The sequence below is a fragment of the Arachis hypogaea genome, chromosome 2, assembly GCF_003086295.3.
Source record: "Arachis hypogaea cultivar Tifrunner chromosome 2, arahy.Tifrunner.gnm2.J5K5, whole genome shotgun sequence".
NCBI classification, from domain to species: domain Eukaryota; kingdom Viridiplantae; phylum Streptophyta; class Magnoliopsida; order Fabales; family Fabaceae; genus Arachis; species Arachis hypogaea.
In genome coordinates, this window is record NC_092037.1 from 6,261,394 (window position 1) to 6,333,482 (window position 72,089).

General features: G+C 31.3%; 4 protein-coding genes and 4 long non-coding RNA genes across 10 annotated transcripts in view; 2 read left to right on the forward strand and 6 right to left on the reverse strand.

The window, feature by feature from the left end:
* Positions 1-755: 755 nt before the first annotated feature.
* LOC112734878 (uncharacterized) lies at positions 756-2,205 on the reverse strand. The gene is made up of 3 exons (XR_011870568.1): positions 1,918-2,205; positions 1,717-1,835; positions 756-1,043 (listed from the first exon to the last, which is right to left on the reverse strand). It is a non-coding gene; the product is annotated as an uncharacterized lncRNA (long non-coding RNA).
* A 1,127-nt stretch (positions 2,206-3,332) lies between these two features.
* LOC112734884 (26S proteasome regulatory subunit 7) lies at positions 3,333-7,269 on the reverse strand. Its single transcript, XM_025784409.3, has 10 exons — positions 6,968-7,269; positions 5,978-6,059; positions 5,549-5,640; positions 5,372-5,449; positions 5,124-5,185; positions 4,877-5,021; positions 4,569-4,787; positions 4,304-4,485; positions 3,978-4,153; positions 3,333-3,682 (listed from the first exon to the last, which is right to left on the reverse strand). The coding sequence occupies exons 1-10, from the start codon at positions 7,052-7,054 to the stop codon at positions 3,525-3,527; spliced, it is 1,281 nt and encodes a 426-aa protein (XP_025640194.1). The 5' UTR covers positions 7,055-7,269; the 3' UTR covers positions 3,333-3,524.
* A 1,695-nt stretch (positions 7,270-8,964) lies between these two features.
* On the reverse strand, positions 8,965-11,771 carry LOC112734894 (uncharacterized). 3 transcript variants are annotated; one of them, XM_025784436.3, is made up of 8 exons: positions 11,526-11,771; positions 11,101-11,326; positions 10,904-10,968; positions 10,709-10,807; positions 10,259-10,328; positions 10,101-10,172; positions 9,630-9,758; positions 8,965-9,312 (listed from the first exon to the last, which is right to left on the reverse strand). In XM_025784436.3, the coding sequence occupies exons 2-8, from the start codon at positions 11,299-11,301 to the stop codon at positions 9,166-9,168; spliced, it is 783 nt and encodes a 260-aa protein (XP_025640221.1). In that variant the 5' UTR covers positions 11,302-11,326; positions 11,526-11,771; the 3' UTR covers positions 8,965-9,165. The 3 variants fall into 3 exon arrangements, with proteins under 3 accessions (XP_025640221.1, XP_025640209.1, XP_072069792.1); XM_025784424.3 differs by having other exon boundaries at positions 11,101-11,408; positions 11,526-11,706; XM_072213691.1 differs by lacking the exon at positions 11,526-11,771 and having other exon boundaries at positions 11,101-11,502.
* A 1,590-nt stretch (positions 11,772-13,361) lies between these two features.
* Positions 13,362-14,684, reverse strand: LOC112734919 (uncharacterized). Its single transcript, XR_003168465.3, has 2 exons — positions 14,296-14,684; positions 13,362-13,703 (listed from the first exon to the last, which is right to left on the reverse strand). It is a non-coding gene; the product is annotated as an uncharacterized lncRNA (long non-coding RNA).
* A 31,006-nt stretch (positions 14,685-45,690) lies between these two features.
* On the forward strand, positions 45,691-48,156 carry LOC140178250 (uncharacterized). Its single transcript, XR_011870572.1, has 3 exons — positions 45,691-46,048; positions 47,404-47,472; positions 48,001-48,156. It is a non-coding gene; the product is annotated as an uncharacterized lncRNA (long non-coding RNA).
* A 1,089-nt stretch (positions 48,157-49,245) lies between these two features.
* Positions 49,246-51,371, forward strand: LOC112734926 (uncharacterized). The gene is made up of 2 exons (XR_003168469.3): positions 49,246-50,246; positions 51,068-51,371. It is a non-coding gene; the product is annotated as an uncharacterized lncRNA (long non-coding RNA).
* A 16,389-nt stretch (positions 51,372-67,760) lies between these two features.
* LOC114924943 (uncharacterized) lies at positions 67,761-70,679 on the reverse strand. The gene is made up of 7 exons (XM_072213711.1): positions 70,543-70,679; positions 70,288-70,393; positions 70,069-70,114; positions 69,847-69,990; positions 69,294-69,399; positions 69,075-69,120; positions 67,761-68,996 (listed from the first exon to the last, which is right to left on the reverse strand). Exons 1-7 carry the CDS (start codon positions 70,595-70,597, stop codon positions 68,849-68,851), a joined length of 651 nt encoding a protein of 216 aa, XP_072069812.1. The 5' UTR covers positions 70,598-70,679; the 3' UTR covers positions 67,761-68,848.
* Positions 70,680-70,819: 140 nt separating this feature from the next.
* Positions 70,820-72,089, reverse strand: part of LOC112734940 (uncharacterized) — a 2,448-nt gene continuing 1,178 nt past the window's right edge. The window contains exons 4-8 of the mRNA XM_025784480.3: positions 72,057-72,089; positions 71,858-71,978; positions 71,282-71,387; positions 71,063-71,108; positions 70,820-70,984 (exon numbers count right to left, since the gene is read on the reverse strand). The exon at positions 72,057-72,089 is cut by the window's right edge and continues 13 nt beyond it. Coding sequence (XP_025640265.2) covers positions 70,820-70,984; positions 71,063-71,108; positions 71,282-71,387; positions 71,858-71,978; positions 72,057-72,089 — 471 coding nt within the window. The remainder of the gene's footprint in view (positions 70,985-71,062; positions 71,109-71,281; positions 71,388-71,857; positions 71,979-72,056) is intronic.

Consider the following 72,089-nt stretch of genomic DNA (forward strand, 5'->3'; position numbering starts at 1 on the left):
AAGATGCGGGGTAACCATCTCCTAATTACGGAGGAGATTTATACTAACAAATCAGTAACACAAGAAAGATGTGGGGTAACCATCTCGTAGCATGGTTATTTTATTAATTTGAAGAATTACATATATGTTATTTGTTAAGGTTAAGGAGCAGTGGAAGTATGGTAATAAATTGACCTCACAATGAAAATTTTGGAATCTAATTGTATCCACCACACCAGAATCATCATACTAATTAATGGATGGAAAAACCATTGCGACTAATCCAACGGAACATCAAACCAAAATACAACAACTACCACAATTACTAAGTCTTGACCCAATTGGTGAGATTGGCAACAAACAATGATTAGATGACGCATGAAATCCTGTTCATATTTAGATTACCAAGTTCTAAATTGTTTTAATAGTTTCTTCCATGATTTCCAAGTCTCCCTCCACCTCCTCCATTAGACTAACATTCATCTTATCCACTCTCCTTCCTCCTTACAAGGACTTCTATAGGCCTCCTTAACACATCAAACTGAAATAGATTGCCAAAAATGCCCCCATCTAATGTTTTAATTGTTCATCACATTTGCTACATTTAAGCACATGAAAAATAGCAAAGAACTAGTCATTTGGGGTTTTCTAAAGGAAATCACCAGACCTCTTTCAAAGAGCAATTGATTACAAGTGCAAGATACTCAACCTCAAAGCCTTAGCAAGAAAACATTGAGCGAAGAAAAAGGAATGAATGTTGTCAATTATTCTAGAAATGATGCTAAACTCGACTTCACAATTTTCATTCGTCAAAAATCTGAATTCCACTTTTCAATTCCAAAACAAAAGAAAAGAGGAGGGCATTACTGCACATGAAATCCATTCTTATCCTAACGTACATTGGTGAAAAATCAGAACATTTTTATGAAACAGATACGGCTGCATTATAAGATTGCTAAGAGATTATTATTAGATGTTAAAAGAACACTTAATCTTTTCATACTTGGTAATGAGGCAGTAGGTCAAAAGTGACTGGTCCCGCAAGCTCCCAATTAACTATGTGCCTGCAGGAACCAAATTTTAAAGTTAGTTGATAACATCACATTCACTTTGTACTTTTTGGCCTTCAAACTGTTTTATACACAAAACCAACCTACCCAGCTAACAATGCCCCCACTATAAATTAGAGTCAAAATAGACCATGCGCGAGGCTGTTCCACCTTCCAAAACATTTAAATGTTCTAGATAGTATTGAGCAGAGACACACTACATGCCAAGATTGTGTTACAAACCAATAAGAGGATCCAGTGGTTCAACAAAGTCCAAAAACCCAATGCAACTTTCTATCAACTCAGAGTACAAAATCTCAATTTCATCCGAACAATCTATCTAACCCTTTCGATGTAACTACTGTTGGTTCATCCATATCGTAGTACTTCGATTCACCCTTAAATAATAAACACACATTCCTTTAGTCCATATATAACAATGTCTTTTCCACTTCAAGAGCTTAGTGTGTTTTCAGATTTCCTCCTTCTATGTTTAGAGCAGCATATATTAGGAATGAAAAAAATGCATCTTCCATCAAAGCTAATCCAATATCTAAACATGTTACTCAGTACAATTCACAGAGAAACTTCAATCTATGAAGCAAGGAAACTAGCAACTCACAGTTGAAGAATTTTTATGGAGGAAAAAGTAAGTATTAGAGGCCGGGAGAGGTGCAGCAGAGAGTACCCTGTGATAGCGCTCGGCAGCTCCGAGATGTTGTTCTCAGGCATGACGCCATCCTCGCCGTCGCAACCGCACTATGCAGTGGCAGCATCGACTGCGCGCATCTCAGTTCCGGAGCAACCCTACAACAACAATCACAACACTTGAGGAATAAAAATTTCGAGCTTGGGAACTTGGAAATAACGTCACAGTGGAAAAAAAAACCTGGTTAAAATGGATCGGCGAAGAGGAGAAGTAGTGGTGTCGGTGTTGGAGAAGGATGAAGAGCGAAGAGTGGATTTGATGGTTGATTTTATGGAAGAAAATGAAGAAGCTCTTTGCGCGATTCTGCTGCACGCTGAAGCCATTTATGAAGAGGATCGTGAGAACGGTAACAGCGCGATGCAAAGGGTTTATGGTTTTGACTTTAGACTTCTGCGTGTTGCACCAGAACGTTTATGCTCATTTTTTTATTCCTTATTATACAAATATTTAAAAGGATTAATTTTAGGTGAGAACTCAGGTTTCATGTCCAGTCAACTTCATATGAAATTGATATTTAAGAATTATTAAATAATTTGATTGATTTGACTAAATTTTTATCTAATAATTTTCAATTATTAATTTTAAGTGAAGTGAAATTGACTGTACTTGAGTATCCACCTTAATATTAATCCACATCTTATATTTACATTTATTTTTGCATAACATTCACGTAGTCAATATTTTTGTTGATCCGATGATATATAATTAGAGGGTGAAAACTCAGATGTAATCAACTTTACCTAAAGTTGATAATTGAAAATTATTAAATAAAAATTTAATCAAATTATTCAAGTTTAAATACGAATTTTCACCTAATTAAATACACGTATAAAATTATTTTACATTAATAATATATCAAAATTAAGTTTATTTTAAAATACAAAAATTTAAAAAAATGTCAAGTTTTAATAAATATTATCAATTGACCAAAATAATTTGAAGGGGATAATTTAAATATATAAAGTCTAACTTAATATATGATACATTAAAATAAAAAATTTAATTTTAATACATTGATATGTAAAATGTTTTATACAGTAATATAATCATAATTATTCTCTTAGATGATCATTTAGATGCACGTATAAAATAATTTTATACTAAAATACATCAAAATTAAATTCTAAAATAAATTAGTTATTAAAATCTGATGAAAAATATTAATGTGATATTGCCGGAATGAATGATGCATTAAAATTAATCAGTCATAACTTTATAATTTGAACAGAAATTATTCAATTACTCCTTTGATACCTCTGTTGTTCCAATTTTCCAATAATAATAAAAGGAAAAGTCTAAGGACTAACAAGCAGCAACTTTTATATTTTGTGGCCAACACTTAACCATCAAAAGAAAAGTGAGTGATATCTCACCATTAGATGTAATCTCATACCATTAAAAGCAATATTGATAACCAATTGATGGTTACAAAACACAAAAATTACTGGCCCCTAGCATTCCTCATAATAATAATAATAATAATAATAATAATAATAATAATAAACATCGCAAACTAGTTTCCATCACATGCATACTTTAGAGTGTGTTGTTATTGTGCACAAATACAACAAAGGAAGAACAAGCAACAACACTCAGAAAAACAATTTGAACGTTTTATAACAAGGGAAAAAAGTTTGGTACATGGATTTAAGAGAGTAAACCTTAAAAGTATGCATTCCAACATGCAAGTTTCACAAACTACTAATGAAAATAATAAGCATATGCCCCTTGGAACATTTTTGTGCTAAAATGGTCTCTCCTAGGAAATAGGCAACAAAAGAAAAAACTCAGTTGTAGACCATATACTTTGGGGTTGCACTGAACTTCTGGTACCCCTTGATCACTTTGTTTACTGCATCAAGGAAGTCCTTCTCTGTTACAGTCTTCCTTCTGGCCCGGATTGCGTACATACCGGCTTCGGTGCACACACTCCTTATATCAGCTCCTGGAGATAAACAAGAAAATCAATGTCTACAAGCAACCAAGAATGGAGCACAATGGAACCACACATCTATCAAATTCGCTCGAGAGACATGCAAGTATTTCTCAGTGTGGCTGGAGGGCTTGAAAAAGAACAGAAACCGGAACATGAAATATAGGTAATGCCGAAATAGAATGCATTAACAGTATGGACCAAAGTTAAGAATACCATCCACAATGCTGAGATACTTAACAGTGTTAGTGTGGTTAAAAAGTATGGGCCTAAATTAAGAATTGCCAAGTCTTAGAGGAATTCTCACCAGTGGAATTCGGGCAAAGCCGAGCTAGAAGTTCAAAACGGATGTCCCTTTCGCAGTTCATGGTTCTTGTGTGAATCTTGAATATCTGCGTCCTACTCTCTAAATCAGGAAGACCGAATTCCACTTTACGATCCAATCGTCCAGGCCGTAGTAGTGCCGGATCTAGTGTGTCAGGTCTAACAAAAAAGCCATAAATGATCAGACATCTAGCACCTTAAAGGGTTTGAAAATAACAAATTTAAGTGCATACTTGATCATTCTCATCAAAAAATCTATATTAACATTGAAATAAAGGGGGAAATAATTTGATGGGCAAATCAACCAACCTGTTTGTTGCCATGAGAACTTTGATGTTTCCACGAGCATCAAACCCATCGAGCTGATTCACAATTTCAAGCATTGTGCGCTGAACCTCATTGTCACCACCAACACCATCATCAAACCTTGCACCACCAATTGCATCAACTTCATCAAAAAAGACAATGCAAGCCTTCTTTGAACGAGCCATCTGTGCAGGAGATAACAATTTTAGTTGAATGATATATCAAACAATGATCAAAAGCTAAACACAGGTCCTAGGTAAATATTTACCTGAAATAGTTCCCGAACCATCCGAGCTCCCTCACCAACATACTTCTGAACCAGTTCACTTCCAATGACTCTTATAAAACAAGCATCAGTCCTATTAGCCACAGCCCTTGCTAGAAGTGTTTTGCCAGTTCCCGGGGGACCATAACAAAGAACTCCCTTTGGAGGGTCAATTCCAAGCTTGACAAATTTCTCCGGATGAAGCATAGGAAGTTCAACTACCTAAAAGGGAAATTAATAATTTAGTGCCACGTAATATAATTTATTTCCTTTATTGTAATTTAGAAAATGGAGAATTTTGTAGTATTTACTTCTCGCATCTTTTCAATCTGCTCTTTACAACCACCAACATCATTATATGTCACATCAGGCTTCTCTTCAACCGTCATCATGGTAACACTTGGATCAATCTTTGGTGGCAAAGGAATTTGAATCTGATATTTGTTTCTATCAACCCTGCAATTATAATATGAAGGTCAAACAAAAAGCACACATGACAATAAAGTTCCTCTTTTTTACATGGTTATATTTTATTAAATTTACTGATAAAAAACATACCCAACACGCATCCCTTCCTCTATGTCAGTGGGGGAAACTTTGTCACCAAGGCCAACAACAAACTGTCATCAATAAAGCAAAAGGAATATTAGACCCAATTCCAAGAAATGAACAAAATGAAGAACTTTGGCATCGCATTTGGATTTCATAATGCTTGCAAATAATTGAGATGCAAGTTATGTTCATCAAGTGAAGCTGAACATCTTGAAAAAAATTAATTATCTGAAGATAGGTAACAGTATAGCCACCTTAGCAATCTGTTTCACATTGATAACATATTTAGCATCTTCGGAGTTTGGATTTATAATCTTTGTGCACCTTGCCACCTGTTAAACAAATAGCAATAGTTAAAAATTGTATGAAATTTAAAATATACGAAGAAAATCAACCCCACCCGCCCCCCAACTGCCAAAATGAAAAAGGACCTGAAGAGGCTGCTCCTCCTGCATCATCTGCTTATCAGACACAAGATCCCACTGGCTTGGTGCGGCTAAACCAGTATCAGATTCCTTGATACCTATTACCACAAGAGGAAGCTAACATCTAAGACACTGTGAAAATGTAAACAGTATTAAGGCAATGAAAATAGCATATGTTCATTTCTTGAGACCAGTTTACTTTGATGAATGGCCACAGACTAATGACACCACCTATGTGGAAGACGTGATAAATTTCGGGATAGGAGAAGGATACTAAATTAACAACCATTTATAGTCATCAAAACGGGAAACAAAGGTAATCAGCAACAGCTACATTTTGATACCAGACAAAATGCAACTTACTTTAATTTAACAACAGAAAGATCTGCCAGGAAACTAAGATGTGCAGTAACAAGCTAAATATTTTGCACATACCACATAGGTCATTCACTTTCTTTGCCATATCTTTGATTTCCTTCTCAACTTTTTTGATACTTGTGGAGTATGGTCCCAAACCCTGCATACATAAATATATTGTGAAAGTCTGTTTGAAACACACCAAGGATGAGAAAACCAATGACCAAGGGAAAGCATTTTTGGTGAACAACAATATAGAGAAGCCAAGAGAAAGTGAAGATTCAACAAATGAGGAAACCATCTATGTATCTAAGTATTACTTATTTTCCTTTAAACTATGGAAGAAAGACATTCAACAACCTACACATAAATTGACAAATCAGAAAATGCTTTTTTTAAACAATAGCATTCAAGCTTTTCTCAATAGGAAGATTCAGCTGCATGAATCAGAAAATGCTCTAGTACCCTATTGTAAACCATATATATAGTTAAACCATAAAAATCAAGACCTTTTTCTTAAAAAACAATTTTGATATAAATTATCATGGGTCCTTAAGCCATTAAGCTACCATATACCTTAATTGATAACTATATTCTCTGATTGAGCACCCTCAATATCTTCTCAAGCTAGATACAACTAAAATCTCAAATTTACATAACCATTCCTAAAAAACAACAATCACACAAATCCCAATCAGCAACCTAAAAACCCTTGGCATCCAAAAAGTTCATAATCAGAAATAGAGACAGTAATAGGAAGCCTTCAACTTTATACAGTTCAAAACTAAATACACTGAGTTCAAAGTTACAGACTTTAACTAACCACCACCATCGAAAATCATAATCAATTGAAATCAGATAAACATATTCATTTTTTCCCCACAACCACTAATAGTTTAAATACGAGTAGCAGCTGAGATGAAAACAAGTAAGACCTCGATTCAATTGGGATTAATATAGTACGTCAAACACAACTTATGTAGATGTTAAGATCTGCTATAGAAAAGGGGCATAATTGGGAATTAGGGTTTTGGAGAGAGGAAGAAAAAGGAAAAGGAGGTTACATACATAGGTTTTGAGGAGGGCGATGTCATCTTCGTCAAGAGGTCTAGGGTTCTTCTCGTCCTTGAGTTCGTCTTCGTGTTCAATTGCCATTTCGATTGGACGCTGTGTGAAGAAGCTCCTCTTCTTCTTCTTCTTCTTCTTCTTCTTCGGACTGTGATGAAGAGGGTAAAGTTGGGAACTTGCTTGAGAGAGAAGCGAAACCCAACAAGGGATTTAGAATTGAAGTTGTGCACTGAATCAGCTGGGCTTTTTATTTATGCCTTATAAACAAACTGCTTCTACATACTACTTCTGCGTGCAATTCTATATAAAAGGGTTGTTTGGGTGAACTTAAAAAAGAAAAAAAATTTGAGTTATTTTTTATTAAAAAATATTATAAACAAAAATAAAAATAATTTTATATTTAAATACTTATAAAAAAAATTTATTTATTAATTATATTTAAGTATAATAATATAAAAATATTTTTTATTTATTTATTATATAAAAAATATCTTAAAAAAATATAAATTACAATTTTTTAAAAAAGATATTTTTTATTTTTCTAGTATTTTTACTTTTATTACTAAAAATTTGTCAAACACACTAAAAAATAAAAAAACATCTTTTTTCATTGAAAAAATATATTTTTTTTATAAAAATAATGACACTTAAAACCCTAAACAAGCACAAAAAAATGCTATTGATGAAAAAATTTATTATTATATATTTGTGTTTTTATAAATAAAACATTATATATTTTTAATTAAATAATTAATTATTAAAGTCATTAAATTTGTCTTAATAAAATAGTTAAATATATGATAAATAATTAATTCTAATATAATAAAATATTTTAATATTGCATTAAATTTGTGCATTTAAATAATGTTTTAATCAATAAATTTAAAATAAAATGCAAAGGTGTTGTATGATTAGTCGATCTCCCTAAGTTTTTGTTGTTGTTATTGTTGTTAAATTTATATAAAATAAATAATAAATTATTACTTACTCCAAAAACTATATTATTGTACAAAGGAATTTTGGGGTTGGGTGGTTTTGGCCATGCTTTAATTGTATAGAATTAAAGATAAATAAAAAAAAATGAGTAAAAAAAACTCAGAGCTAAATAAATAGTTCATATTCAAATACTAAATTCAATATATAAATAAAAATGGCACTAAGGAAATTATTAAATTCTAAAACGTTGATTTGGGTCTGAATATGAGATTCAGATTTCTTGGTATGAGATGCTTAAGTTAGATTTTATTCAGGTTTTTAGTAAATTAGAACGCAAATACACCTAAAGGGAGTCAATGTATTTATAGTAGAATAAATAACCACCTTATGGAATAGTTTCACTTTTATTGGTAGATAATCGTTTTCTTTATTTTAGGAAGTTATTGAGATCTTATCTTCTAAATGAGATAAAAATAGTATGAAAAATTTGGAGTGACAGTTACTTATTTAGATAAGTACAAGCTAGTTCCTTTCGTTGTGTCCGACTTCTCAAAAAGATCGGATATCCAATAAAAGTCATCTTTAGGACGGACCTTTTATCTTTATTGGGTCTGACTTTATAATTTGGATCAGATATGAACAAAAATATTTTTTGTTATCTTTAGACAAATAAAAAAACTTATAGCTTTCCAAAAAATAAGCATTTTTTTGTTATCTTAAATTTGACAAATATAATAAAAATAAAAATTACTCCTAAAAAACATTTAAAGAGAAATATTTTTTATAATTTTTTGAAATATATATATATATATATATATATATATATATATATATATATATATTTGTCTGTATTTAAACCAACTCTAACTAATTTCTTACAAAAAAAATTTCCACAAGAATTTACAGTCAATTCAAGTTTAACCACCGTTGATTATAGAAGTTAGTGAATAACAAGGTATACGAAACAATGACACTATTTAGAACTCCCTCATTTGTTATTATATGTTATTTTATTTACCAAAGATAGTAAGGGGAGAAATTGGAACTAGAACACACGACCAAAACTCAAAGTCTCATTCATACAATTGAAATTACACAACCGAAGACGAAGTTATTCACGAGTAATATGTACTCAAAACTCTGAACCAGTTAGTATCTCTGTAAAATCCTACTTACAAAAAATTCATGTAATTACACCTAAAAATGTGAATGAATTAATTGGTGAAAAAAAAAAAGCATGTTGCATTACAAAATTGTGATGATCAAAAGGTAGACTTCTTGTATTTTAGAACATCTATGGTGTTCAAATCATATATCTTGCAAATTTTTGTGATGGCTTGTTGACTCAGGCCGTCTTTCCCATCTTCAAGTTCAACAAGATCATCAAGTTCTTCCGATGGCAGCAATTTCTAAGTCATATGATTATTAAAAGAAAAAACAGAGTACAAAATGAATGTTAGCACATAAAATAGTATTACACACTTTTTTTGGGGGGATATGATATGATATTAGTTGAGAACTAAAGTATATGATTCATTAAGCAAAACAATAATATGCTTTCACTCTTGCACATCCAATGTACCAAAGGCTTTAAAAAATAGTTCTAGCCTACAAAACTATAAAGCATGCATTCTAAATATAATAACATATTTTGCAAATTGTTAAATCAATTACACTTGACAATGTCTTAATTGATGCTATAGATCAGATTGCATGAGACACTTACCAAGTGTGGTTCATCTGAACTATTATTGGTTTTATTGGTTGAGTCCTTATGCTCAGTTTCCTTCTTATGAGTCGATGTGTTAGACATCTTGCTGCTATCGGAGGCGAGTTGGAATAGCTTCTCACTTCCCTAAGAAGGCAACAAAAAACAAGTCAGAAGCGAAGCTCAAAACATTATACAAAAATACTATCCATTGGCCTAATTGAAAGTGAACATCTATCAAGAACAAAGCAATTTTCAAAGTCCTTCCAAATCAAATGATGCCCCTTCCAAAACATACTAGGCATAAATAAATCCACTGATTGCGCATGCCGCATGACAATAAAACATGGCACTATCATATAAAAGTAGAAAGCCAAGACAAACATGAGCAGTAGAGACATCTCTGATTGTGGCAGCAAAACAGACAGATTACCATAAATTATTATAGAGGGAGAATAAGTGCATTGCAAATCTAATAGTAGTACAAACCTGAAGGGCTCTCCAATGAGAATAAGCCCGAAATGAAACCCAGAAGAATGCGACATTAGGCAAAGGTAAAACCTACAATGTACAATTAAGAATGGCCATCAATTGAACCCAAGATAGATATTAAAGAGCAAACACAAGTCCACCGAGCACATACATACCATCAGTGCAGAGGAAAATGGAATCAATGAAACTGTAGCATACAAGTATTTCCGGTGGATAATTGTTCCCCTGTAAATGAGACAATAGTTCATATAACAATGAAGATTTAAATACAGAATTAAATTGGAAGCTACACTAACAGATTCCAGATTAAATTATTGTTCCAACACCATCAACCTTTTGCTGCTTTTTTTGGAAACAGGTGTTAGAGGGAGAATTACCTCATAGCAATATGTCTTAATCTTCGGCGAACAAGATTGTCATATATCAGGCAAGGTTTCTAAGCACCTCTTAAAAGGCTCATACACAGGAATCAAACTCAACATTGCCATACATATCAACCCCATAATAAACATATATAGAAGGCGAATCTACTATTAAGAGTAGTAAACTACTAAACTATTCCGAAACCAAGCAAGTATGCATCAAAACAAGGCTGCGGCACCAACCTTGAAGGGTAAATGACTTCGACGCTAGTGACTTCATTCGATATAGATTTCAAGAAAATCTCGGAGGGCTTAACCTGTGACAAAAGCCATGACCCCCACCTGCAACAACTCAAATCACATTCGAGCATATTATGCATAGCGTAATCAACACTTTTAAAAGACTATCATTCAAAACCAACAATGTAAAAAACTAACCCATGAATCTTCTTCTTGATAGACCCATCCGGTGCTTTTTCCAAACCAATCCAAGCTTTATTCATCTATTAACCGCAACCACAACCAAATAAAGCAATTGGTTAAGAAAACAGTACACACAAGAATGTGACAACCCAAGAAACAGAAATTGACAAAGAAACAAAGTTAATACAATGATCGAAACAACAAAAAGGCACCTTGTTGCCACAGTAATCAGCAAGAAGCTCAGCTTTGGCATTAAAGGGTTTATCAGCAACATTAACGCCCTTCCACAGTTCTTTGAACGTTGGAGGAGAATGAGAAGAAGAAGTAGCTGAATTCTTAAGAGAATGATCAATGGCTCTGCTGAAGCACCAGTTTCTCCCTCGTATTGGGAACACAACCAATTTGGCTCTCATGTTGACTCTTTTGGCGGCAAGAACCCTAGAAAGTTTCCAACCAGAGAAATGTTCAGTCTTGGCGGTGAAGTTACAATCTTTGATGTGAAATGAAGCAGAATCCGAATCTGCGTAGTTTGAATATTCAGTGTCAAACTCGAAAAAAAAGTAAAAAGAAAAAGAAAAATAGTAGTGTTAAAGAAGAAGAACTGAAAAGGAGTTAAATTTTCTTTTCTTTTCTTTACCCTGAAAAGAAGCAAATTACGAATGAGGCTTGAATGACGAAAGAGATGATGTCAAAACGATGCGTTTTGTGGGGAGAGAGTGAACGAAAAAACTACACATTCACAAACGGACAAGAAGGTAGTTTCGCTGTTTCAGTATTCAGTATGAAGATGATGGCGATGAAATAGGAAACGGGTTAGGAACTTTTGGGGGAGAGAATTTGGATGATTATGGCGGAGTGTGATATTGAGGGGTAAAAGTGTAAAACGGTCGGATATGTAGAGTAGACGGGGTACTAATACACGGATCTTTACTTTTTTTACTTTTTTTTTTTCTTTTCCCATAAATTCGTTTAGCTTAGTCTAGTCTGCTGGCAGAATACAATAATTTTAAATTTATCATCTATGTGTTACAAAATTACTCATTATAGTATTCAAAAAAGATAGTATTTAGTTATTGAATGAAATTAACTATTGCAATTATACCTTTTAAAGTTGTCTAAATTATCATGTATAAATTATTATTAATGTGATCTACTCCTATTTTGATTAAATTGAACGTAATTTAGTTAATTAAACCTCTTGGTTTGCAAATTATAAACAAAAATACATCAATATGTATGTGAATTATTCTTCGGCTATTTATTTTGTTCTGCCTGTCTTAAGTATGCATTTGTAGTGACATGCATATAATGTAGATTTGATTTTCTTGTTATATGCAGCCATTTTCTCTAACTACACTTTTAGATTGGGTATTTTGCTTTGACATTCAAAATTTTGAAATATTATTATGCATTGGAAACAAATTGGACCTCCTTTTAGGTCTTTCAGTTTTGCTATTGATCTTTATTCAGAGCTCCCTGGATATAGAATATCTAAAGGTCCTACTTGGAATTGTGCACCGAGCACAATATTATTTTTCTGTTAGGTGATTAGTTGTTTTTCAAAAGATAAATGAGTTTTTTTACCTCTCTTTATGACTTCCTTTTTTATAACATATGAATGGTGCTGCATGGACTACATAATATTTTTCAAAAGCAATTGTCACATAGGTGCCAGCATATTTTATTGTTCTAGTAATTTATTTCGACAGTAAAATATTTTTCTTATAATAAATAAAGTGTTTGATATAAAACAGAATCTCAGTTAGAGGGTAGAAGTAAAAGAGGAAATTGCTATTGTTTTGTGTGCTTTGTGTGTGGTTTTTAATTTGCTAGCAAAGCCTTACCTGTAAGATAAAACAACAGCTATTATGAATTTAGGTAACAATCAAGTTGGATACTTCTAATGAATGATGACCAAAGCATAAAGTATCTAAAAAATTTGGCGAGTACTTAATTTGAGGAGAAGTCACAAGAGTCGAGGAGAAAAAAGGGAGGTAGTATTCTTAAACTGAATTGAAAATAGCATAGTTTTAAAAATCGAATTGGACCGACCAATTCAATTGGGTTAACTGGAAATTGGTCACCGAAGCAGTTCGGTCGATCTTAAAAATCATTTAACAAAAAATCGGTCAAAAAATCGGTTAACCGGTGAACCGACTTAACCGACCAATTTTTTTAAAGATTTTCAAGGTCCATGTTCAAGTTTACAGACAAAAAAATCATGGAACCTTGGGTACACTCTTTTTGCTCTTTCCTATGTTGTTGTTGTTGTTCTTTTGCCATTTTCCTTCCTCGGTTGAAATATTCAAAAAAGTATAGTTATCAGAATCGAACCGATAATCAACCTGGTCGCACTACTAGGTCATTGGTTCAACCAGTAGATCACTAATTAAACCAGTTAACCCGATCTAATTAAATATAAATATCAAATTATAAAAAAATAAGCTTAAAATTAAAAGTTTAAAAATATGTCTTCACAAACACACTAACAAAAATTAAGTATTAATTCTTAAACATAACTAATATTACAAAAATATATAATAAATTCGTTACTAATACAAAATATTTTCTCAATTTAAATAAAGAGAGAAAAATATAACACAATAAGTAAATTAAAGTTCAATGATGATTTATGACAACAAAAAATTTATCTGCAAAGATGATTTACAACAACAAAATCATATTCTGTAAAATGACTAAAATCCTCTTAACAATGGCAGACTTGAATTAGTTGCATCTGTTGCAAGCTTTGCTGCCACCAGACTTGAGTTGTGTTCTTCCTCATCGAACCATCCTACTTCATTCCTCAATATAGCTACCATAAACAGATCAAACTCACATTAACATTACATGTTTATTTTAACATCAATTAATTAGTATTAGTCACTTAATTAAGTGCCGAAAAGCATTCTTCTAACTCTAGTGGTGAGGTTCTCATCCATACTGAAAAAGTAATGTTGAATTAAATATGCAACAACTGCATAGTGTCCAACTCCAATATATATAAACACATACTCCTTGGTTTTCTTCTCCATGGATGCATAATTTCTATAGTAAAAAACTTCAATCATGTTACTCATCACAATTGTAAATGTTGGACCAATGAATTCGGAGACGACAGAACAAATGAATTCAGCTCATTGATAATATTTAGCAACAAAAAATTTACCTCAAAATATAATTTACAGCAACAAAAAAATTAGCTAATTCATTATTTCAGTAACGCAGCAATAAATTCAACCACCAATGATGATAATCAGCAACAAGTGATGATTTTTAGCCAAAAAAAAATTAGCTTAGTCATATTTTCAACAACAAATTCAACTTTCATTAACAAATTCAAGGCATAATTATGATTTACAACAATGAAATTGAAATAAAAAAGAATATGGCCGAAGGAAGCTCACCTACCCAGGGACCAATTGCCGGTGAAGGAAGCTCACCAACTGACGGCCGAAGATGATAACGACCAAATGCTGGTTCCGTCTGATTCTGCCGCCGACAAAGACGAGCGCAGAGATGGCGACAACTGAGTACGAGATGGTGACGACACAAAACGCGAAGACCTCTCTGAGACAATGAGTGCGAGATTGAGAGAGAAGTGAGAGACTAGAGAAGAGTCACGAGAAAGCTTGAGGGTAACACCGTGAGAGAGCTTGAGCGAAGGTGAGCGGGTTCTTCAGAGTTTAGAGAAGTGAGTGAGAGAGATTGAGAGAGAGAGAGAGAGAGAGAGAGTGAAAGAAGCTACTTCAAAGTTCAGATAAGGGAATTAGGGTTGGGGGGCGAAGGGCGTCCTTTAAGCGACGCCGTTTTCCAATTTTTTTTAAAAAAAATGGAACATGACCCGGTCTAAATTACATGAACCGGCTGGGTCACCGGTTTTTACAAAACCCGTCCGAGTCGAACTGGTTTTCATGGGGTTCAATGCTTAAGCGGTTCAATGAGTGACTTGGTCCGGTCGAACCGGCTAGGTCGAGCCAGATTTGATAACTATGTAGAAAAGGTGTTACTACACTATCGTTGTTAGTTCAAAGCATGTGGTGTGTTTGTGTTAGTGATATTTTTCTACAACATTTTTTCTAAGAGAGGAAAAGAACAAGAACAAAAACTAGAAGGACACAATGATAATGTATCCCTTACTGTGATGGATTTTGCTCGAGGAACCACATATTTCTTAGAGAACTTATGAAATTCTTTCTAGTAAAACATGTGTGAATCTGAGTTGAAATCGGACAGATCCGTGGCCCAGATGAGTACGGTCAAGAAGTGTATTAAGCACTTTACCATAGCATTCAAGATACTAATTCCCAATGAACGGGTATTCTATCAACAAGTCTTTGGCAAATCCTCTTCCATCTCCAAACAATATTTTTATGCAATTTTGCTCGCAAGTCAAGCAAGATTTTATGAGTTCTATCCAAAATGAGATGTTTATACTAATGAATTTGCCTGAGAATTTTCTACTGTTCCAAACAATGCATGACCTAATTGTTATGTCACTATTTCAAGATGATATTAATAATGACTCTATAATCGCCGACATGGTCGAACTCGAATGAAAACTAAGGGAAGTAACTAGGGATTACTATTTCAGGACAACGACTTGCCTCTGAAATTGAAAACTCTTATTTCTATGAGCCTCATCCAATTATCATCCAAGCATTGAATCGTCTCAATACTGATTTTAAGGATAGGGACATGTTGAAACAACTCCTTCAAGCATACCCCATCTTAAAGTTCAAGTTTGGGAGGAAGATTTTTAAGATCAGATTTTTTAAATAGAAGAAATAGAAACAAATGAATGTAGTACTATTGTTAGATTATCAGTATGAACAAGAAAAAATGGAAGAAAAAGAATACAAGCTACCACTAGTAAACTACAAACTATAATAAAACGAGTCATATAAATCAGAAATTCAAAGAACTTAGGAATCATATTCAATTCTAATAGAGACGCTCATATCATTAAATGATTTATTAGATACTATAAAACTGGAAATCTTAAAAACTATTCAAAATTCAGAAGAACTACAAGAAGGAGCAATTGAACATAGAGAAATAATTTATTATAATTTTGACAAATATACGTGAAAACTAAGTTTATTATATTTTCACTATTGGCTACATTCTATAGGGGATACCTCTCACTATAAAATTAAGTTGTTCTTATTTATGCACATACATATTCTACCAAAATTGACTATTTTCATATTCATAGCAAGCATTATTAACACAAAGTAATCTATATTTAAACAATCAAAATAAGTGCGACTCTGAAATGAATAATGACACTAGTAGAAGTTGAAATAGAACATATAAGTAACATTACTAGTTCTTTGGGGCAAAGCTATTGCAATAAGTTTATGTATGCCATAGCAAGAGAATAAGAGTATGCAGAGTAAAGAAATAAGTAATTAAAAATGTATTTCGACAATCTTACCTTTGATTGTCATTCAATAAAACACAGAATTTCTCATGGAACTCTTTACAATTTGGGCTAATGTTCTATTCAAAAATGGTTGTAGATGGTTATCAAGTGCGTTAATATTACAAAGTTACAAAATTTCAATTTGTCTTGGGTGAAGAAAAGGAAGAACTATAAATTTTGGTCAAACTATAGGGTAAAGGTTATTCAATTCAAATATTCTAATTGAAAATGAAGTTACGCCAAATAGAAAAAATTTAACTTGCTAATTGATTCTCAGATAAGCTTATTTTCCAACAACATTACCATAATACATATATACATACATTTAATATGTATGTATTAATTATGTATGTATGTAGTACCTAATTAATACATATATAGTTAATTATGTATAAGCACATTACGTATGTATTATCTATATATGTATTATGCATGTATATATTATCTATATATGTATTAATTATGTACGTATGTATTATTTATGTATGTATTAGTACATAATTAATACATATATAATTAACTTGTGTATTACTATGTATGTATTACCTATGTAGTTAATACATAATTATTGATTAATACCTAATTTTATATTATATATGTATTAATTAATACATATATAGTTAATTATATATTAATATTTAATTATATATTACCTATTTATATATTAATACATAATTATGTATTACTTATTTAATTAATATATATCTATGTATTAATTAATACATATGTAATACATAATTATATATTAATACATACATAGTTAATTATGTAATTGTAAATCGCAATGAAATTTAGACCGAAAGGTAGAAACAACATCAACAACTAAACCAAGAAAAAAATTTAGACAAATTTAACAATTTTTCTATGATAAACTAGTTTTATTTTTTGAATTTGAGATCTATTTGTGATATAAAATGTTATTTTCAACACGTCATAAGATTTAATAGTATTACCTTTGATTTCATCTTTCTGAAGCTAATGGTATATTTAGATGGTGTGTGTCTTGATTGCCATTTAATAAAGTACAAAATTTTTCAAGAAACTTTTTACAATTTGGGACCAACGTTTGCTTCAGAAATTGTGCTCGATGATTATCAAGCGCGTTAAAATTGAGGCAACTTAGTATATTCTACATTGAAGATCCCGTGATCATCACATTATGCTACTTGAAAGGGTTGAATAACTCAGTCCGGTTCTGTCGGTTATATTGTTCAAAGCACCTTTGAAGTATTGATGCAAGTTCTTTAACCCAACCATCTTTCTTAAATAATTCAAATCCGAATTCAGTGGCCTTCTTTAATATGTAGATAACATTGGCCATGATGGAGACTCCTTGTAGCTAAAAAATATAGGTCTTCTTAAAGGTGGATTCCAAAGAGGCTTCAAGATTTTTGACATTCCAAACTATGTAGTGTGAAATCAGAGATTGTTCTTCCCCCAAAGTTGAACTTTAGGATTGGAGTAGGTTTGGAGGAGTGGTTGCAAGATGTCTCTATCCTTAAAAGCAGTATAGAGGCGGTTCAATGCTTGGATGGTAATTGGATGAGGCTCATAGGAATAATAGTTTCCAATTTCGGGAGGCAAGTCATCGTCCCTGAAATAGTAATCCCTAGCTGCTTTCCATAGTTTTGTTTTCAAGTCGACCATATCGGTGATTATGGAGACATTATTAAAATTAGGAAACAATAATCGTAATATAACAATTAGTTCGTGCATTATTCGAAACACAAGGATAATCTCAGGCGAATTTATTAGTGCATGCATCTCATTTTAGATAGAACTCATCAAATCTTACATAACTTGCGACTAAAAGTGCATAAAATACTGCTTGAAGATGAGAGATGATTGGCCAAAGACTTGTTGATAGAATATCCATTCGTTGGGAATTAGTATCATAAATACTATGGTAAAGTGTGTAATACACTTCTTGATCGTACTCATATAAGTTGTTGATCTGTCTAGTTTTTAACTCGAATTCACATAACTTCACTTTTGGCTTATATCATCACCAACCAATTATCCATTTCAAAATGTCCCGTCAATGTCATGCCATCGACTTGTAACTTAAGAAACCCAACTTCTCGCTGAGTCCTATCCATGTTGAAGATTTGGACTTACATCATTCCTTGTGGAATTTGGTCACTTCAATCATTGATGTACGCAACCAAATGACGTCGTAAATGTTGGGCAACTTCCTGTCATTAAAATTTTATAGCGTAGGAGTGAAGCGATCTGGAGTTGTACCTAGGGACAAAGCATGCTCCATTCTAGTATCTAGGAGGTTGCGAGTGGTGTTGTTGTCAATGGATGGCTCTCGACGCGATTCCTCACCACCGCTGACATGTTTTTCTTTACATGAATGGAAATGATTAGGACAACGCTAAAAATTGCTCCCAAGAAATCAAACCACCATTTTATCTTCGTGAGCTCCACTATAAGTTCTACTAGAAATAACCTCATGAGTTCTCCAAAAAATTCGTGGCTTTTCTAGAAAAATAGAACAAAATCCATAACAAAAAATCTAACAAGAGAAACGATATCATTGTGTTTTTCTCTTCTTTTTTTTTTCTTGTTCTTCTCATCTTCTCGAAAAGGTGTAGAAAAAGATCACGAACACAAACACGAATACGCCACATGCTTTGAACTGATGACAATAGTGTAATGCCCTTTGTTGATAAAATTTCAAGAGAAAGGGCAAATGGCAAAACAACAACAGTGACAAACAAAAGAACGTACTCAAAGTTCCATGATTTTTTGTCTCCCAACTTGAGCTTAGACCTTGGATCAAAACATGTTAATCTAACAGTAGCTCCATCAAACAACTGGGTCCTGCAGCACCCAACTTTAAACTGACTTGTTGGGTTTGTTGCAGTCGTTAGGTGTCAGAGCTACATTATCAATTTTCATATTGGAATATTACATTGCTTTGTGTCGGTTGGAGAGTGAAAGAAATGAAGAAGTGAATTTAAAGGATATTCTGATTCAAAAATAAAATTATATCATGCAAAAGATTTAAATACAATTGTCATAATAAAATACATACATAGGTAGCTAGTTTATTAATTTTATTATGAATTTCTAGTCTAAAACATATATATTTGTAGGAAATATAATTCACTTGTTAATATGTTATGTGTGTTGTAATCTCATTTGTAGTCACGATCAAAGTTAATTTCCACATGTAACACAAATTAGGGGTGGGCATGGTTTGGATTTTTATAAATCCAAACTGGATCCACTTCAGAACCAGTTTTATGGTTCATGAGACCAAACCAGAACTGGATTGAAGAGAGAAACTGGTTTTAAACCAGTTTGAAAAAACAAAAATCGATTTTAGAATTTAAATTCCGATTTTTTTTAATCCAAATCTAAAATCCATTTTTTTAATATAAAATCCAATTTTAAAACCAGTTTTTGAAAATCCTGTTTTAAAACTAGTTTTTAAAAATTCAATTTTTAAACCAGATATTTTAACAAAAAATTCACTTTTAAAACCAGTTTTTAGAAATTCAATTTTCAAACCATAATTTTTTTAAAAGTAAAATTAATACTAAAGTAATTTTAAAGTGTATAGGTTCATTACAACAAGAATTTGATTCTTTATAAATCTAATGACAATAGCTAATCTATATAACATTTAATCATTTTCAAAATATCAAAAGAATACCACCAAAAAATCTCTCTAAAACAACAACAACAAAGTATCAAAAGATGCCAAATTGCCAACAAAATCATCAAACAACCACAACCTTTGAAAAAAATATATCTGCAAATAACAAAATATACCTTTGTCATTTTAAAACAAATCTTTGAATGAAAGTATTAAACCAAATGAGAATATTAAGCATACCTTGTCATCATCAAGATTATCAATTGATGCCGCCATAGAACAAGCACCATCATTAGAGGAAACTATATCTGCCAAGGGAATTAAATTAATTATCAAGTCTATATTCAACAACTTTTAATTGGTAACTAATACCTAAATTCTAAAATAGAAAGATGATAAAAACAAAATAAAATAAAATGAGAAGAAATATGAAAAAAATTCTATACCTTGAACAACTTGTTGAAGAACTTCACCATCATCATCTAAAGCAGAGAAAAGATCTTCCTTAAGCCAATCTCCTGTGCATACTAAGGCCTCTACCATTCTAGGTGTTAAGGAATTGCGGTATGGATCGAGAACTTTTCCTCCAGTACTAAATGCAGACTCTAAAGCTAATGTAGAAACAGGTATAACCAATACTTCACGAGCCATATTTCCAAGAATTGGAAATCGGGTTGAGTTGACCTTCCACCAGTTTAGTATATCGAACTTATGGGAGTATGGCTCGCATTCTTCTTGTAAATATCTATCAAGTTCAGATCTTGTATTTGTTCTACGACCAGTTGCTTGTAGAAAAAAGCTCATGCCATGAAGATCGGTACTAATGTTGTTGGCTTGAACATCTTGCGTATCAGCTTCACTTGCTTCCTCAGAACTTTGGTATTGCTGATAAAGTAACTTTATGCACTTGGAGAACTTTGACTTCAATTTGCCTCCTTTTTCTTCTCCAAATAAGTAATCCAAGAAATAATTGACATACTCAATCTTTTGCATTGGATTAAGTACGACAGCAATCAATAACAACATATTCACTGAATTAGGATTGTCCCAATACTTCTCATACTTAACCCTCATCCTTTCTACCATTGACATAGTACTAAAATCAACAGAATTACAAAAATGACGAATAAATCGTTCAATTGCAAATACTTCCTTCATATACATATCACTGGTAACATGTAAGGTACCAGAAACACGTATAGTGGCATCACTGAACACTCACAAAATGGTACAATGGACTCAGCATACTCCTAGTCTGAATCAGAAGGAACACCTCTTCCTTTTCCTCCATTCATCTCTCCTATATAGGTATTATCTTTCAAAGCAAGCAACTCAAATGCTTTGCGATACTTCAAAGCTACCTCTAACATTTGATAGGTAGAGTTCCACCTAGTATCAACATCCATGCAAGGCAAGCCTTTATATTGGATTTTTTCTAGTTCAACACACTTTTGAAACCTACTAGCTCTAGATGGAGAAGATCTAACATATTTTACTACACTGCGAATTCTCAAGATTGATTCATCAATCTTTTTCAACCCTTCTTTTATAATTAAGTTTATAATATCTGCACAACATCTCATATGAATAAATTCACCATTCAAAATAATGCTATTCCAAGAATTCAATCGCTGCTTCAGATATTTAATTGCAACATCATTAGACAAGGTATTATCAACTGTTACACTAAATACCCGATTCAAATTCCACTCATTTAAACAATATTCAATTATTGCTCCTATAACCTCTCCTAAATGACTTGTCACTTGACAAAAATTAAGTATTTTTTATGTAATTTCCAATCCAAATCAACAAAGTGTGCTGTCAAACTCATATAAGTAAAATTTTGAATTGAAGTCCAAGTGTCAGTGGTTAGACATACTCTACCACAATTTGCTGAGAGAAAATCTTGCAACTTTATCTTCTCTTCAGCATAAAGGGCTCCAATGTCACATGCTAATGTAGTCCGTGAAGAAACTTTGAATCTTGCTTGTAGGGCATGCACAAATCTTCAAAATTTTGGGCTTTCAACGAAGCAAAATGGTAGTTCTTCCCCAATAAATATTCCCACAAGTTCCCTTCGAGTCTCCTCTTGGTCAAATTTGGAAGCATTGGATGAATTTAAAACACCACGCTCTTCTATAGTCGGTGTGGTCGTTGTTTTTCTTCTTTTGTTCAAATAAATATTATGATTTTTTTTGCATCTTCTCAAATGACCACCCATTGAGCTGGTTCCATTCCCATATTGTATTAAACTACCACAATAGTTGCATTTAGCCTTCTTCTCGGTAGCATTCTCTACATCAAAATGATTCCAAACAGCTGACCGATTCTTACGAACACCTGACGGTGGAGAAGATGGTTGAGTGCTAGCGGACATCCCTGCTGCTTCAATATTACTGTTTTCAGTCATCTTGCTCTGCATATAAAGAAAGGTGTACATAACTCAAAATTTGGTGCCAAACATGCTAAAATTAACACAAACTAATCCAAAGAAACAGCAGCCAATAAAACTTCAGCATGATTCATAAACTAATCCATGTTCATATATCTCGCAAAAAAAACGCCGCCCAAAGAATATAAAATTAAAACTTCACATTAAGAATGATTTCAGCATGATTCATAAACTATACACAGCCCAAAGAGAGACAAACAACTGATTGTACCAACTTAGTGCCTTGCATTTTATGAAAATAACATGATATTTGGAAAGAGATATATGAACATGGATTATGAGGCTATTTCATATAAACTTAAATAGTGTAAGCAAAAAATACCAAAATATTTTGCACCAGGCACGAGCCAAACAAGTCACAATTAGTTTGGCAACGAAATCATAAGATTGGTGAGGAACAACAGCAACTATACAAAAGAGGATATACGAACTTTCTCTATATGAATCTGCTAAGAACCCAAAACGATATTAAATTTTGCAACAAAATGTCTTGTTACATTATTTAGCAACCTTTCTCTGCTAAAGACTAAAGCCACTCCCTCAAAGTAGAAGCAAAGCTTCGATATAGCTTTTGTTTATTCCCCAGCTATATAAGAATGAAAAAGAATACAAAAAAGGGGACAAAACAAAAATAGGGCGTTGAATGAGAGATACAAATATTCAAACAAGCTCCGAAAAATTCAATAGTCTCGAGTTAGAAAATAAGGGGATGGAAAACAACATGTAATAGGAGCAGCAATCATAATTCCTCTAATCGGATAAGTTGAAACCCTAAATAACATTCTGTCAACATTAACATGCAGCAAAAAAATAGAACCAGAAATAGATGATACAAATTCACGTATGAACAAAAATTTGGTCATATTTCACTTGTACAATAATCATCTATCTATTGAACACCATAATGCACAAAACTCCGGCTGTGCTAGTAACCTTATGCCACCTCGCGAGGAGAGAAAAAGAAAAAATTAAACCTGTGGTCACTTGGTTAGCACCTTATTGCAAAGAAGTATTGTATCTATTATCTATCTATCTTTTGACAAAATATCTAGAATCTTGGAAGTGAAGGGGTTCGTTCCCCCAAGAAACCCAACTAGCTGTCACTTGGTTAGCACCTTATTGCAAAGAAGTATAGTATCCATTATCTATCTATCTTTTGACTAAATATCTAGAATCTTGGAAGTGAAGGGGTTCGTTCCCCCAAGAAACCCAACCAGCTGTCAATTCTCTAGCAAACAGTTCTATGCATCGAGGAGGTCGAAACCCAGGAACATAATCCAATAACAAATTTGTTCATATTATAAAGAAAATGAAAAATGAACTTGCATTCATATCATACAAGGTTCTCAGCACAAATTGGCAACCACATAAAAGTAAAACATCCCAACCCAGTTTCTCATCAAAACAACCCATTTCTAGCAATAATTTCAGCAATTTTAAGTAGTAAATTTTAAACAGAAGACAAGGAAAATCTAATATATCCCTACTTTTAAACAATCTCTATGTACCCCAATATAAAAGATTTACAATTTCCAATAGGTAATCTCAGAATAGGATATAAAAGTTCCAATAACTTTGAGATTAACACAACACTAAAGAAGCCATACAGTAGAACAATAGTGAACCAAATTAGTAGATGGAAAAAAGCCAGTGTTTACAGCAGTAATAAAAGAAAGGCCCACAAGAAGACATAGAAACACAAGGAATACAAGGTCAAAATACTTGATCAACACCAGTGACATATTTAGAGGAGAATAAACAGCGCACAGGAAAGACATCAATAATTCAGAGTTCATGCGTTTCTAGTAAACGAATACTAAAGTCTCGAACCAATGTTTGGGAAATGTATAATATAGAAATTCATCACGACAAAGACAGTAATAAGAGTACAGACTACAACCTAGAAAATTCGGCTGTGCATAGGGACTTAATGAAATTTTAACTACAAAACGTATAGATTTGCAACATCCATAATTCACAAAGCATGACATGAAATTGGACTATCATTAACCTGATTAATAATGACGAAGCAGCAGTTAATCAAGCTTAATTAACCAAAATCAACTAATTAACCAATTAATAGGGGCTATAATCCACTAACAGCAACTAATATAACTAAGCTAATTAACCAAAATCAACAAATTAACCAAAATTAATCAAACTTAATAAAAATAAAAAGAAAAATAGACAAAAAGTTGGAAGTAAAGAACTAGAACAGGGGCTAATGCTTGTTCTGCTTGTGCTGGAATTGCTTTTTCTGATTCAGTTTCATGAACTTGTACTACTGGGTGGAAAAACAAAATCTACGATGCAATCAATTGCAAAATCAAACACGACAACCCGGAATTTCTCTAGAAGAAGAACAAGCAGAGGTAATGGTACTAACGCTGTGACCCAGTGGCAAGAAGCACGAGCAGAGGTGAATGGAAAGCCCACACCTGTTGAAGGAGAAGCGCCCAAGGAGAAGACGCCGCAGTTGAAAGAGAAGCGCGACGCCACAGTTGATTTGTGCGTAGTGTGAACTGTGAACGGGTTCACCGAATTAGGGTTTTTTCAAATTTGGATCTGGATCTGGATTTAAGTTGGTTAAATGGTTTGGATTAAAAAATCAAACCATAAAATTGATGCAATGTGGTTTGGATTTTTTTTAAATAGTTTGGTTGGATTGGTTTACAATCCAAAATTTGGATTTTTTTGCCTAACCCTAACACAAATATTGAATGTATCACCTATATATTAACTATGAATGTATTATATAAGTATGTATTACCTATATAGTTAATATATAATTATAAATTAATTCATATATAATATTACCTCATTTTTTTATTACCTATGTATGTATTAATTATGTATGTGTGTATAACATATGTATGTATGTAATACCTATATAATGAATACATAATTGTTGATTAATACATACATAATATTCCTTCATAATGTATTAATATATAATTATATATTACATATATATTAATTAATACATTTATAGTTAATAGTTAATTATATATTACTTATATATTCATTAGTATTACTCATATTATGTATGTATGTATTAAAACATAGATAATTAACAATACATGTATACATAGTTAATTATGTATTACATATGTATTAATCCATATAAAAAATATAATCATGTATTAATAATATACATTAACTTATTATATATTAATACTTAATTATGTATTAATTTATAAAGACATAGTTAATTATGTATTAATACTTAATTTTGTATTATCTATTTATGCTTTAATACATAATTATATATTTCTTATATATTAATTAGTATTATCTATGATATATTTGTATGTATTAATACATATGTAATACATCATTACTATATATGTAATAATATATAAATACAGACAGAGTTAATTATGTAATATCTATATATTAATTTAGGTTTAATTACTCTATTGATCCCTATAATTTTACAAAATTTTTTATTAGGTCTCTATACTTTTTTTCTTTTTAATTTGGTCTCCGCACCAAATTTTTTTTCCTATAAATAGATGTAATACTAATAATTGTTTAATCCTTCTTTAACTTAAGTATCAATTTTTTTATAATCGTAAGATTGAATACTATTTTACTCTATTTATTAAAGAAACAGCCTAGGAAGAACAAATAGTTCTTCATACTGAAGTTAAAGAATATTTTAATTCAAATATAAAGTTATACAAAACAAAAATTTAGATAAAATTGCTATAATTAATACATACATAGATAAGTATTTTAATTATTTCATTGTAAAATTTTAATCCAAAACATAGATATTTATAAAAATATAATTCATTCTCTCCATAAAATATTTAAAGAATGTGTATTAAAAAAATGTCATTGAATATAATATTACGTTGTTCGCTCATTAATATGTTATGTGTGTTGTAATCTCATTTGTAGTAATGATTAAAATTAATCTGCACAAAAAACATACCAATATTGTATGTACTCCTTATATATTGCTTATGTATGTATAACTTATGTAGTTAATAAATAATTATAGATTAATACAGACATATTATTACCTCATTATGTATTATCTATGTATGAATTATATATATATGTGTGTATTAATACATAATTAATACATATAGTTAATAATATATAAATTTATTATCCTTGTATGTATTATATATGTGTATATGTATTACCTTTGTAATTAATAAATAATTATAGATTAATATATATATATATATATATATATATATATATATATATATATATATATATATATATATTACCTCATTATATATTAATACTTAATTATGTATAACATATGTATTAATTAGTACATTCATAGCTAATTATTTATTTCTTATATATTAATTAGTATTACATATGTTATGTATATATGTATTAATACATATGTAAGACATCATTACTATATATGTAATAAAGTAATTTCTAAAAACAAGGAACTCCAATTTATAAAAGTAAAGTTTAACTTATTTATATTTATATTTTTTAAAATGGCAGTCGTTACAAAATCACCCTGATTCGGACTACCCTTAAACTACATGCATGCATAATTCGAATCGGCCAGATTCGATTAACAAGTATTATTACTAATTTGAATTGGCCTAATTCGAATCAGTGTTGGTTTGTCTAATTTAAATGGGGTTCATTCGAATTACATAAAAATAAAAATGTACTTTTAGGAGATCCAAGTAACATTTTTTATTTTGGTTGATTTGTATAATATTAGCCTTCAGTTAGTTTATATATGTATTTTGTCATTTTGGTTATTGCTTGTTAGAATAAAAAAATTAATTTTATTTCTTTTAAATTGTTTTGGTGTTTGTACATACTATATCAATTGGAATAAACAAAAAGAGTTGATTATAATGTGTCAAAATCGTGTTATATAAGAAAATATTTTTAATCAAAAGTATAACACAGTAAACTTTTTATTGAAAATTTATGTAATTATTCTATTTTATATAGTTAACATAGAGTAATACTTTCCAAACATAGCGTATAAATACAGTATATTTATAAGTACAGTACTATTGGCTTGGTTTTTTTTGTCACAGTACGTATTATTGATTTTATTGAATGAGGAATCTAGGAATAGAAACAATGGAGAACCAAGATGAAATAAAATAAACAAATAAATAATTTTTAATACAAAATTTTTTTTACTATAAAACATTAATATGACCCGTTTTTACATGGCCTATTTATTGTTACTAGTACATGATCAATCAGCTCATGTTGCAACTATAGTTACAAAAAAACAAACAATAGAGTGTCTACTTTTGACCTTTCAAACCCAATAGGACATCCAATTGGATAATTTTATAAAGTGCAAAAAATAAAACAGAACCTACCACTTATTCATAAATTTGAATCTTTTAAAATTTGAATTTTTATTTTAGAGAATAAAATATAATCTTTTACTTTTAAATTTTTTCTCTTAGTTCCACGTATAAAATAAATAATGATACTTTATTCTCTAAAATAAAATTTAAAATTTAAAAAATCTAAATCCCTTATTCATACTTAAAAGATTGAAATTTCATTAAAAGCGTTACAGCAATGACATACCAAAAATTCTTTTGTATATATATCTTTTAATTTAAAAACGTATTTGTACAACATCTTTTTTATTTTATCCAAGTATCATACGTTAGTGGGAAGCACAACAAACTGGATATAATTAAAGAACATGGACAATGACTTGTTCCAGAAAATCAAAAGTGGTCCAGAAAATCAAAGATCCTATTATTTAATTTGTTTTTATTTATTCATTTATCTCATATGGAATTGGAAGAGACTATCATTGAAATGATGGTGACAAAAAAAACTTATTGATCACGCGCCTTAACCTTTTTCATCAATTCATTTCCTGGGTTCAAAATATTTTTTATTTAAACTTTTTCCTTGAAAATATTAATCTTTTGTATACTTTTTTTGTCTTTATTAGCATTATTTTTGAACTATCACATGTATAAGTTCTATGCTATTTTCTATGCACAAATTCAGATGTTACTAATCTCTTCACAAAAAGCATAGTACATTTCATATTTAGAAGATTATTATATTTATTTAAAATAAGATTAAAAATGATCAAATTTATTTTTGAAAGATTATATAATTTTTAAATTAATTTTTAAATTTTTTAATTAAATTTATTTTTTAAAAATCTTAATTTAGTGATTTATTTTTCTGTTAATTTTGTGACTGATGCGTCAAAATTTACTGACGTTTAATGATGTCACACTGACTATAACACATTCGTAAGTCGTAACAGTCAAAATAATCTCAAATTAAAAAAAAACTGAAACATTGTTAATTTGTCAGATTAGATAATCATTTGTCAAAAAATTTCAAATATATATATATATATATATATATATATGATCCTAACAAAGCATAGACATTTAGTTTTATTTCTTAAAAAAATATATACACAAATATGTATCCACTTTAGTTAGTTAGAACCAATGTAAGAATGACGGTATTTTTATGTTAATTAAAAATGTTTCACATGTAAACAATCATTCAATTAATACTGTTATTTTTTTTTTTTGAAAGGTAAAAGTTTCATTGAATGAAACTTAAAAGTTTAGGTTTACAATGGACTTCAAACAAAAATAAAGATGGGATATCTCATAATCTAATATGATATCACTTAAAAAAAAGAAAAAAACTTAAAAAAGTGAAAGAAAATAAACTTAATGAGAGAAGTTGGTGTGGTCTTCAAGGAGTTTCATTTTCATCTTCTTGCTGGTACTTGAAAATCATTTTTCAACTTAATTGCTGCCTCTAAAATCTGCTAATGGCCAATTTTATTTCCAAAAATAAATAAATATATAAAATGTGTACTAATACGAAATGGGAATAAATAATATATTCTCATATATATGGAAATGATAAAGTCTTCCAATTTTATTTGCATGAGCTTACATCCTAAAAAATACTCTCGTTTCGAGGGTTACTTGAAATTGAATCGTGTTTTGGATTGAACGTGATGTCCAAGTTTTCAGTAAGGTGGTTTTCGACTTAATCCTAACAATCAACCGTCGTCCGAGTTATTTGTGAGAATATAGGGGATGGTACTTGTAAAATGAAAAGCACTCCAATACCTAAGTCAGCAAGAGGTTTAGCAGGAGTGTCAATGAATTTTGATGTAATAAAATTTTATAAAATTAGAATAACTTATTTTTTAAGTAACCCATGAAAATTAATATTTAATTTTGCGTATCTATAGCTTTTTTTTACTTCAATAAAAAATATATATTTATTAGATTGTTTAAATTGAAATTTATTATACTATTTTTATAAATTGATATATGTTATTATTTCTCCATAAATCGAATAATTTGTAACCATTTACTAAATAAAATTTGCAAACATGAAAACTAAAGAGAAAATTAAATTAAATTCCGTTAGGCAAATACAACTTCCTTTTGACAAAACTACACAAGGCATTTCATACTTAAAAGACCCGTTCAATATTATTATCTTATTATAAATTATTTATGCATGTATTAATACATAATTAATACACATATAGTTAATAATATATAAACGTATTATCTATGTATATATTATATATGTATTACCTATGTATTTAATACATAATTATGTATCAATATAAATAGTATTATCTCATTATATATTAATACTTAATTATGTATTCTCTATATATTAATTAATACATAAATAGGTAATTAATTAATACATACATAATTAATTATGTATTACTTATTTATGTATTAATATATAATTATGTATTATTTATATAATAATTAGTATTACTTATGTATGTATCTATGCATTAATACATATGTAATACGTAATTGTTATGTATGTACTAATGTTTAAATATATGCATCATTAATTATATATCTCCTATGTATTAATACATATATAATACATAATTATGTATTAATAATACATAGTATTATCTCATTATGTATTAATATTTAATAATGTATTAGATATGCATTAATTCATATATACATAGTTAATTATATGTTAATACTTAATTTTTTATTATCTATTTATGTATTAATAAAAAAATTACTTATATATAATTATTTTTGTATTACCTATTTAATTCTTTTTATTTATATGACAAAAATATCCTTCAATCAAAATTAAAATTAAATCAATCTAAATAAATTTAACAAAACAGAAAAATCAAAATCAAATCAGATTGGGTTTACTTTTTTTCATCAAGTATCAAAATTCGTTGTTCCCCAAAAATGCTAAAGCAAAATCTAACCCAAGCAAAAACTCAAAACTAGTCCACTTTTCTTGTCATTTGTTTCTTTCGACTCGATCTTCCAGTAGTATGTTATTTCCTTAAACTAGTAACCCTATCTCCGCTGTGTGATACACAGTTTCGTGTCTTCATATTGTCATCCATGCATCGTGTTGTCTCACCTTCGCTGTCTTGTCTCTCGCCGTCGTGCTATCGCCGCCTTGCCTCGTCGCATTGTCTAAATTCTTGAGTATAATTCACTGTTCACCTTTGTTTTTCTTTCATTTACATGTGATTTATATTTTTTTGTGGAGATATATTAAATTGTGTGATTTATTACATGTATGACACACTTGTACATAAACCTTTTATAAAAATTGGTTCAAAAAGAAGTATTTAATATGCCTTTTTATAATACATAAAGATTTGGTGAGGCTCATGTTTGGATATTTATAACATGAGTGTAAATTGAAAGGAAGGTTTTCATTGGACAAGAAGCCAAAGTCAAGAAATAGAGAGAGACGAGTGTAACAAATGTTGTATGTACAACTTTAAAAGAATGAAAAGGCAGTTTCATAATTTTTCATTTTATAATATGTCCATAAACATAAATGCTGAAAACTAATCGTTATTGAAATGTAGTAAGCAAATTTCTGCGAAAGTTAGGGATAAATTTTTTTCCGAAATTCTTATTATTGGTGTTGGTAGTGGTGGTGGTGTTCTAAATAAAAATTTATTACATTAATTTTTGAAGTAGTGATCTAGTTCATTATTTTTCTGCAACAAAGAGGTTCGAGTTAGAGAAATTAGCAGCAATTGCATCTCTTACTGGTCTAGAGGAATTCTTTTATGGTATCTAGGTTAATTATATCCTGTAAAACCAATTGATTATCACAATAAGGTAGATCTAGTTTGCATATTCAATGTGATTGTTCGAGATAGTAACTATTTGTTATTGCTTCTTTCTTTAGAAATTTGTATGGATATTTTGTAGAAGTTCTAAAGCAAGACTATTTTTTCACAATCATGAATGTAATGCTACTAATTATTTAATCCTTATATAACTTAAGTATCAATTCTTTTCATAATTGTGGAATTAAGTACTGTTTTACTCTTTTTTTTAAAGAAGCTACTTAAGAAAAACAAGTACTTCTTCGTATTGAAGTTAAAACTATTCTGATTCAAATATAAAGTTATGCAAAACAAAAATTTAGATAAAGTTGTCATAATTTATATATACATAAATAATTAGTTTATTAATTTCATTATGAATTAATACGTTATTGAATATTACATTATTCACTTATTAATATGTTTTGTGTGTTGTAGTCTCATTTGTAGTAATGATAAAAGTTAATCTGCACAAGAAACACACCAATATTAAACATACTCCCGATATATTACTTATGTATGTATTATGTATGTATGTATTACCTATTTAATTAATATATAATTATAGATTAATATATATATATATATATATATATATATATATATATATATATATATTATTACCTCATTATGTATTGTCTATGTTTGAATTACCTATGTATGTATTAATATATAATTAATACATATGTAGTTAAATAATGTATAAACATATTATCCTTGTATGTATTATGTGTGTATATCTAACCTATGTAATTAAAAAATAATTATACATTAATATATTTAGATACTTAATTATGTATTATTTATGTGTTAATTAATACATTCATAGTTAGTTATTTATTACTTATATATTAATTAGTATTACCTATGTTATGTATGTATTAATAAATATGTATATATGAATATATAAATACATATACATAATTTAATTGTATTACCACTCATCATCTAAAAAAATTAAATATGTTATTAAAAATTATGTTAATCATTTGTTAATATGTTTTGTGTTACTTATATAAAAATACACACATAACTAATTATGTATTAATTAATATATACATAGCTAATTATGTATTACTTATTTATGTATTATTACATAATTATGTATTACTTATATATTAATTAATATTATCTATGTTATGTATGCATGTATTAATATATATGTAATACATGATTATTACATATGTATTAATTTATAAATACAGACATAATTAATTATGTATTATTTATATATTAATTATTAATTAATACATAATTAGTGCAACGACTCTTGTGTTGCATAGACATGGCATAAAATAAATGAGAAAAATATTAAATGTATATTAATTAAAATAATAAGGCTTATAATTAATATTCAATTAGATTAAATACACGTAATGTAGGCTTAAGAAAAAAATATTAACCAGTATATATAAATATATACAATATATAATAAATAATTTTTAAAATAAATAAAATATATTTGTATATAAATTTGATTTACATAATTTTACAATGGTAGATAGACTATTAAAAAAATATTAAGGTTATGGTTCTCTTCAAATACAACATATATTGCCTTTAGCTAATTTGTTTTTCTTCAAGCTCCAAGGATTTACTTTTAAAATTTGTATAATTTGAACTCCATTATTAAATACAAAAAGGATAAAATCTATAATGATGTAAACTATCCTTTCATCTCCAAAATTCTTAACAATGGAATGATCATTCTGTGTAACAAAAATATATTAGAATAATAAGTTTCGAACTATTACATAGAATGTAGTATTCAAATCAATTACGAAAAAAATCAATAGCGCCTGCACTCTACTTTCAGAATCGGTTCAGTCCCGTGATAATCTCCTAGGCTGCGTTTGTTTCTAAGATGAAGACAAGACAAGACATTGAGAACAAGACACACAACAAGACAAGACATTGAGAACAAGACACAAAAGACGGAGACACAAAATTTTGTATTCTTGTATTCTGTTTGGTGATAAACTAGAGCAAATTATGAAAATTCAATTTATTCACATTTTTTTATTTAAAAATTTTGAGAAGAAAAATATAATAATAAAAAATATCATTACAAAAAATAACAAGAAAAATGAAATAAAAAATAAGTTGTGTCCCTTATTAGTGTCTCTGTGTCCTTCCTGTCAAGATGGACACAAAATATACTAATTCAATGTCCTTTGACACAATGTCTTTGTTCATGTTTCATCTATCAAACATGATTTTGTATCACTGTGTCTCTGTCTTAGTGTCTTATCCCTGAAAACAAACACAGCCTTAATGTTCATGTCCTTCATATACAACTCACTATTTTGTCTCTAAAATTATTAACATTAAGCACCTCGTTTTAATTGACATTATGTCATTTTTCTTGGTAAATCACGTTCTCATAGCATCCAGCTCGTCCATTTCCCTTTTTCACTAATCGCCCTTTGGTCCCAGTTATTTTTTAATTTGGCTCTGAACTTCCTATCACGTTCGACCACAACGCATATATCAAATATATGCCTGATAGCCCGAGGCTAACTGTTTTGTTTTTCAAGAACTATATCTCCCAATTTACATGTTCCTTCACGTTTATCCATTCAACTATATTCATATTATCTAACACCACCTTCAAATCCTTGTCTTTGGCATCTACTTTTTCTATAAGAAACTGTACAATATTTACCAATCAAATTAGTAGTGTATCACCAATAGATTTTCTTGTACCATTTACCCCATCATGCACACTACTTTATCATCCACTTTAGACTACTTATCTTCATTGACATGATCCTTTTAACATCTAACATCTGATAATGCAGAATATTCATATCAAAACATGGAGCAACATGATGTTTCATTGAAATCCATCTATAGTAATTGTTCCAAGGAGCCAAAAATAAAAAGGTGTAGTAGAAAAAAGCAAAATACTAAATAATGGAAAAGAAAAGAAATCAAATTTGAGTAACAATAGTTAACAATAATGAAGAATTTGAGTTTTTAAGATTATCTCAGTTGTAAAATTTCAATTAGCCTACTAATTTCTGAAACTCTTTTTCATCTATAGGAATCATTGAATACTTTAAATCCACTGGTGGTCCCTTAGTTGAGCAAAGCATAAAACCAATCATTCCACTAACATGAAAAATTAAAATAAAATAAATAATTATTATAAGATAAAGGTACATTACTCGAAATTAATCCTATTTTTCATTTTCTAAGTATAATTCAAGATATACCTAATCCCAAATTATGAAAACTGTACTCAGACTCAGGTACGACTATGATTCAAATCTGTCTGAAAATTCGAGTGCTAAGAAATCTCAAATGTTTTAGCTAACGAATCAAATAATAAGAATAAAATCTGAAAATAGAAGAAAAAAAGAGTGATGGCTCAAAATGTAAGAACCACGACTAATTAACCGCCTAATTAGTTAATTAATATTGTCCAAATTTGGTTCCGAAAATTTAGAATGAGAATTTGAGAATTTTAATATGATTTTTGGACTCAGTGAATTTTTCTGAGTCAGAAAATGTGTTTTCTGCGAAAACCGCAAAAAACTGCGAACTAGCAACTGAACCGGTCGAACCAGTTTGAGTTTGCCCGGTACTGTGCGAAAAAAATTCAAAACAGCCAAAAACTTTAGAAAAATATTAGAAATGAAAAACCAGACGTTAATTTTAAAGGTTTGGCCCAAAGTTGGGCCAACCAGGCTAAAAACACTAATGGGTTAGACCGGGCCCAAGTTGGGCCCAAACCCAACATATAAATAGGTTCATTAATGAACCCATTTTAGCATAACACTCCCACAAACACACACACACCAGCTGAAAGAGAAGAGGAAGAAGAGAGAAGAAAACACTATTTACTTCTTACTTCAATCCGCGATATCTCGAGTTACGGTACTCTAATTCGCGTGCCGTCAGCGACTACGCGAAGCTCTTGCCGAGCCCGTCACATCTATCCAAGCTTTGTGGTAAGCTTTTCGAATTTTCCTGTCCAGTTTTGTGCCCTTATGAAATTCGAATTTTGGGGTTTTGGTTTTGACAGAAATCTTGTGTTTTGGGTGTTTAGGTACACTCTAGCACTTGATTACTAGTGGGCTTTGCTTCCAAAACTGTTGGGTAAGGTGAGTTGTTCTTGAACCCTTGTGAAATTGTAATCATGTTGAGCCCTAAGTTGATTAGTTATGATTTATGTGTATTATAGCTTGAGGTTGTGATTATTGGCAATTATTGGAGCTTGTTGGTGCTTGTTGGAATTATATTGGTGACTTGCTTGTGGTTGGAAGCTTAGCTTGTGCTCAATTTTTGGTTTTTAAAATATTAGGAATCGGTCAAGGTATGGTTTTGGTTTCCTCTATGTAATATATAATATTCATGGACACTTAGGCTAGTGACCCATAGGTAGGGATGGAAACAGGCCAGGCCAGGCCAGACTTTACTCTTAATGGGCCAGGCCTGTAATAGAGTATATTGGCCTTAGCCTGTAGCCTGGTATAGGCTTTTTAATGAGTACTGAGCCTGGCCTGTTGTTAAATCTGGCCTAGCATGAATCTTGTTAATAGGCTTGTTTTTTTTAATAATAATTAAATTTAAGATATAATTTAATTTTTAAAATTATAAAATATAAAATAATAAATTTATGAATAATATTGATACAAAATACACATATATAATTAAAGAGACAAATGGCTGAGTGGATAAAGGTATTATTATAAGATAGAAGACCCAAGTTCAAATCCTTCTAATAGCATTTTTATTAGTATAATAAAACTCTCTATATATATTTGCAGGCTCAGGCCGGCCTGACAGGCCCAACAGGCTATTTCAAAAGCCTAGGCCTGACCTTTTAAAGAATATAGGCTTTTTTAATAGCCTAAGCTTGGACCTATTTCCTATCAGGCCAAGATAGGCCAGGCCAAACACAGGCCAGGTTGCAGGCCCCTGGCAGGCTGTCTGACCTATTTCCACCCCTATCCATAGGATAAGTTTGGATTGATGTGGTTGTTGATGATGGTTGGTTGATGATGTATGATGAATTGATATTGTTAATGTTGATAAATCATGATGTTGAGGTATGATGTTTGATGACTTTGAATGAATGTATATTGTTGATTATTGATATAAAGCATGATTAAGGTTGATGATAAAAATTGATAGCGATAGAATGATGATTTGTGAAAGTGTTGGTGGAGAATTGATTCTAGTGTTATATATTGATATTTGATGGTTGAGAATAGTATAATGTGATGGAAAAATTGGTATGAATGGTGGAACGTGACATAAAGGGTGAGCTATGATGTAAATTGGAGTTTGGAATGGTTTAGTTTGGTTTTGGTTAGTGTGAGATGTGAAATTTGGGAAATTGAGAATTGGTGAACTTTTGGTAAAATAAAAATTTTGGTGAACTTCCATGAATCATATCTTGAGCTACCTTGCTTGAAATTTAATGCTTTTTATACCAAATGAAAGATGATTAAACAAGCTTTAAAATGATTTAATTTTTGTGGAAATCCGATTTTGGTAGAGGAAGATATGATCGTGGAAAGTTTGGTGTAAAAATCTAAAATTCTGCAAAGCTGCAAAATTTTGTGATTTCTAGTATGTGCGCACGCACACCCCTGTGATTTTTCAAACCTGTGCGCACGCACAACCTTGTGCGTACGCACACACAGGGGAAGGCCTTCGGTTGGGAGCGCTAGCACAACCTATGCGTGCACATAACTAATGGAGTTTTTCAACTTGTGTGCATGCACACGTTGGGAAGGGCAGTCTGTTAAGGGCGCTAGCACACCTTGTGCGAGCGAACAGAATTCTGAAATTTAGTACCTGTGGGTACGCACATCTCTATGCGTACGCACACGTTTTAAAATTTTCTCTGGGCGTGCGCACGCACACCCCTATGCGTACGCACATGCCCTGTTTTTCAAACTTAAACTTTGTTTTCAACTAGTTCACCTTCCCAACAAGCTTGTAAGCTTCTGAAACACCATTTTAAGACTCTTGGGCTTATTTTTGGGTATTGAAATATGGGAAAAGTCCTAGGAAATTTGATTTGGTATTATGTTGAAAAGTTAGAGAATGGAGGCTTAAGTTTCTGGTGTACTGAGGATGGGTTTAATGGAGTGTAAAGGGACACTGGTATATGAATTGAGAACTGATGAACTGATAAACTCGGAAATGAAAATGTTGAAATTGACAGTGGTTGAGATGAGTCAAGGACTCGGAATGAGATGATAGATCCATAATACACTGAAAATGTTTTCTGAAAACCTATGATGTATTATTTTATATTAAGATTGATGAGACACTATGCGCCCGGCAGGGATAGTGGTTAATCCTGCCTGTCGAGGTAGTGGCGGTAGCATAAGGACGGTGGTTAATTCCACTTACGTTGAGATGTGAGGTCTGTGGCAAGAGTATCTCGCTCGCATCCCTTCGGATCAATAGAGTGTACAGGCACAAAATCCTGGACGGTGTTCCGAGCACCATATCTCGGGGTTCCCAATGATGATTCCTAAGGGCGACATCTCCATGGAGATGTGTCGGGTTGGCAGTTGAACCGACAATGTGATATCACAGCCAATAGAACAGGCATCCATCATGTGCATCTTCTACCTGTTTGTTTGCTTTGCTGACTTGTAATTGTATGCCTAATTGAATAACATGCCTAATTGCTTACTGGAATTAGTTGCCTTATAGGATTCTACATGTGTTTTACTTGCATTGAAATTAATTATGTTTTCTATTAGGATTGAGGAGGTTCGGAAGGCGGTGGCAATGGGATCGCATGGAGGATAGGTTGGTGAAGGCTGTGAGACAGCAGAGAACTGTTAGACTAGAAAATCCTTTAAGTTAGATTACCCTTTTATTATGTTAAGGTTCTATGTATGATTTGCTGTTTTAGTTATTCCTTAAGATTGAATCTTGTGATGGATATGAAGTCTAGGATTGCCTTTGGCGTCCTGGGGTCTTATATCTTACATCACTGGGCACTGTTACCATACTGAGAATCTCCGATTCTCATACCATATTCTGTTGTTGTTTTCCAGATGTAGGTCGCAACCCACCTTGGTGAGTTCCCTGAATGGTGACAGAAGTGGAGGATCATGATACTTTTGGAGTCTTTTTGATTATTCTGTTTATACATCTCTCACTTTTGTATTTTGCTTTTGCCTAGAGGCTTGTATTGAGAGAAAAAAAATTATATAAGCTGTTTTAAACTGTCTGGTTTCTGTATGGTTTGTATATGGCTAGCCAGCTAAAACTCCGCGAGCCGTGGCTAGATTCTTATGTTATTATACTCCTATCTTTTGTTATATTATATCTATATCTTGTGCTTTAAGTTAGTATCTTCATGGGTACGTTTTGCGCTTTTTTAAATCTTGTTTTTGAGCTATATCCTTCATCGGGCTTCTAGATTATATTAATTCTTCTATATATTATATGTATGAGCTTTAGAACTTTCGTAACCTTTGATTAACCTTTGCTTTACGACGCGAGGTAAAGTTTAGGTTAATGAGGGTGTTACACAAAAGGTTCTATAGTAGCTTCCTAAAAGGAGGAAAAGAAAAAAGTTAGAACCAACAATAATATAAAGTAGTATTCAAATTGCAATAAATAACTCTGAAAATAAATAGATGAATGCATGAATTATATATATTTAGCTAATGTTTATAGCAACCGAAGACATGTAACAAACACATAAGCCGGATTGAGAACAAATTAAAAAAAAGCATATGCTATATTGCAAAGCAGATTCAGAACCAATAAAAAAAGTAACAAAGTAGATTCAAGAGTAACCCAAAAAGTTATACTATTAAAACAAAGAATTAATCTTTTATGGAGGGAAAGATACTTTTATAAAGTAAAATTGTTGGTTGGAATATGAAACTATACGTGTAGCAAGTTTAAGATAAAGACAAACATAAAAAATCTATTGTAGTCATCCATAAAATGAAAAAGTATTAATATATAACAAATGATACCTCATGCAATAGAATTATATAAATCAATAATCAAAATCAAGCAACGATAATTTAAACTTGTGGCAGAATCATCTGCACCTTTCAAAAATTTAGGAAAATTTGAATTAAAAGAAAAAAAAGGCTAAAAGCCTAAGACTAATGTTAAAACTGTATTTAAATGAAACACTTTTAATATTTAAGCTCAACAAAAATGACTAACATACTAAAAAATATGTTTCAATTCCAGCAGCATTTTTAAATTTTTGCTAAAGTTGCATAGAGATCATAACATATACCAATTAATTTACTATATCATATATAGAAAATGTAACCAACCATCGTAACCTTCTAACAAATTTCAATTATTATAATTATATTTTTAAAAAATCTTATGATCCAAAAGATAAAATAACATGTAAACTGACATAATATAATTATAGAATTAACAGTTGATAGCATAAGATTGATCAACCATTTTGAAATGGACAATTGGTTGGTGATGATATACGCCAGAAATTGAAAAGAGTTCTTGAAGACGTGCAAATCCAAGTTAAAGCTAAACAGATCCGCGACCCAGATGAGTACGATCAAGAAGTATATTAAATACTTCACCATAGTATCCAAGATATTAGTTCCCAACGAACATGTATTCTGTCAACAAGTCTTTGGCCAATCTTCTCCCATCTCTAAATAGTCTTTTTATGCAATTTTGCTCGCAAGTCAAGCAAGATTTTATGAGTTCTATCCAAATGAGATGCCTATACTGATGAATTTGCCTGAGATTTTCCTAACACTCTGAACAATGCATGACCTAATTGTTACGTTTTGGTCACTGTTTCCTAATGATGGTAATAATAACCCCATAACTGCTGACATGGTCGACCTCGAAAGAAAACTAGGGATTACAATTTCAAGGACACCGACTTGCCTCATGAAATTGGAAACTCTTATTCCTGTGAGCCTTATCCAATTACCATCCAAGCATTGAACTGCCTCGATACTACTTTCAAAGATAGAGACATGTTGAAACCACTCCTCCAAGCATACCCCAATCCCAAAGTTCAGGTTCGGAAGGATGCCGATCTCTGATTTCACACTACATAGATTGGAATGTAAACCAGCTTGAGGCCTCTTTTGGAATTCACGTTCAAAAAGGCCTACGCCTATCAGTTGCAAGGAGTCTCCATGATGGCCAATGTTATCTACATATTAAAAAAGGCAACAAAATTTGAATTTGAATTATCTGAGGAAGATGGTTGAGTCAAAAAACAAGCATTGATACTTCAAAGGTGCTTTGAACAATATAACCAGCAGATTCATATTAAGTTGCTGAACTTTTTCAAGCAGCATAACATAAAGGCCATGGGATCTTCAATGTGGAACATGCTAAGAGGTCTCGAACTTAACTCACTTGATAATCATTCAACAGAGTTTTTGAAGAGCGCATTAGCCCTAAATTATGAAGACCTCCTTGAGAGATTCCATGCTTTTCTAAATGGCAATCATGACACACACCATTTGATAATCATCCACCAGAGTTTTTGAAGAGCGTATTAGCCCTAAATTATGAGAGTTCCTTGAGAGATTTCGTGCTTTACTGAATGGCAATCAGGACACACACCATCGAAATATACTTCAGCTTCCGAAAGATGAAATTAAAGGTAAGACCATCGAATCTTATGACATGTTGGAAATAACAAATTTTGCATCACAAATGAAAAAAAAATCTCAAATTCAAAAAATAGAGCTAGTTTTATAAAAAAAATCGTTAGATTTATCCAAACTTTTTTCTTAGTTTAGTTATTGATGTTGCTTATGCCTTCTGCTCTAAATTTCATTGCTGTTTTTTTTTTTTTCGGTAACTAGAAAGAAAACAAACAACAATCAAGAAAGGAAAAACAAACAAGAAACTGCTTAAGAAAGGTAGTCCTGCTGAATACTACTCTCAAACTCCTTCCAAGGCAACAGAAGCTCCACTTGGGGAGAAAGGGTCCTTATTGTCGTCTTTGCCATGATATTTACTACTGTGTTTGCATCTCTCGAGATCCGCTGGAGATCAGCATGCCATTTTCAAGACATGATATCTCGAATTTTCAACACCAGAGGATCAATAAAACCAGAGTAATCCTGTAAATTATTGACAATAATACGGCCTCCACACAATTTGTCTCACAAATAACATCTCTTTGTCCCGGGTCCCAGGCTAAAAGAAAGCCTCTCCAAATAGTAAACAACTCTCCTTGCAGAATACTATGACTCTCAATTATTCCCAAACAGCCTTGCCACATTCCCTTCCAATCTGTAAACACAGGCAAAACCAACCCGAGCACCATTGTCAGGATAGTTAGCATCGTAATTAATCTTAAAAGTACACACCAAAGGAAAAATTCAAGAGTCACTAATGGTGGAGGGGATAGATACTTGTTGCAACTCAAAAATATTCTGGAACTCCTTTTTCAAAGACAAAGCCATACCAGTCATTTTATTCGTGGTCCAAGGCTCGTGGGATAAAAAATTTCGTTATTCTTCGATAGTCAAATCTACCAGAGATTAAAAGAAGAAATTTCATTACTGTTTACAATTACATAAGACCACATTTTGCATTCTGGTGAAGTTAGGAGGCAATTCGAAAAGTTACAACAAAAAAGGCTGGTGAAGTTCTTGTCTTCAGCTCGATCGATAAAAAAAGACTCTGTCTCAAGACTGACTTGGAGAAGTTTTTGGAATCTTATCAAGACTGAAGGCTTGGAACACCAATGTATTTTGTATTTAGCTTAAACTTATTTACTTTATCCATTACACTTATACCAGAATCAAACATAAACTTCTTTCTTTCGATTCCTAGTTTAATTTTTAAACATCAAAACTATTTCAAAAATAGAGACCAATTTTAGATAACATTCTAAAGCAATTTTACATATATAACACTCTCTTTGAAATTTAATGTTTCCACTACATCACTACAAGGAAAAAATACATTTTTAATTGCTTATCCTAAAAATAATTATTTTAATAGAATATTCGTAATTAATGATTACTTATTGTCCAAAAAAAAACATTTAAAGTATTCTTGACTATCTAAAGATTGTGTTAACCTTTTCAAGAATGCAAGACCAAATAATGAAAAAAGAAAAATCAAATTTTTAGTGTCTATTGTTTGATGTTGAATTTTTCTTTTATAATATTTAAAATTTATTCATTTTATATTTTAAATTAAATATTAATTATTTAAACTTTTGTTATTAATTAAATATCAAACTTTTAAATTCTATAAAAAAAACACCATAAGAAAACAAAATAAAACTTTCTCATGTTTTGTGATTTTTAATAAATTATGAACAATCTTAAACTCCACATACCACAATACACTAAAGGCCACTATTAGAAGCACCACTTATTAGGTATCCAAGTGTGAGTATCCATTAATATTAAGAGAGATGTATATAGTAGCTAGGTTATCGTTATGCAATTGTTTTTATAATTTTGGCCTTTTATTTTTAGTCGATATTTTTGTTTTATCATTTTTCAAAAGACAGTGATGTAATTTAATATAATTACCGGATTTATAGTCAAAATAGTTTCTTTTGAGAGAACACATATAAGTAATTTCATCTTTAAAATTATAAATAATTAGTCTAGATAGTTATTATACAAATCAATCTTATTTGTCTTGTTAACATTAAATCTGTAATATTCTCTAATAATATCAAATCGATTTGATTCTAAACTTAACTAATTATTATGTCAAAATTATTTTATAAATGGATAAAAATATTATCCGAAAATCCATTTTTTATATTTTAAATTAAGAAACTTTGACAATTTTATATCTAAAATGTAAATTTTTTTTTGGTAATCAATGTAAATTTTATTTAAGAGTATGTACTAAGAGAAATAATCAAAAGTCACCCAAAAAATTCAACATCGACATAAGTATACTAATGAGCCACAGCCACTGAATTTTTTATTTATTTATTTTTTTTGTGCGCGTTATATGAAGGAAAAGATTTTAGATTGTCTAACTTCTTCCAAACACAATTAATAAAAATGATAGTGGTATATCAAATCATGATGCATATGTGTGTATGTATATATTTCCCTAAGCTATAACAAGATATATCCTTCGATATATTTAATGTAACTTCTAATTTAATTTTTTAAGGCAACATTTCTGTTTAAGGTTTTTTTTTTGGACATTATTGTTTAAGGTTAAGTATAATGAGTTTATGACATGATCAGGGAAATTTCTTGGCCATAAACTTTTTTTCTTTGGATTTTATAATATAAAGCATTATAAAATACATTTTTTTTAACCAATATTAGTGTGTTTATGACTAGTTTTAAGTTTACGGCTAAGTACATCGAGGGACAAAAAAGGTAGGTTTGCCCAAATATTTGGTAACTAAATAAATTTAGTCAAAATCAATCAAGTCTTAAGTTTTGCCTTATTTAGTATTTATTAATTATTATAATAATTAATAAATATTAAATAAAATAAATTTTAACTCTTATTTTTTGTTTTTCTAATATTATTGTTATATTTATATTAGAATTAATTGTGATAATTTACTGGGAGCGTAACATAAAGATAGTATTTATTTTTTGAGACAGGACAGGGATATGGATAGTGTATTTTTAAAAAATATTTGGAAACAGAAATATGGACACTCAACACATTATCTCTGAGACACAGTTTTTTATGATTTTGTGTCTACTCTTTTACGAAAGACAATAATAGACACGGAATTTGAAAGAGAGACACGAACTTTTTTTATGAATTTTTTTATTCATAGATATTTTTTATTATTCCATTATTACCCCTTTTTATTTTTCCTAATTTGCATTATTCTCAGATTTTTTCAGGTACTCTTCTCTTTTTATAAATTTTTTTATTGGGTTGGATAATTCATTCATTCTATCATTCTTACTTCAATATCATTTTAACATTATATTATATTATTTGATTTGTAATAAAAATAATAATAAAAATAATTAATCTTAAAATTTTTGAAAGAAAAATATTATCAAAGATAAAATTGATCTTTTAAAATACTAAAAAATAATTTATAAGTTGCAATTTATTTTATATAATTTTTTAAAAAAAGTTTTTTGAAAAGAAAAATTATTTTTTAGATAAAAAGAAAAATTTATTTTCTAAATAAAAATAGATTTTTATATGCAAAAGCTAATTTATTTCATGTAAAAATAGATTTTTTAAAAATTATTTTTTATTTAAAATTAATTTAACTTATTAACCTAAACGAAATTTTTTATTAATCGAACTCAGATTTATTTTTTTGTTAATATTAACCATATGTATTCCTACATATTAATAATAAATTTAAAAATAAAATAATTATATTTATAAATTTTATTTTAATATAAATATTATTATATAATTTTTTATTAAAATTTTTTGTCCCTCCAAATATTTTTTTCAAATTTTACTCTTATTTTTTATTAAATTAATTTGTACTTTATACAAAAAATTTAGAATTGTATGACTATTTTAGTCATTTTATATAATATTTTAGTCTCGTTTATGTGTATACAAATATAATACTGGACATTATATTAGTATCTTGTACATCATATCCAAACATAATTCATAAACAATAATTTTTTAATATCTCCGTTCTATTGTTTCTATCTCAGTGTCATTTTCTGTTCTATCTTTAAAAACAAACGCTACCAAAAAAATGACACCTTATTTTATTAAGTAAAGATAAATTTTAGTTTCATCAGCACTATAAAACTTTTCTTTATTTATATATTATATCGATTATTAATTTTAAATTTATTTTTATATTTTGTGGATATATATACTAGTGAAGGTTCGTGTTACACACGAGAAATGGCATAGTTGTCAAAATCGAACCGGTAATCGAATTGGTCAAGTTACTAATTTATTGATTTATTAGTTCAACTAATAAGTTATTAGTTCAACCGATAAAACCGTTCTCACATAAATAAAAAATATAAAATAGTCAAAAACTTAAAATTAAAATTTGAAATACATATTTTTAGAGGTGTTCAAAACCGATCCAATTTGAACAAAACCGATCAACCGAGCCGAAAAAATTGATAACCGAACAAACCGAAAACCGAGAAAAACCGAAAAATGATATTTTACAATTTTTTTGTGGTTCGGTTCGGTTTTCGGTTTTAATTTGAAAAACCCTAACCAAACCGAAACGAACCGGTTTACTAAAAAACCCTATATAAAAACCAAACCCCACCCCCTTCCATCAGATACAGCGCCGCTCAGAACCCTAAATCTCTCCTCTTCCCCACTCTCCACTCTCTTTTTCCACTTCCACATCCCACCCTCACACGCCGTCGTCCTCTAATCCCTTGACGTCGCCGGACAGCACCCTCGCGGTGGCCTTCCTCTTCGTGCTTCCCTCTTCTCGGCGCGGCCCTTTCTCTCCTTCTCTTCCTCATCGCGATTCCCTCTCGGCGCCGCCCTTCCTCCATGCACAGAAGCCGCCCTTCCTCCACGCACGGAAGCTGCCGTCTCCTCCATGCACAGAAGCCGCCATCTGCTCCCATCGTCTTCCTCCCGTTGTCCTCCCAGCGTCGTCCTCCACACCGTCGTCTTCAATAATAGTTCGCTGGCTCTTCGCTTCTCTGAATCACACTTATAAATTTGTTGGATCTGACTATTTGTTGTTGTTTCGTTTTTGGATTCTGATCTGATACTTGTATCCGTTCTGATTTGTTATTTTGATTTTAGCTTTGATTACTGATTATTTGTTCTTGGTTGTGAGTTTTGTTTAGGGTTTTGGATCTGATTACTTCTTTATTTTGATTGTATGTTCTCTTCCGAGTTTTGCTTAGGATTTTGGATCTGATTACTTCTTTATTTTGATTGTATGTTCTGTTTTGAGTTTTGCTTAGGATTCTGGATCTGATTACTTTAGTTGTGATTACTGATCATCTGTTATTTTGGTTTTTTATTATTTGTTCTTGGTTTGGGTTCTGCTCTGGTATTTGATTTTAGGGTATGGATAGAAATTAGATCGGGATATTTTTTTGAATTATTTGAAAAACCGAAACACCGAACCGAACCAAACCGATTTCGATTGGTTTGGTTTGGTTGGTGTTGATAAAAAACCGAACCAAACCGAACCGAAAAATAAATATAAAATTGGATCGGATGACTTTTCCTCCTCGTCGACCTCGCCTTCTCTGTGTTAAACGGTAAGCACTGATTAGCCATATTCTCGGCGTCTGCTTGCTGGTTTAGTGTTTAGGCCTTTAATACTTGATTTTGATAATACATGTTATTTGTTAATAATTGATTTGCTGATTAACTGGATTTTCTGAGGTTATTGTTTGCTGGTTTAGGAATTGTTTGCTGGGGTTATTGATTTATCATTTATTTGTTATTTCTGATTTTCTGTTCATGATTTACTGCATAACATTAGTTTGAAAGTGATAACGTATGAACTTAAAATGCTGAAACCTATAACTTTAACATGTTATTAGTTTGTGCCGAGTTCAATTTTGTTTCTGGTATTATGGCTGGTGCTTAATTTTTTCTGTTCACACAAGAAAACTGTGCAGCCTTTGATTTAATTGAGAATTCTCTAGTTATTGGCTGAATGTTTTAACTTAAAAAAGAATACTCTAATGCTATTTGATTATAGCGGCTACTGTATTATTCTAAGTGAAGAAAGGTGAATAAAGATTATGGAGTTCTTAGATTTAAGGTGAGGCTCCATTTTGTATTGACCGTCACCAAAATCTACTGACAGGACAGAAGCTTGTATGCAATTAACATTGACAAGTCTTCTTGTTTTCTTCTTGTAGTTGTACATTTTTATCCCAACATAACCAATTAAATAATGCAATAGGCTAGTGATTGTTTGCTGCTTTAGTAATTGTTTGCTGAGGTTATTGATTTTTGCTGGTTTAGTAATTGTTCATGATCATATATATTTTTTTGTTGTATTTTACAGATGGAACAATCACAAAGTAATCCACAAGCACAAGACATGTTCAAGAATCCCAAACTGGGACTTCTAGAGGTAAATCTGATCGGCTTGGCAATATTTTACTGTGAAGTATGATAAAAATAACAAGGCTTAATATTCATGTATTTTCTGCTTGAATAATTTATGATTTGAAATTATGCATATCTATAATTAGTCACGAATGAAAACACCAAATAAGTTTTTTTCCCTTCAATATCTCTGGCCCTCTCAATACTCTCTTTGGTTCAAAATTTTCTCTTCTCGCATTGACCCGTGTATTCATTAAGCAAATAATAGTTCTATTGACATGATAAGTCAAATTCACTAATTTTAAATTTTCGTCAGATGTAAAACACAATATAAGAATTTTATAATAAAATCTTAATATTTCATTGATACTAAAAAATTTATTTTTCTAAATACTTTTTAATTCATATAAAATATTTTTGATATTTCTAAATCAGTAATTATTAATAGATACTATTTTTAATTTAGTTTAAGAATACTACTTACCCTTTTTTTTTTCCTTCAAATGGATACTTTTTGGATTAAAAATTTATAGTGAAATTAATACACTGTCAGCGTCAATTCAAAGCCTGAGGTGAGTTCGTCTCCTTGTTGGTGATATTTTTCTACACCTACTCTTCAAGAAGAGAAGAACAAGAACAAAGACAAAGAGGAAACGGTGATATTTTACCACTGGATTTGCGGTGATGAATTTTGTCTTTGTCACTCCAGAAGAACTACCAATTTGTTGAAGAACTTATTAAGTTCTTTTTGCCAGAACTTGTGGTGGAGTAAGGAGCTTACGTTGTCAGATGGTGGTTTGGTTTCTTGGGAATTCCTGGTCACTCTGCTCCGAAGAACATGCTGAACATAAGAAACCATCAATTAAGAACATCACCAAAGTTTTTTTATGTTCCAATATATATAGTTGGGGACCAGAACTTGTCAACAGAATTTTAACTTTGACATTTTAACTTTGACATTGGGTATGCTCTGAGGAGGAGTGGTTCCAAGTTGCCTACGTCATTAAATAGTCAAGCAGCTTAGTCTGGTCCTGCCAGCCATCTTGATTAAAACACCTTTGAAGTATCAATGTTTGTTCCTTGGCCCAATCTTCTTTAGATAATTCAAATCCAAATTCTACTCCTTTCTTTAATATGTAGATGATATTGGCCATCGTAGACACAGCTCATAAACATACGCCTTTTTGAAGCTGGATTCTAAAGAGGCTTCAAGTTTTTTGATGTTCCAATCTATATAGTTGGAAACCAGTCTTGTATTCAGATGGGGTATGTTTGGAGGAGTGGTTACAAGTTGCCTACATCATTAAAGTAGTATGGAAGCGATTCATTGCTCGAACAATGATTGAATGAACCTCACATGAATAAGAGATTCCGATTTCGAAAGGCACCTCGTCCTCCCTAAACTAATAATTCCTAGTTGCCCTTCCTAATTTTCTTTCTAACTCCACCATGTCGGTCTTCATGGAGACATCATCTGGAAACTGTGACTGCCACATAAAAAAGGAATTCATGTATTGTTTAAAAAATTAAAAAACCTCAGAGAAATTCATCAATGTTTTTTAACAGCTGAGTAGAATTCCATAAAATATAAAACAATGCTTGAACGAAAGGAGAGGTGCCGAAGATTCCATGATAGAATACCCGCGCATTGGAAATGAGTATATTGAATACGATGCTAAGTTTTTAATACACTTCTTGATCGTAGTCATCGGGTAGCAGATCTGTCGGATTTTAACTCCGATTTGTACAACTTCAAGAACTCTCTCCGATTTCTTATTTACACCTCAATCTGGCTTATGGATATTATGCTAATGACGGAAAGTCAAATCCTCGCTTTTGAGAATTTCCTGCTTTACCAAAAGATGGCATGACATCCATAAGTCAGATTGAAATGTACGCAAGAAATCGGAGAGAGTTCTTGAAGTTTTGCAAATTGGAGTTAAGACAAATCTGCTACCATGATGATTACGATTGAGAAGTGTATTAAACATTTCAGAATCGTATTCAACATACTCATTCCCAATGAATAGGTGTTTTATCATAGAATTTTTGACACCTCTCCTTTTATCTCGTTAGGCAGTGTTTTATGGAATTATGCTCGGCTATCGAAAGAATTGGTATGTACTGTTCAAGATGAGATGTTGCATTGATGAATTTTTCTGAGGTTTTTTAATTTTTCAAACAATACATGAATTCTTTGTTATGTGTCGGTCACTGTTTCTAGATGATGTCTCCATGAAGGCCGACATGGTGGCGCTGGAAAGAAAATTAGGAGGGACAACCAAGAATTATTATTTTAGGGAGGACGAGGTGCTTTTCGAAATTGGAATCTCTTATTCATGTGAGGTTTATTAAATCATTGTTCGAGCAATGAATCGCTTCCATACTACTTTAATGATGTAGGCAACTTGGAACCACTCTTCCGAGCATACCCCAATGGCGAAGTTGAAATTCTGAATACAAGACTAGTTTCCAACTATATAGATTGGAACATCAAAAAACTTGAAGCTTCTTTGGAATCCAGCTTCAAAAAGGCGTATGTTTATGAGCTCCAAGGAGTGTCTACGATGGCCAATATCATCTACATATTAAAGAAAGCCATAGAATTTGGATTTGAATTATCTAAAGAAGGTTGGGCCAAGGAATAAACATTGATACTTCAAAGGTGTTTTAATCAATATGGCTGGCAGGACCAGACTGAAGCTTCTCGTGTTCCAGTAGAGTTTTTGGTGAAAACATTGATCCCAAATTGTGAAGAATTCATGAAGAGTTTTCGAGCTTTGCTAGATGGCAATAAAGGTAAAATTGTTCAAATACATTTTTAATTACACGTTCTCCATACCCATATTTCAACTTCTATTAGTGTTATTGTTCATTTTACAACCACACTTTAATTGGACTAAAATTCACTGGATTAAAATGGTATTCTATTAAACCTTTTATTTTGTGTATAACAAGTCAATCATGTGCATTGTTTTTATGCACCAGTTATTGGATGAGTATGCTTATGAAAAATGAATGAGAACACCTATCCACATGCGTAATAGATGTCAGTATATTTCATCTGTTAATTCTTAACAATTTAATCTAATATATGCTCTTGCAGAAACTAAAGGAATTTAGAATAAGAGGTATACAAATTTATAATGCTCTATTTAGATTTGTTTTTTTTGTAAATAACTATCTCACACGTAATCATGTTCCTATGAGATATTATTGCTTATGTTCATCCTCCATGATTTTAGAGAAAATATTTATTAGTTGCATGATCTTTAGTTAACTAGATAAGAAAATTAATGGATGTCAATGCTCCTAAACTCAGATCCTTAAGTCTTATAAGGACTACAAAATTCGAATAAAATATGTTTACATAGTAGTAATTTTATTTCTTAGGGGCTCAACACTTAGCTTTGACTTATTGCTCTGTAAGACAGCCTAATTACTCTAAGAATGTTATCTTAATGGATGTATGATATTGAAATATATATCACTTCAGCTAGTTAACTATTTTCCTTATTCTGATTTTTGCTATAGATCTATTTTTGTCATACTTTTATCTGATAGGATGCAGTGAAAGATTCATTTGAATAGCACATCTTGTTTTTGTTTGATTTTTCTAGGTCCTGAGCATCCCACCCCTTGAGGCACGCAAGATTATTGGAGAGGAGGGTTGGTCTAAAATACAAGGATTGAATACGGAAATACATTGTCTTCTTTTAGCACTGAGACACTCCAAATGTCATTGTGTTAAGCTTTTGAACTCTCAAACTTTGTGTGTCTATTATACTTTGATTTTATAGTCAAATTATGCTGTGGTTTATGATAGATTTAGATTTGATGTGCTTAGCTTATTCACAGAGAGATATATCCTGTGATGCCAATACTTCCATGTTCAATTATAATTTGTTTCTGTTTTTTATTTTATCAGGGCCTTCAATTGTTTTTTATATCTTATCTTTTTTTACCTTTTCTGTATTTTTTAATTTTTTTGCCAATTTAGTTAGAATAATATTTTCTAAAATAGTGGAGCTGTTTAGACCTTTTTTTCTTGAGCGTTTTTTACTCTTATTTATCAAAAGATTATTTCTAAATGTATTATTATATTAAGTTATGTTATATTATTACTAAAATTATTTATTTGAATGAGTGAGCAGAATGAATTAATCATGAATTTTGAACTCATAAATATGCATTTGACCTACTGGAAAGTGCATTTGACCTACTGGAAAGTAGATATTAGTAAAAGGGATTTGGATCTTTTAAAATTTGAATTTTATTTTAGAAAATAAAATGTAATTTTTTACTCTTTCTCTTTCATATTTATTCTTGGTTCTACTTATAAAATCAATGGTGAGCGATTACACTTTACTGTCTAAAGTGAAATTCAAATTTTAGAAGATCCAAATCCTAGTAAAAGCGGTGAGAATTAAGTCGAGGGTATCACAATGAATACTTTACTCTCTAAAGTAAAATTTAAATTTTAGAAAATTCAAATTCCAGTAAAAACGGTGAGAATTAAGTGGAGGGTATCACGATGAATCTCATTTTCAAACCTGCAGTTTTAGTGTTTCACCATAAATACTGAACAGGCTTTTTACCTCAAGAAAGTTGTATTTGTCTAACATAATTAAATTTAAACTTCTCTTGAGTTTTTATGTTTGCAAATTTTATCTTGTAAATGGTGACAGATTATTCGATTTATGGAGAAATAATAACATATATCAATTTATAAAAAGTGTAATAAATTTCAATTTAAACAATCTAACAAATTTAGATTTTTACTTTATTGAAGGAAAAACAAAGCTACAGATAGGCAAAACTAAATATTAATTTTCATGGGTTGCCTTAAAAAAGTTATTCTAATTATGTAGAATTTTATATACTTAGGATGTAAGTTCATGCAAATAAAACTAGAAGCTTTGTCATTTTCATATATATGAGAATACATATATATTATTTATTTTTCTTTTGTATAAATACACATTTTATATATTTATTTATTTATGGAAATAGAATTGGCCATCAGCAGATTTTAGAGATAGCAATTAAGTTAAAAAAATAATTTTCAAGCACCAAAAAGAGAATAAAGATAAAGTTTCTTGAAGACCACGCTAATCTCTCTCGTTAAGTTTATTTTCTTTCATTTTTTTAAACTTTTTCTTTTAAGTGATATCATATCAAATTATGGAATATTTTATTTTTATTTTTGTGTGGAGTCCACTGTGAACTCAAACTTTTAAGTTTCACTTAATGAAATTTTTACCTTTGAAAAAAATAGTATTAATTATTTAGATGTAAAACATTCTGAGATAACATTAAAATATCGTCATTCTTACGTTGGTTCTAATAAACTAACAATTAAAGTAGATATATATTTGTGTATATATTTTTTTAAAAAATAAAACTAAATGTTTATACTTTGTTAGGATCATATATATATATATATATTATAGTTGCGTGTTATGCGATATTTAATATATAATTTATATTTTATAAATATTTGAATTTTTTGAACAAATAATTATCTAATTTGACAAATTAATAATATTTTAATTTTTTTTTAATTTCAGATTATTTTAACGGTTACGAATGTCTTGTAGTCAGTATGACATTATTTAATATCAATAAATTTTGATGCATCAGTTATAAAATTAACAGAAAAATTAATATAACTAAATTAAGATTTTTAAAAAACAAAATTAATTAAAAAATTTGAAAATTAATTTAATTAATTTTAAATAAATATAATAATCTTTTAAATATAAAATGTACTAGACTTTTTGTGAAGAGATCAATAACCTTTACATGTGTACATAGAAGAAAGCATAGCGATTATGAAGCTAATAATTCAAAAGTAATGCTAATAAAAAAAACTTACAGAAGATTAATATTTTTTAAAAAAAAGATTAAATAAAAAATATTTTAATCAAATGGTTAACATGAAAGTATTGTTGACCAATATAATTTTTTCAAGTCATATTTTGAACCCATGAATTGGTGAAAAAGATTAAGATGTGTAATCAGTAAGTTTCTTTTTAGTCACCATTATTTTAATAATAGTCTCTTTCAATTTCATATGAAATAAATGAATAAATAAAAATAAATTAAAAAATAGAATTTCTGATTCTGTGGATCACTTTTGATCCTGTGGACCAAGTTATTGTCTATATTCTTTAATTATATCGAGTTTGTTGTGCAAATCTCCCACTGACCGATGATACTTGGATAAAATAAAAAAACTGCTATACAAACGCGTTTTCAAATTCAGAGATAGTTGTACAGAGTTATATATCATGAAAATGGGGGACGGATTCAATATGCCAAACGTGTTTGCACATTGAAGTGCCAAAAAAATATTTGGTTGATCGATGAGCATTTTTAATGAGAAACTATTAGATTATTGTAAGTTTTTTAATCTAACAGTAAAGATTTTTCTGAATTTAATTTCATATGATTGGCTAGTTAATATTTTATACAATTTTTGTGTCAGTGGATAATTTTATAAATATTACTTTTATGATGGTTATTGTTGTTAAATTTAAAATGTTTGGTGGTATTATATCAAAAAATAAAAAATTAGATATTTTAATTAATTTAAAATTGATAAAATTTTTATTGAATAAAATATTTTTTATTGTATTATTTTGCACATTATTAAACGTCGGAGTGGAGGCATCAAACCAAAGTAAAAGAGGATCGTACTTCAACTCCGATGAAAGCACAGAGTGTGGGCATGGCGGCTTTGGCACCGTTTTCTCCGGCATCTTTCTTCCTCTGCGAGGACTCAGTGAAACTCTGGACTCCACAACAACTTTATAGAGAGCGTGAGTTTCACAACAAGATCTTCTCGATTATTACAATTTACGATTTTTAATTTTTTGTTAAACAAAAAGCGAAAATATAAGGTTGGTTAGATTTATCAATTGGTCATTATTTGTTGGAGTTTTGAGAAAGATGAAACATTTTATGAAAAGAAAAAATAAATAATAAATAAAATTTACATTTTAAATTAATTCTATATTCGAGTCACCAACAAAAATTAATTATATATTCTAAACCAATTATTATGAGTTAGTCACAAAAAAAACCAATTATTATGAGTTAAATAATTCAGTTCAATTTTCTTTTAAAATAAGATATTCTAAAATTAGTAATATTTGAAATAACTTAATTAATTATAGTAATATATATTGAAAATTAGTGATTTTGATACGTTAATTTTATTAATTATAGTTAAATAATATCAAAAATAATTTTATTAATTATAGTAAGATATCATGTAAAATTAGTAATTTTTTAGAATAAATTTATAAATTATAGTAATATAATTTAGAAAATTAGTTCTTTTTTAATAATTTTATAAATTATAGTAATAGATCTGATAAATTAGTAAATTTTTAAAGTAATTTTATTAATCATATTAATATGATATAAGAAATTAATAATTATGTTAAATTAATTTCATCAACTATAGTAATATGTTATGAAAAATTATTAATTATATAGAGTATTAATTATAGTAAGATACTATAAAAGTTAGTATAGATATAGAGTATAGAGAAAGAACAAAGAGTACACATAAAAAAATTCAAGAAGATAACATGAAAAAATAAATAAAAATCTCATAAATCCTGAATCCTAAACTCTAAATTAGTAATTTTTAGATTAATTTAATTAATATTATATATATATAATTAGTAATTTTGTTATATTAATTTTACTGACTATAGTTAAATGATATGAAGAATAATTTTATTAATTAAGATGTCATGTGAAATTAGTACTTTTTTAGATGATTTAGAAAATTAGTTATTTTTATAGTAATTTTATTAATTATAGTAATATAATCTTAGAAATTAAAAGTTTTTTTTTAAAATAATCTTATTAATTATACTAATATAATATGAGAAATTAATTATTACGTTAAATTAATTTTATTAATTACAGTAATATGTCATGAAAATTTATTAATTATAAAAAATATAAATTAAAATAACGATATAAAATTTTAAAAAAATAACAATATAAAATTTTTAAATTAAAAAGTAATAATTTAAAATTTGAAATGCATGTGCAAAACCAATACAAATAACCATATTCATATTATTTTACATATGAACTTTGTCTATTTTTAACTAGAGAATATTTGTATTTTATTTAGTTTATAAAAATAAAAAAGTCAAAAAAAATGATCAATGAACTAGGCTTCAAATGACATAATTTTTTCATACTCACTTAAGAGATTGAAAGAAATTTAATAAAAATTTTAACGTCAAACTCCAATTCCAAAACCCTAAAACCCAAATCAGGAGCTCCCAATTCGAAACTTCCAAATATATTTTGTTATAGTCAAACTAATATTTGAAAATTTTTATAAATATCCATATAATATTTTAATTTTATGAATTAAAATATTTTTAATATTTTCTAAAAATTGTTTTGTTTTATTAAGAAAATCTCATAAAAGAAAGATAAAAAATAAAAATAAAATAAGAGTGATATTTGTATATATAAGATAAGAGTAATATTTAAATATATAAAATATATTTTTTTTAAGGTAAGATATTATGAGAAATTAATAATATTTTGAGTAACTTAATTAATTATAGCAATATATATGTTGAAAATTAGTGATTTTGTTACGTTAATTTTATTAATTATAGTTAAATGATATCGAGAATAATTTTATTAATTATAGTAAGATGTCATGTGAAATTAGTATTTTTTTAGAATAATTTTATTTAGTATAGTAATATAATTTAGGAAATTAGTTATTTTTTAATAATTTTATTAATTAAAGTAATATGATTCGAGAAATTAGTAAATTTTTAAAATAATTTTATTAATTATATTAATATGATATGAAAAATTAACAATTTTGTTAAATTAGTTTTATTAACTATAGTAATATGTTACGAAAAATGATTAATTATACAGAGTATTAATTATAGTAAGATACTATAAAAGTTAGTACAGATAGAGAGTATATAAAGAGTACAGAGAGTACACATAAAAGAATTCAAAAAAATAATACGAAGAAGAAGAAGTCTCATATTACACAGAGATAAATATCTTATAAATCCTGAATCTTAAACTCTAAATTAGTAATTTTTAGAGTAATTTGATTAATTATATATATATATATATATATATATATTAAAAATTAATAATTTTGTTATATTAATTTTATTAACTATAGTTAAATGATATGGAGAATAATTTTATTAATCTTAATAAGATAGTTATATAAAATTAATAATTTTTTAGAATAATTTTATAGGTTTTAGTAATATAATTTAGAAAATTAGTTATTTCTTTAGTAATTTTATTAATTATAATAATATAATCTAAGAAATTAATTTTTTTTTAAAATAATCTTATTAATTATGTTAATACGATATGAGAAATTAATTATTGTGTTAAATTAATTTTATTAATTATAGTAATATGTCAGGAAAAATTATTAATTATATAGAATATGAAATTAGTATTTTTTAAATTAATTTTATTAAATAATTGATAGGTATTATTATTGACTTGTGAAATAAATCGAAAATAAGAAGAAAATATATGTAGAAAGTTCTAACGTTCAAATAATAAGATGGAATATATCGAGGATAAGAAGAAAAGAAAACCTAAACCCTAAATTTTAAACTCTAAATTTTAAATTAGTAATTTATAAAGTAAATTAATTTATTATAGTAATATATATATTGAACATTTGTGATTTGTTACGTTAATTTTATTAATTATAGTTAAATAATATGGAGAATAATTTTATTCATTATATAATAAGATGTTATGTGAAATTAGTAATTTTTTAAAATAACTTTATAAGTTATAGTAATATGATTTAGGAAATTAGTTATCTTTTTAGTAGTTTTATTAACTATAGTAATATAATATGAGAAATTACTATAATTTTAAAGTAATTTTATTAATCATAATAATATGATATGAAAAATTAATAATTGTTAGATTAATTTTATTAATTATAGTAATATGTCATAAAAATTTATTAATTATTTAGAGTATAGTAATATGCTATAAAAAATAGTATATTTTTAGATTAATTTTATTAAATTAATTACTTATATTTCTGGTAATTTTATTAATTATAGTAATACAATCTAAAAATTTTTAAAGTAATTTTATTAATTATAATAATATGTTATGAAAAATTAGTAATTGCTAAAATAATTTTATTAATTATAGTTGTCGTAAAAATTAATTAATTGTTCAAAAACACCGAATCTTGTTTTAGACTTTGACAGAATATTCGAAAACCCAGTTGAAAGAGAAACAGAAGCAGTAGCCATGGCGGATCAGCCAGAAAGAACGGTACAGAATATTCTAAAACAAAAAATTCTTAAATGGGTTTTCGTTGGTGGTAAAGGTAGTGTTGGCTAAACCACATGCAACTTAATACTCTCGATTCTTTTCGCCAATGTTCATAATTTTCACCAACCCAGCTCACAATTTCTTTCTCAACTGCGATTCACAAAGACTCAAACTTTAGTCAATGACTTTACCAATCTCTATACTATAGAAGTGGATCCAACTGATGAACATGAGAATGTGGACACTTCTAAAGGGATGGACGGTATGAGTTACTGCAATTTTCGACGGAGTGTGGACAGTGAACTGCGTGCCAGAGAAGACGGTGCCGAAACTATCATGACTGAATGGGAAAGAGAAGGAGTTGGTTGGTAGTGCAAAAGAGTATAGGAGAGGCAGTGTGGAGGATAGAGTGGTTGTTGGCGGTGGAGACAATGGAAGGAGGGTGCGCTTGCGACCGCAAAGAAAGGAGAGAAAGAGAACTTGCAGGAGATTAGCAGCTTTTAACAATTAAGTGAACTACTGAAATATATTCATTTAAAAAAATTAAAAAAATTACCCCTCTATTTTATGTGTAATTAGAAAAAAGACCGCATAAAAATAAATATTTTAATTTTGATACTTTATAACTGACTCGTGCGCCAAAGAGTATTTTGGCGTTTTGGTGTGCAAACTTCTCCTGCCCACTGAATCTGTGCCCATGAAAGTGAGAGATACATCTCTTTTTTTATTGATTACTTTTTAATGTTTGATGGTGTGTTATTATTCAATTTTGTGTAGAGACATGAATTTTTTGTAGCTTCTTTGTATTTCTTATGGCTAGCTCTTTGGTTCTTGAGCATATCTAAACAATGATCTATTTTAGACACCACAAACATTCAAAACAATGCTATTATCCTTGTTTTGATTTCTTTAATCAACAATCATTATAACCATTATCGATATTGCTATTATCGTTACCTCTCCTTTGGCAAAGGAGCGTGAGTGTTATTAAAAATTCATGTTTTTCATTTCTGTTTGACTAATACAACAGGTATTACTGCTTCTTAGTGCCGTTGACTCTCCCTATAATTGTGGTTCTTGTATACTTCCACTGGCTTAGCATGAAGATGTTCAAGCATGCTTAACTTTTCGCCAGATTTTCTGCGGTGGAATGAAATGCTGGTCCAGCGTAGCAACAGGCCCCTATAACCATACTTGTCGGCAGGAGTGGAGTTAGATGAAATATTAGAAGAGAGTCAAAAATATTTATACAATAAAATAAGACTAAAATAGAATTTTAAGAGAGACATCACCCCCTTTCTATGTATGTAGCTCCGCCCTGCTTGTCAGCCATGTAGAACTTGCACAACTTGCACTGCTCTAACCATACCTGACCAAATTAAAGGATATAACTTTATTTAAATCATCTTGTGATATATTTGCCTTCACATGATTAATCATAAAGGCTATGCATTTTGTATATTGCATTGTGGCGTGTCAAAGGCCATTCTTCTGGTCGGGCTTTGGATCTTGTGTAATTTACTCATATAATTGTTTCTCCAAATTTTGGTGTATAATTGTATATTGCAAGACTCTTCATATCTTGCTCCTCTTATTTTGACCCTTTGTATTTGAATTAGAAAATTGGATAAGGTTGTGTTTGTTTACTAGTACCAAACATTGAGACTAACAGATGGGATATAGATACTCTGTTCTTGGATATTAAATAAGTATATTTGTGTCTTTTTTATAGAAAGGATATAAAAATATTAATAAAATAAATTATTTTTTATTATTTTTATTAAATTTTTATAATTATATATTTTTTAAATTTTTGTGTGCGAAAGAAAATGAGATTAAATTAAAATTGTTCCTTTTTTTTCTCAAAAATTAAAATTTTCCTATTGTAATTCACGCTACCTTCTAACTCGTAAACTTTTTCGAATATTTTTTTTATTCAAAACTTTTTCTAATATTTCTACCTTGAATTTAGATTTCCTACAAAATAAAAGAAGTGTGTTATCCAAATTAAAAAATACAAGCCCATTTACTCATTCATTCAAAAATATAGCTGCACTCTACGTGTAATTGACAAAGTATCCTGTTAGTATAAGGGAACTGCAGGTGTAGTCTCTCCAACGGTGCGTTTTAGGTTAATGGAGCGCCTCGCACGGAATGTGTATATGATTTATATATATATATATATTGGACCAGAATGCGTCTATGATTTATATATTTGTTATTTTAATTTTTGTTGGATAACCACTAATTGGGCCGGTCCTAATGATAAATTACATATTCAGGTCAATGCAATATCTTGTGGGGCCGAGTCCAATCATTTATTAAATCCTACGGGACACATTTGGAAAAGAGACTTGTGCCAATGAGCCTTGGCTCTAGTGGCATCTCTCCCCTCTCTCCACCTCAAGGTCTAGGGTTCAAACTCTAGAGGATGCAATTGAGAAAAAAAATGTGATAAATATGTGAGGAGTGTGTGGATGTGTTGTGTACCTAGGATTGGGAGTTGTCCAATCCATTGGGGTACCTAGAATTGGGGGTTGTCCAATCCACCGACCAAAAAAAAAAAAAAAGAAAAGAGACTTGTTATACATTCAAGTATTTTTTCATCCAAGATCATCTAAGTAGGCGCAACATTAACAAAAACCACTTTTATTAAAGGAGCGTGATCACACGTGTGTTTCATAACACAACTCTTCGTTTTCGTCTTTGTCTTCTTTTTGTTCGTGCACGCAGATTCTTCTTCTTCTTCTTTTGTTATAGTCATCACCAACAACACCAACATTTTACTCGGTTAAGTAGAGTTATTCATTTTGATTCACTTGATTGTTAATGTATTCAATTAAGTCCTTGTACATGCAGAAATATTTTTCTTACTGATTAAATATTTATCACGTTTTATTCAGCACATGATTGGTGTTCGGTTCAGTGGTGTTGGTCATTTCGGTTCACCTGATTGTTATGTGTTCAGTTGAGTCATTGTGCATGTAGAAATATTTTTCTTGATGATTAAATGTTTATAACGTTTTATTCAGAACATTAATAGTGTTGGTTCAGTGGAGTTGCTCATTTTGATTCACTTGATTGTTAGTGTTTTCAATTGAGTCCTTGTGCATGCAGAAATATTTTTCTTGTTGATTGAATGTTTATCACGTTTTATTCAGGACATGATTGGTATTCAGTTCAGTGGTGTTGGTCATTTCGGTTCACCTGATTGTTATGTGTTCAGTTGACTTCATTTGCATGGAAAAATACTATTCTTGATGATTTAATGTTTATGACGTTTTATTCAGCACATGAATATTGCTTGGTTTAGTGGAGTTGTTCATTTTGATTCACTTGATTGTTAATGTGTTCAGTTGAGTAATTGTGCATGTAGTAATATTTTTCTTGGTGATCAAATGTTTATCACGTTTTATTCCGAACATCAATAGTGTTGGTTCAGTGGAGTTGCTCATTTTGACTCACTTGATTGTTAGTATATTCAGTTGAGTCCTTGTGCATGCAGAAATATTTTTCTTATTGATTGAATATTTATCACGTTTTATTCAGCACATGATTGGTGCTCGGTTCAAATGTGTTGGTCATTTCGGTTCATTTTTATTTTGCACAATTCAAAACTCTTCCTCCTCACCTTCTACTACTTCTTCACCAGAAAGAAAGAGAAAAAGACAAAAAATACAGCAACAACAACGACAAAAGAATAACGACAAAGAGAAAATATGTAAAGAAAGAACGCGAAAAAGAAGAAGGAGAATGAGAAAAAGGAAAAAGGCGAAGAAGAAAAAGATACTCCGTGCGTAAATGAACGTGAGAAGAAGCGTGGGGGAGAAGAGAAGAAGAAACGTGGGGGAGAAGAAAAGAAGCATGAGGAAAGAAGAAAGTGAAAAAAGCGCAGTGACTTAAAATCACTTGAATGTGGAAAATATCTCTTTAAAAAATACTATAATGTGCCTTTTCCAAAACTTAATTACCCTAAAATTAAAATAAAATTTACACGGATCACACCTAATCATATTGACAAATTCAACATGAGTTAGTGATTAATTATCTATTTTGTCATTTTCATTTTTTTTTACAATTTTTTTCCATATATTAGTACTAGAACAACTCTTTGCTGAGATTTCGTTCCTCCATCATAATACCTTTTGTGGACATTATAATGATTTTATTCCTCAAATTGGATAGTAATTTTCAAAAGTAATTTATTAAAAATAGTTTTTAAAAAATAACATTTTAAATAGAGTATATACTCATTTTAGTCCTCAAAGAATTTCAGACTGAACACTTTAGTCCCCAACTAAAATTAATTACTCGATTGGTCCCTAACAATTAATTCTGTCAGTCACTTAGGTCATTTACTCCATTAACTCTAACAGAGGATAAAATAGTCCCTGACAACTCTAACAGGAGACAAAATGGTCCCTGATCTCCTCTGTTCGGAAATGACACTGTTCTCTCCCAATTTTCATCATATCTTGCATAACACTAGCAGTCTAACACTGTAACTTCAAACTACACTATGCACACTCTATAAATTTAATGTTCACAAGAAAAAAAATTCTCAACTTGTTCTCAACCAATTCATACTCGGAAAACTAATGCCTATGTCTCTCAACTAGTTATCGTCTTCGACGGATCCCATGAATCTAGACAGCAAGTCTAATTTGTTAAGACCCGTCGTCGTCATTGTCATCTCCCTCCTCCTCTATCCTATCATCTCCATGACCACATTGTCCACCACTCCAATCTCTTCCTTCAACTTCTTCTCCAAACCAATGTTCAGTAATCGCTTCAGTTTTCATATGAGTGGCAACGGCGACATTGCTCGTTGTACTGATAGCTTGGATACGAGGTCGAAGCTGTCTGCCAACTTGGACTCTGGAAAAGAAGGAATGAAGCACTTGGTATCTATTTTAAATGAGAATTTCCATATGATGTCGAAGGAGAATCTTCTCATGATGTTCTAATGTCCAACAATTTATATTGCTTGCCAAAGAGTGGAGAAAGGCGTGCCCTTAGAGTAGTTGTGGAACTTGGTTTTGAGGATGTCGTGGACATGTCGGGGTTGGAGGTGATGTTATCGAAGACGTGGAAGTGGATGCTTTTGATGGGTGAAGTGCAGAGGAGATGGATGTACCAGTCACAAGAATTTAGGATGTGTGTGGTCCATGACATGTTGAGGTAGGTGCGGCACGTGTGACAATTATACCATGGCTTAATCTTAGAGTTAAAGAGGAGGAAGAAAAAGATGGAAAAGAAGACTGTGAAGGTGAAGAAGGAGAGTATGAATATTAGTGTTATGCGAGATATGATAAAAATTGGGGAAGAACAATATCGTTTTCGAATAAAAGGGTCAGGGATTTTTTTGTCCCTTGTTAGAATTGTCAGGGACCATTTTGTTCCCTGTTAGAGTTGTCAGGGACTAATTTGTCCTCCGTTAGAGTTAACGGAGTAAAGGACCTAAGTGACTGACGGAATTAATTGTTAGGGACCAATCGAGTAATTAATTTTAGTTGGGGATTAAAGTGTCCAGTCTGAAATTCTTTGAGGACCAAAATAGGTATATACTCTTTTAAATATTATAATAGAATGAAGAAGAATGGATTAACTTGCTCCACATTAAAGACAAACATAAACAAGTGTATGCAAACCAAATTCGTAACATACCCAACAAACTCAACTTTGAAGAGAGTACATCTCTTAGAAAATCCATAAACTAGTACCACCCATTATACATAGGAGGGCTCTGATACAGGGAAGCCAATAGATGGAGAAAGTGTAGTGTGGTATTAAGAATAAGTATGTATATCAGTAAGCAATTCACAGTATAGCCGTATGAGTATGAAGGAATTGAAGAATATGACTAGCAGAAAGAAGAAAGGGTTTAAGAAGGTGCAAAAATCCCTAGCCTTAGGACGCAGCCAGCAACCACTAGTAACCACAATTCCCTAATGATCATAATCCTCTAACCACTTGCTATTTGTTTTCTCCCTGGTGCTCTTCCTGCTGCCTAGAATAAGTGGACCAGCTGCCACCTGTCCATGGTTTGTTGCAAAACTTCCTTCCAACCGTACCTGACTTTTGTTTATGTACTCCTTGGTTTTATTTATGTACTCCTCATTTGCTATGTTCGTATCATTACCCTCCCCATCAGCAACAACCTTGTCCTCAAGGTTGAATTCTGGAAATAACTTGTGAAAGTGATGAACATCTTCCCATGTTGTCTCTGTCAAATTGCCCTGTCCCCATTGCACCTGACATTGTGGTACTAGTCTATCACCCCTCATAATAGAACGTGTAGAAAGTATCCTGGAAGGCTCTAACACTGGCCCCACATTAGTAGTGGTCAATGGGAGAGGGAAGTACTGGGAAGTACCCTCTCCTCGAAATCGTTTGAGAGCTGAAACATGGAAGACATTATGGATACGCGCTTCCGGAGGTAACTCCACTCTATAGGCCACATCACTGAGTTTCTTGCTGATCGGAAAAGGACCAAAATAACGCAACCCCAACTTCTGATGTTTACGCAGTGCCACAGAGTGCTGGCGATACGGCTGTAACTTCACAAACACCAAATCACCCTCCTGAAATTCAATTTGTCTGCGATGTTTATCAGTAACATGTTTCATATACTGCTGGGAGCGTTCCAAATTAAACTTCAGCTGATCGAGTAAGTGATCACGGTCTTGAAGCCACTCTTGCAAGGAAGAATTATCAGTACTAGAGAGTTCATAACGAGCTAAAGTAGAAGGGTCCCTACCATAAAGAGCTTTGAAGGGAGTCATCTTGATACTGCTGTGCCACGAGGAGTTATACCAAAACTCGGCCCACGGCAAAAACTCCAACCAGCGCTTAGGATTCTCGAAACAAAAACAACGTAAATACATCTCCAGGGTTCGATTACAAACTTCACTCTGGCCGTCAGTTTGGGGATGATAAGCTGAGCTCAATGCTAATTTAGTACCTTGGATACGAAAGAGGTGCTGCCAAAATTTGTTGATAAATACCCGATCCCTATCCGATACAATAGATTTTGGAAAACCATGCAACTTAACCACATTGTTGATAAAAGTTTCTGCAACTGTCCTACTATTAAAATCTTGTTTCAAGGGAAGGAAATGGGCGTACTTAGTCAAACGGTCGACAACCACCATGATAACTGAATAGCCAGATGAAACTGGCAGAGATACAATGAAATCCATTGCAATATCTTCCCATACCTGTGAAGGGATAGGTAATGGCTTGAGCAAACCGGCTGGTGCCTTGTTCTCTACCTTTGCTTGTTGACAAATGCAGCAAGATAAGACATACTGCCTGATATCCTTTTGCATATGAGGCCAATAGAAAATGGAACAAATGCGTTCCACAGTCTTAGCAATTCCCGCATGACCACCAATCACACTATCGTGGTATTCATGGAGGATTTTCCTAATTAAAGTGCTTTTGGAAGGTACCACTAATCTGTTCTTCCACAACAAGAGGCCATTTTGACAAGAGTAATTCAAATCCTCAACCGAATTGGAGTTGCACTTTGCCAATAATACTCGGAGATCCTCATCCGCCACCAATTCTGCACGAAGTTGGTCTAGCCACTCTACTCTTGGCGCCGACCAAGCCCCAAAGAAGCTGCGAGAGAGTGCATCCGCTGCAACATTTTCAGTCCCCGCCTTGTAATGGATTTCAAAATCAAACCCGAGCAATTTATGAAGCCATTTATGTTGCTCTAGTGTATGAAGATCTTGTTCTAAGAGCGCTTTCAAGCTTTGGTGATCAGTGCGCAAAATAAATCTTTTGCCGAGCAAGTAATGGCAAAACTTAGCTAAGGCCTCAGTGATGGCGTAAAACTCTCTTATGTAAGCAGATTGCTTCTGTAAAGTAGGAGGTAGTTTCTTGGAAAAATAAGCAATGGGATGTTTTTGTTGAATTAAAACAGCCCCAACACCAGTACCTGAAGCGTCTGTCTCTACTTCAAAAGGAATACTAAAATTGGGCAATGCCAAGACTGGTTTGGTGCATATAGCATGTTGCAGCTGTCGAAAGGCTTGAGTAGCTTGCTCCGACCAATTAAACGAGTCTTTCTTAAGTAAATCAGTGAGAGGAGCTGCTAATGAGGCATACCCTTTAATAAATCGTCGATAATAACCAGTAAGGCCTAGAAACCCCCGAAGCTGCTTTACGCTTGCAGGTTGAGGCCATTCCAGAATTGCCTGAACCTTAGCCGTTTCCATGTGAACCCCACCGCCCCTGATTGTATGTCCCAAATAATCAACTTCCGGAGAGCCAAAAAGACATTTGGAAAGTTTAGCAAATAGAGACTCTTGCTGCAGCAGTTTTAAGACTAGCTCCAAATGCTCTAAATGTAAGTCGAAACCACTACTATAGACAAGTATATCATCAAAAAAAACTAGTACAAATTTGCGCAAGTAAGGCTTGAATATATCATTCATAAGGCTCTGAAAAGTAGCAGGGACATTGGTAAGGCCGAAGGGCATCACTAACCACTCATACAGCCCTTGATGTGTGCGAAACGCTGTCTTAAAGCGGTCCTCAGGTTTGACTAAGATTTGGTGGTAACCCGAGCGAAGATCCAGTTTCGAAAAAATAGTAGCCCCAAAGAGTTCATCCAACAACTCATCAACGGTAGGAATGGGAAAGCAATCTTTGACTGTGATTGCATTTAGTGCCCGATAATCAGTGCAAAAATGCCAAGTGCCATCCTTTTTCTTGACCAAAAGAATGGGAGAGGAAAAAGGGCTCTTGCTGGGTTGAATTATCCCCTCTTGCAGCATCTCAGACACCATTGTTTCAATTTGTGCTTTCAAGTTGTGAGGGTAACAATAAGGACAGGATTTAACTGGTGCAGCCCCTTCAATTAAAGGAATGCCATGATCTTGGGAACGTCGGGGAGGAAGACCTAAAGGCTGCTCAAAAACAACAGCATATTTCTGCATCAAACTAACCAAGGCAGGGTGAAGAGCGTCTGGTAACTGCAAAGGGTGGCTTGACAATCCCATCCAATTGCTGAAGTTCAAGAGTAAACACGGCAGCCACTGCATCGGTGCTTACTAACCTTCGTATATAATGAAATTGAGCTTGAGATGAAGGTGGACTCTTATAACCCTGCACAGTGACAAATTCCCCTTTATGCCAGAAGCGAAGAAATGAAGAATTGTAGTCTACAATATGAGCCTTCAATGTTTGTAACCAAGTTGAACCAATCACCAACTCTCCCCCAGCCACATGGAGTACATAAACCTCTGGAATGCTAACAAGGCAACCTGATAGATTAACATCCAAACTAGCAATGCGACCCTCTACCGGCAAGACTTCAAAACTGCCTACTATCACCTTAAATCCCGATGCAGGTTCAATAGGTAGATTCAAAAATTTGGCTATGCGAGGTTGAATAAAACTATCCGAACTGCCACCATCAATCAGGGCCTGGACCTCTAGGCCATTGATGATGGCGTTAACACGGATCAAAGCAGGACCACTTGTACCATGCATAGCATTGTAAGATAAATGATGCTCAACTACCTGAGACTCTAAGGCCTCCAAACTGGGCTCAGATTCCGATGACTCTTGCATTCCTGTGTCCCCTCCATCTGCATTATCTAACACTAGCTGCAGTTGCATAATACTGGCGATTCGGGCAACGGTGAGTAGCTGAAAATTTTTCATCGCACCAGTAACATAATCCCTTCTCCCGTTTGCTCTGAATCTCCGCCGGGGACAATTTTCGCACCGAGCTTTTCATCGGCGGTAAGGCAGGACGCTGGGGTGGAGTTGGAAGCAACGGCGGCAGAGTATTCCGCTGAATAGGCCTATTACTCGAAATTGCAGTTGTAGGAGTCGGCTGAGTACGGGGAGAGGCCGGACCATAAGTGCTTCTCGGTACTGAAGAAAACTTGTCCTCGTAAATTCTAGCTAATGTGACCGCCCGCATCAGGGAGGGAGGGCACTGTGCCTTCACCTCTCGTCTAATATCAGATTTTAACCCACTAATAAAGCAATCCTTCAATGCATCAGGTGGATCAATTTGTGTGCAATTAGCTAAAGCAACAAACTCGTTGTAATAGTCACTCACCGTACCCAATTGTTGCAATTTGAATAATAATTCCCGTGGCGATTCATATAGAGAAGGCCCGAATTCGAGTTCAATGGCACGCTTCAACTGATTCCATGAACGAAATCGAGCAGCGCGTTGTGACATTTGGAACCAAGGAATCGCGGAACCGGTCATGTGAATAGCCGCGATGCTGATTTGATCTTCCTCAGGCACACGGAAGTAGTCAAAATATTGATCCAGGGAAAAGATCCAACCCAACGCATCATCAAATTTAGGCAGATCAAAACCCACTCGCCGCGGTTGCATAAAGGGACGCTGGTGGAATTCGGATCCTGAGTTCGAACCATGGGAGAGCTCATGCAACTCAGATCTGGGATGAGGCTGGGCATGGAGAAGCTGAGTAATAGATTGTTGCAGCAGTCAATTTTCAGATTCGTCGCTTCTGACGATCGTGCGTGCTCAGCGCGAGTCTCCTCCGAAATGGATTCGAACATCTGAAAGAGTTTCTTGATGTCAACTTCCATGCCTATCATGCGGGTATTGTCAGCTACAGCCATGGGATGAAAGCACCAAATGATACAGGGAAGCCAATAGATGGAGAAAGTGTAGTGTGGTATTAAGAATAAGTATGTATATCAGTAAGCAATTCACAGTATAGCAGTATGAGTATGAAGGAATTGAAGAATATGACTAGCAGAAAGAAGAAAGGGTTTAAGAAGGTGCAAAAATCCCTAGCCTTAGGACGCAGCCAGCAACCACTAGTAACCACAATTCCCTAATGATCATAATCCTCTTCCTGCTGCCTAGAATAGGTGGACCAGCTGCCACCTGTCCATGGTTTATTGCAAAACTTCCTTCCAACCGTACCTGACTTTTGTTTATGTACTCCTTGGTTTTATTTATGTACTCCTCATTTGCTATGTTTGTATCAGGCTCCATATAAGGTTTTTATTGTATATACATTATATAAGAAACTAATAACGCGGTCTCTTTACAATAATGGGTGTTTCAACATAGCTCGCTTTTTGCAGCAATTCAACGGCCTCTTTCGAGCCTCTACCGTATGCCTCATAAGGGAGTGGCTTGAACTCCCCTCTATCAATTCTGTGCAATAACGAGATGAAGATCTTCTATGATGCCTGATATAGTTAAGCACATTACATTAGTCTTTCAAGGATATATGAAACATTGTATCAAACCATGCAACAAGTTGTTACCTCCAATTCATCTCTATGAACGAATTGTTGCTGATCACCTCTAATCCTGCAAAACACGATATAATTGCCATTATTATTCGATTCAAATATGTTTCTTTCGAACTTTCAAACTGATTGGTAACTCTACCGTTAGTATTATCACGTGGCTTGGATGTATAATAAAAGAAGGCTAGAAAAAATTGATAATTCATAAAACATGAATGGGAAAAGTGAACATACGTGTCGAGAATGAGATTCTCAGTAGCATCCTGAATGGTAACCCCTTCTTTCCCTGCCAGTAGGACAATTTCTGTTCGCTTTGATACGTGGACATCTTCAACTTGTACTGCAACAACAGCAGATATCATGGATTTGTAAAAATCTTATGCAGCAAATGCATAATCTAAATCTAACATATAATGGTTTTTAAATACACTTAACATTAAATTATCAAGTGAATGAATACAAGAAATCAATATATGCAGTGCACTTAACATTTAACCATGTTGGCATTAGTAACCACTAGTAACCACAATTTCTTAATGATCATAATCCTCTAACCACTTGCTATTTGTTTTCTCCCTGGTGCTCTTCCTGCTGCCTAGAATAGGTGGACCAGCTGCCACTTGTTCATGGTTTGTTGCAAAACTTCCTTCCAACCTTACCTGACTTTTGTTTATGTACTCATTGGTTTTATTTATGTACTCCTCATTTGCTATGTTTGTATCAGGCTCCATATAAGGTTTTTATTGTATATACATTATATAAGAAACTAATAACGCGGTCTCTTTACAATAATGGGTGTTTCAACATAGTTCGCTTTTTGCAGCAATTCAACGGCCTCTTTCGAGCCTCTACCGTATGCCTCATAAGGGAGTGGCTTGAACTCCCCTCTATCAATTCTGTGCAATAACGAGATGAAGATCTTCCATGATGCCTGATATAGTTAAGCACATTACATTAGTCTTTCAAGGATATATGAAACACTGTATCAAACCATGCAACAAGTTGTTACCTCCAATTCATCTCTATGAACGAATTGTTGCTGATCACCTCTAATACTGCAAAACACGATACAATTGCCATTATTATTCGATTCAAATATGTTTCTTTCGAACTTTCAAACTGATTGGTAACTCTACCGTTAGTATTATCACGTGGCTTGGATGTATAATAAAAGAAGGTTAGAAAAAATTGATAATTCATAAAACATGAACTGGAAAAGTGAACATACGTGTCGAGAATGAGATTCTCAGTAGCATCCTGAATGGTAACCCCTTCTTTCCCTGCCAGTAGGACAATTTCTGTTCGCTTTGATACGTGGACATCTTCAACTTGTACTGCAACAACAGCAGATATCATGAATTTGTAAAAATCTTATGCAGCAAATGCATAATCTAAATCTAACATATAATGGTTTTTAAATACACTTAACATTAAATTATCAAGTGAATGAATACAAGAAATCAATATATGGAGTGCACTTAACATTTAACCATGTTGGCATTAGTAACCACTAGTAACCACAATTTCCTAATGATCATAATCCTCTAACCACTTGCTATTTGTTTTCTCCCTGGTGCTCTTCCTGCTGCCTAGAATAGGTGGACCAGCTGCCACTTGTTCATGGTTTGTTGCAAAACTTCCTTCCAACCGTAACTGACTTTTGTTTATGTACTCCTTGGTTTTATTTATGTACTCCTCATTTGCTATGTTTGTATCAGGCTCCATATAAGGTTTTTATTGTATATACATTATATAAGAAACTAATAACGCGGTCTCTTTACAATAATGGGTGTTTCAACATAGCTCGCTTTTTGCAGCAATTCAACGGCCTCTTTCGAGCCTCTACCGTATGCCTCATAAGGGAGTGGCTTGAACTCCCCTCTATCAATTCTGTGCAATAACGAGATGAAGATCTTCCATGATGCCTGATATAGTTAAGCACATTACATTAGTCTTTCAAGGATATATGAAACATTGTATCAAACCATGCAACAAGTTGTTACCTCCAATTCATCTCTATGAACGAATTGTTGCTGATCACCTCTAATCCTGCAAAACACGATACAATTGCCATTATTATTCAATTCAAATATGTTTCTTTCGAACTTTCAAACTGATTGGTAACTCTACCGTTAGTATTATCACGTGGCTTGGATGTATAATAAAAGAAGGCTAGAAAAAATTGATAATTCATAAAACATGAACTGTAAAAGTGAACATACGTGTCGAGAATGAGATTCTCAATAGCATCCTGAATGGTAACCCCTTCTTTCCCTGCCAGTAGGACAATTTCTGTTCGCTTTGATACGTGGACATCTTCAACTTGTACTGCAACAACAGCAGATATCATGGATTTGTAAAAATCTTATGCAGCAAATGCATAATCTAAATCTAACATATAATGGTTTTTAAATACACTTAACATTAAATTATCAAGTGAATGAATACAAGAAATCAATATATGGAGTGCACTTAACATTTAACCATGTTGGCATTAGTAACCACTAGTAACCACAATTCCCTAATGATCATAATCCTCTAACCACTTGCTATTTGTTTTCTCCCTGGTGCTCTTCCTGCTGTCTAGAATAGGTGGACCAGCTGCCACCTGTCCATGGTTTGTTGCAAAACTTCCTTCCAACCGTACCTGAGTTTTGTTTATGTACTCCTTGGTTTTATTTATGTACTCCTCATTTGCTATGTTTGTATCAGGCTCCATACAAGGTTTTTATTGTATATACATTATATAAGAAACTAATAACGCGGTCTCTTTACAATAATAGGTGTTTTAACATAACTCGCTTTTTGCAGCAATTCAACGGCCTCTTTCGAGCCTCTACCGTATGTCTCATAAGGGAGTGGCTTGAACTCCCCTCTATCAATTCTGTGCAATAACGAGATGAAGATCTTCCGTGATGCCTGATATAGTTAAGCACATTACATTAGTCTTTCAAGGATATATGAAACATTGTATCAAACCATGCAACAAGTTGTTACCTCCAATTCATCTCTATGAACGAATTGTTGCTG

What these genes read in the sequence shown, in the direction of transcription:
- LOC112734884 (XM_025784409.3), bottom strand. Translation starts at nt 7,054, where the DNA reads ATGGCAATTGAACACGAAGACGAACTCAAGGACGAGAAGAACCCTAGA. An exon ending in ATGTGAAACAGATTGCTAAG is followed by an intron (nt 5,186 to 5,371) that starts GTGGCTATACTG and finishes TATTGATGACAG; the next exon opens with TTTGTTGTTGGCCTTGGTGA. An exon ending in GAGGAAGGGATGCGTGTTGG is followed by an intron (nt 5,022 to 5,123) that starts GTATGTTTTTTA and finishes TTATAATTGCAG; the next exon opens with GGTTGATAGAAACAAATATC.
- LOC112734894 (XM_025784436.3), bottom strand. Translation starts at nt 11,301, where the DNA reads ATGAGAGCCAAATTGGTTGTGTTCCCAATACGAGGGAGAAACTGGTGC. An exon ending in CTGATTACTGTGGCAACAAG is followed by an intron (nt 10,969 to 11,100) that starts GTGCCTTTTTGT and finishes TGCGGTTAATAG; the next exon opens with ATGAATAAAGCTTGGATTGG. An exon ending in GAAGTCATTTACCCTTCAAG is followed by an intron (nt 10,329 to 10,708) that starts GTTGGTGCCGCA and finishes TCTCATTTACAG; the next exon opens with GGGAACAATTATCCACCGGA.
- LOC114924943 (XM_072213711.1), bottom strand. Translation starts at nt 70,597, where the DNA reads ATGATCATTAGGAAATTGTGGTTACTAGTGGTTACTAATGCCAACATG. An exon ending in TAATGCCAACATGGTTAAAT is followed by an intron (nt 70,394 to 70,542) that starts GTTAAGTGCACT and finishes CTGTTGTTGCAG; the next exon opens with TACAAGTTGAAGATGTCCAC. An exon ending in TTCATAGAGATGAATTGGAG is followed by an intron (nt 69,991 to 70,068) that starts GTAACAACTTGT and finishes TAACTATATCAG; the next exon opens with GCATCATGGAAGATCTTCAT.